At 38.7% G+C, this 72089-nt stretch overlaps 4 protein-coding genes across 5 annotated transcripts in view; all 4 read left to right on the top strand.

Moving 5' to 3' along the window:
* Nucleotides 1-22970: 22970 nt before the first annotated feature.
* On the top strand, nucleotides 22971-31420 carry LOC106070124 (metabotropic glutamate receptor 7-like). The gene is made up of 4 exons (XM_056028233.1): nucleotides 22971-23096; nucleotides 23987-24135; nucleotides 25728-27245; nucleotides 29685-31420. Exons 3-4 carry the CDS (start codon nucleotides 25752-25754, stop codon nucleotides 30198-30200), a joined length of 2010 nt encoding a protein of 669 aa, XP_055884208.1. The 5' UTR covers nucleotides 22971-23096; nucleotides 23987-24135; nucleotides 25728-25751; the 3' UTR covers nucleotides 30201-31420.
* A 7945-nt stretch (nucleotides 31421-39365) lies between these two features.
* Nucleotides 39366-52403, top strand: LOC106070545 (metabotropic glutamate receptor-like). Its single transcript, XM_056025404.1, has 6 exons — nucleotides 39366-39542; nucleotides 40616-40908; nucleotides 42305-42422; nucleotides 45068-45216; nucleotides 46871-48403; nucleotides 50382-52403. Exons 2-6 carry the CDS (start codon nucleotides 40654-40656, stop codon nucleotides 50871-50873), a joined length of 2547 nt encoding a protein of 848 aa, XP_055881379.1. The 5' UTR covers nucleotides 39366-39542; nucleotides 40616-40653; the 3' UTR covers nucleotides 50874-52403.
* A 1920-nt stretch (nucleotides 52404-54323) lies between these two features.
* Nucleotides 54324-66742, top strand: LOC106058162 (metabotropic glutamate receptor 5-like). The gene is made up of 6 exons (XM_056028166.1): nucleotides 54324-54719; nucleotides 57406-57726; nucleotides 60581-60698; nucleotides 61455-61606; nucleotides 62507-63994; nucleotides 65702-66742. The coding sequence occupies exons 2-6, from the start codon at nucleotides 57481-57483 to the stop codon at nucleotides 66194-66196; spliced, it is 2499 nt and encodes an 832-aa protein (XP_055884141.1). The 5' UTR covers nucleotides 54324-54719; nucleotides 57406-57480; the 3' UTR covers nucleotides 66197-66742.
* A 2832-nt stretch (nucleotides 66743-69574) lies between these two features.
* LOC106061097 (metabotropic glutamate receptor-like) overlaps nucleotides 69575-72089 on the top strand; it is a 21512-nt gene continuing 18997 nt past the window's right edge. For both annotated transcript variants that reach the window (XM_056027753.1, XM_056027752.1), the window contains exon 1: nucleotides 69575-69969. The gene's annotated coding sequence lies outside the window, so the exon portion shown is untranslated. The remainder of the gene's footprint in view (nucleotides 69970-72089) is intronic.

Genomic DNA, 72089 nt, shown 5'->3' with positions numbered 1-72089 from the left:
TTAATATATATTAGAGATTAATTGATTCTCCCAGCGCTACCTTCCAAATGTAAAGCTTGGGTTTGTTATAGTTGACGCTTGCAACAAAGAATCCACTTCTGCTCTACAGGCTCTCAGGTTTTTGCCCATGTCGAACTTAGATTATAATACAGACATGGGCGTAGCGAGGATTTTTTTTTCGGGGAGGTTTTGGGGGGGGGGGATTCCCCCCTGACCCCCCCCCCTCCCGCGGAAAAAAATTATATATATATATTTATATATATATATATATATATATATAGGCTATATATATATATATATATATATATATATATATATATATATATATATATATATATATGTGTGTGTGTGTGTGTGTGTGTGTGTGTGTACATAATTAATCTTTATTACATTCTGACCCTTTCGGAAGACGTTTATTGTTTATTGTAGACTCCCCGCCCTTGCTAGCAAGGGGTCTGGGGGAGTTCGCAGTTCGCCTCCGAGCACTATTTCTGGTATTGAAAGCCAACAAAATGCATATTCTGAGGTATCTACAGTGCATTATCTTGCTATTAAAAAGTTTATTTCAAAAACCTAATGTGCTATTCTTACTGACTTAGACCCTCTCGCGCCGTTCGGCGCATTTTCCGGCAAGCTGTTTCCGCAACTCTTATTTTGCGCAATTCATTTTGTGTGAGAACATGTCCCGCAAAACTTCATGCGACGATCTGTCACAACCTTACAAAGGATTCGACTCCCAGTTCGGCATATGATTTCTTTGATTTAGACCCGATCTCTATGACTGACTCCTAAAATCTGTCTTAGTCATCTTTGTTGAGACACATTTAATGATTTTCAAATTCGGCAGAAGACTATTCACACTTTATTAATGGAGCCCAAGCTACTGGTAGAAATTTGTAACCTTTCTTGACTACGCTCTTGGAATTGCATGCCTGTATTTCGCTTTAGATTTTATATCGAAAAGGAAAGTTTTTTCGTCAAATCATCTGTTGAGGGGTTTTAAACTAAGAAATCTCTGGAGTTTTTTTGTTTTGTTTTTAATTCAAACCCCATTTAGCTACGATCATAGAATTTGGTGACTGTAGTTTGCTTTAAAATAATATTGAAGAGAGAGGTTTTCAACTCTAAACGCTCTGTAGGGGAATTTTAAACTCAAAACCATCTGGAGGGTTTTTAAACTTTAAAGAAAAAGCCATCTGGAGGAGGGGGATTTAAACTCAAAACCCCTTTGGCTACGCTCATAGATTTTATAGTGTGTAATTTGCTTTTTTTTTATATTGACGAGGTACTTTTTAGCTTCAAACCCCAACTGGAGGGGAGGGGGGTTTAAACTCAAAACCCCTTTGGCTACGCTCATAGAATTTTGAGTGTGTAATTCGCTTTTTTGATATTGAAGATGGGGTTATCGTAAATTTTGGAGGGGGTTTTAAATTCAAAATCTTCCTCAACTGTGGTGTTGGAATTTGGGGATTGTTGTTTGCATTTTTTTGTTTTGTTTTATAGAAGAGGGGGATTTAACTGCAAAAACCTCTGGTAGGGGGTTTAAAATTCAAAACCCCCTGTAGGGGGTTTTAAACTCAAATCCCCCTGGTAGAGGGATTTGTATCTCAAAACCCCCTGATATGTGTTTTTTAAATCTCAAAACCCACTGGTAGGGGGATTTAAACTCAAAACCCCCTGGTAGAGGGTTTTTAACTCAAAACTGCCTCGGCTGTGCTGTGGTAAGTAATGATTTAGTATTAAAATCTCACCTAAAATAAACAAAATGAAAGCAAAAATCATTCACTTAATTCCGTTCCCCCCCCTGCGGGGGGGGGGATTTCATTTCGGGGGGGGGGGGGTTTGAACCCCAAGAACCCCCCCCCTGGCTACGCCCATGAATACAGAAAACGATCAATGCAATGGTAAGTCTTCTCAATGGAGTAGTAACGCCTCTAAATGGGATATTCACCAGCATACTTTACCTATCCCTTAGACTGGCAAAGCGCTGAGCCATCACACATGATCTGTCGACCGTCTTTCTCCATTCCGTTTGTGGGGAGCGTGGTCGAGAGACCAAGTACGCTTTAACTTGGTTAGCCTTGGCTAGCTATGAAGGGGTCTTGTATTTACTGAGCGCCTAAAGGCAGCACGAAGAACCTTCTCCCTGATTCCCCCCCCCCCCACCCACCCACACACACACACTAGTCCACAAATGAGATTGGACCATAGCGCTCTGTGCATGCTATAAGCAGGAAAGTAGTGGTATGATCTCGCCATGTGAAAAAAAAGCAAAGTACCTTTTCAGACCTTGCAGCAATGAGCAGATGATGTCAAGGTCATCGTTTTGTATGGTCGACGTTTTATTGGGGTGTCATGTGGCCCAGCACAAAAGACTAACCGCCTTTACATTCCCTAATTACTGTCATCAAAGTAAGGTGGACTCAGGGGCGTCCTAAAACTGCGAAGATTCAAAATTTCAAGTCTTAAACGAGATTCGCACAAAGACGCTTTGTTTTGGAAAACAGGCGCCTTACCACTCAGCCACGGCCATACTTAAAAACTTGCTACCCCCCACCCCCTTTCCATCTTATGCCCATTTGTACCCCCCACTACTTTTTTTTTCAAACACAATAACACACACTAAGACAAGTGCACATATTGCGTCCCTCAATGTGTTGATAGTTGAAAGACTTTGCTTTGACCTCGTGTATTTCTGGTCCAGGCAGTCAGGCGGTTCTCAAATCGTTCAACGTCGTTGGTGTCATCGGGACGGACGCAAGTTTTACCACCAGGTCGGCGGCCGTCGTACTAAGCACAGCCAAAATTCCAATGATTAGTTTTAGGGCCACCTCCAACGCATTGGCCAATAAAGTAAGATTCTATGTATCAGTTTTAGGGCCACCTCCAACGCATTGGCCAATAAAGTAAGATTCTATGTATCAGCTTTAGGGCCACCTCCAACGCATTGGCCAATAAAGTAAGATTCTATGTATCAGTTTTAGGGCCACCTACAACGCTTTGGCCAATAAAGTAAGATTCTATGTATCAGTTTTAGGGCCACCTACAACGCTTTGGCCAATAAAGTAAGATTCTATGTATCAGTTTTAGGGCCACCTACAACGCTTGGGCCAATAAAGTAAGATTCTATGTATCAGTTTTAGGGCCACCTCCAACTCTTGGGCCAATAAAGTAAGATTCTATGTATCAGTTTTAGGGCCACCTCCAACTCTTGGGCCAATAAAGTAAGATTCTATGTATCAGTTTTAGGGCCACCTCCAACGCTTTGGCCAATATAATTAAGATTCTATGTATCAGCTTTAGGGCCACCTCCAACGCTTGAGCCAATAAAGAAAGATTCTATGTATCAGTTTTAGGGCCACCTCCAACGCTTTGACCAATAAAGTAAGATTCTATGTATCAGTTTTAGGGCCACCTCCAACGCTTTGACCAATAAAGTAAGATTCTATGTATCAGTTTTAGGGCCACCTCCAACGCTTGAGCCAATAAAGTAAGATTCTATGTATCATTTTTAGGGCCACCTCTAACGCTTTGGCCAATAAAGTAAGATTCTATGTTTCAGTTTTAGGGCCACCTTCAACGCTTTCGCCAATATAATTAAGATTCTATGTATCAGCTTTAGGGCCACCTCCAACGCTTGAGCCAATAAATTAAGATTCTATGTATCAGTTTTAGGGCCACCTCCAACGCTTTGGCCAATATAATTAAGATTCTATGTATCAGCTTTAGGGCCATCTTCAACGCTTGGGCCAATAAAGTAAGATTCTATGTATCAGTTTTAGGGCCACCTCCAACGCTTGGGCCAATAAAGTAAGATTCTATGTATCAGTTTTAGGGCCACCTTCAACGCTTGGGCCAATAAAGTAAGATTCTATGTATAAGTTTCAGGGCCACCTCCAACGCTTGAGCCAGTAAAGTAAGATTCTATGTATCAGTTTTAGGGCCACCTTCAACGCTTGGGCCAATAAAGTAAGATTCTATGTATCAGTTTTAGGGCCACCTCCAACGCATTGGCCAATAAAGTAAGATTCTATGTATCAGTTTTAGGGCCACCTTCAACGCTTGGGCCAATAAAGTAAGATTCTATGTATCAGTTTCAGGGCCACCTCCAACGCTTGAGCCAGTAAAGTAAGATTCTATGTATCAGTTTTAGGGCCACCTTCAACGCTTGGGCCAATAAAGTAAGATTCTATGTATCAGTTTTAGGGCCACCTCCAACGCATTGGCCAATAAAGTAAGATTCTATGTATCAGTTTTAGGGCCACCTTCAACGCTTGGGCCAATAAAGTAAGATTCTATGTATCAGTTTTAGGGCCACCTCCAACGCTTGGGCCAATAAAGTAAGATTCTATGTATCAGTTTTAGGGCCACCTCTAACGCTTTGGCCAATAAAGTAAGATTCTATGTATCAGTTTTAGGGCCACATACAACGCTTTGGCCAATAAAGTAAGATTCTATGTATCAGTTTTAGGGCCACCTCCAACGCTTTCACCAATAAAGTAAGATTGAATGTATTAGATTTAGGGCCACCATAAATGCCTTAGGCGAATAATTTAGTTCTAATCACTGTAGACTGAAGATAAAAAGGTTTGCTTGGTTTCCAGTGTAATTAGTCAATAAGTAAGTATTAAATTAAAGTTCTCCTTTTAGACCTTGTGGTCTATAGGGCAGATGATGTAAAGGTCATCTGTTTCTATGGCCTACGGTTAACGAGGGTGTCATGTGGCCAGCACAATGACCAACCGCCTTTACTTTTCCCCAACTAATGTCAGGTACCCATTTAGAGCTGGCTGGACTCAGAGGCGCCCAAAGATCAGTCAGTAGTTTCTGTCAATTTGTGTAGGTCATTGACAAGCTTTCACGTCTTATACATTACAGACGTACTTGATATGACGTCATTTCATCTTTTGGTTATTTATCTTATCTTATCTTACATAATACAGACGTTACTTCAAAAAAGAAGATGAGGACGTCCTAAGCGTCATGCATCTAGTCATGCATGTTAACCGATGACTTAAATTCTTCCAAGTCACTGGTTTTCTTAGCTGCCTCAGGCAACCCATTCCATGCTCTAATAGCGCTAGGGAAGAAGGAGCATTTGTACAAATTTGTCCTAGCATATGGGACGAGGAATGTGCCTTTACCTTTGTGTCTTTCCGATTATGTTTTGTCACCAGTGCTTTAATAGAGTGGAGACTATATGTGGTCTTCATTGCTTAGTCACGTTGTATATATCTTGCTAAAAAAATCGCTTTTGGTTCTATTTTCATTTCTTCGAATTTTATTCCAGTATAATCACCTTTCATTATATTATATTATATTATTTTGTGGCATTTTATGACTTCCATAATTATCATTCCCCTTTGCATCTTTTTGTGCGACTAAAGAGGCCAATCCTTGATACACAGTTGCGATCACAGGCTGGGCATCTGTAATAGATGTTGATATTATCATATTAAATTATAATATATAATAATATATTATAGTGTACTATTGTAACATGTTAAAATGATTAAATTGCATATTTCATCATATTTATTAAAAAGCTTGTAAAAAGCTCATTCTGTCTGTCTGTCTGTCTGTCCATGTGTCTGGTAAAAGGTTTGAACATGCTTTTTCTCACATTTCTCATTCTCGGATCATGTTATAATTATGCACAATTATTCATTGAACCTGACAAGATACGAACCGATTAAACAAAAGTTAAAACGATTAATTAAATGTTGGTTATTGATTATTTTGTTTGATTTCGTAATAAGGAATATAAATGCTACTTAATGAGAGCAGTGGATGTAATCCTCTTATTAAGTTGTGTTACTCTATTTTTTTCTTCAATTTCCCATTCTCGGATCAAGTTGAAATTTTGCAAAATTATTCATAGTCTATGACAATGCACGAATCAATCCATAAAAATTAACCAAATTAGTCAATCATTTAGTACTAATGTATTATTAGCAGAAAGGGAGCTAAACCCTTAATTTTCATATAAATGACAGTAATTAGTTGTTCTTTCCCTTAGATAAGCGCTGTTTTTATTTTAAGTGTTTATTTTTTTTATTGCTTGTTTATATTATAATCCTTTCTAGGTACTATATCCAAACTTTTACCGAACTATAGCCCGAGAGGCAGACATAGTGCTAGCGTTGCTTCGTTTTATGGAAGCTAATGGCTGGCTGTACTTCTCTGTTGTGTACAGCAACGAGGATCAATACCTGGCCATGATGATGCACCTGGAGAGAAACATGGGGCAGCGCTGCATCGAGCGAGCGTTCATGGTCAACTTCAAAACAAACATGACCTGGGTCGTGGAGCAGCTGACTTCCGGGAGATTCTCCCCCAGGGTGGTGGTGCCTTTACTGAACACCTACTTCTGCAAGGCCGTCGCCAATGAGGTGAGGCGTCTCGGGAAAGACGGCGAGCTGCTGTGGATCGGTCTTGACACCTGGATGAGCATGATGTTCAACAGGGGAAACGCCGATGGGCTCCGTTGGGGTTAGTTATACCGGAATCGACTTTACAGACAACAGCTTCGTGGAATATTTGGCTCAGTTAAATCTTGAGACAAAAAAATCCTTGGTTTCCGGCCATTATCAAGCATATGAAATGCTCTAGCATTGAATGCTACCATGACATGCTGCGGGAAAAATACCACACGAATCCTTCACAGACGTTGTTAATCAAACTTGCTGTGTACGGGTTTGTTCGAACTTTAAGTGAATTTATGAAAGAACATTGCCCTGATACTTTGTCAGACCAGATATCTTGCTTCAACCAGCAATCTTCCCAATTCGCTAGCTTTTTTAAGGAAATAGCGACAGACTCTGAAATGAGGGACGCTTACTTATACAACAGTCAAGGACAAGTGATGTTTTTACAGTGGAGCCCCCATGCAGAAAATGAGATGATTGGCCTCATGTCCTACAATTTGTTTGAGCAGACGATTAGGCGCATCAAAGATCTCGACGTTAAGCCTTTTCGATTTCCTCCCGAATTCCTTCGCTCTGCGGGCAACTGCAAGCCAATGTGCAGCCTGACCGAGTACCATTTCGCTGTCTCTCATTGCTGCTGGGTATGCAAGAAATGTGCAGACAACGAATTAGCCACTGAGTCACAAGACCACTGTGAGCCATGCCCCATGTTTTACTGGCCCACCGTTTCTGGAAACGAAACGACGTGCCTTGAAATTGAGCCCGATTTCTACACACGCAAAGACCCGTTAGTCATCGTTTTGCTCTTTGTCACAGCTTTCGGCGCCTCGTTGACGTTGGTAGTGTTCTACTGATACTTTTTAAACCGGAATCACCCGCTGATCAAAGCGTCCAGCATGGAGTTGAACTACATCCGATTCACGGCTTTGCTCATGAGCTACTCAGCTGTGCCACTGAACGTGACGGAACCAACCCACACCGTCTGCACACTAAAAGCCATGCTCTTTACCGTTAGTTTCAACATCTCGTACTTAATCATGCTGATTAAAGCTATACGCATTTACAGAATATTTCGAAGCCCTCTGACGAATTTCAAGCTCAGCTACATCAGTTCCACATTTCATATCACTATTACTTTAGGCTTCTTTGTGGAAGAGGTAAGATGTTTTGGTCTTAAAAAAGTTTAAAATTTAAAATAGCATCGGCTCTAATAGTCTGTCTGGACGAGGTAAGTTGGTGAATTAGTCGGTAATGTTTCCACATTTTAAATTCTTCTTGCTTCAGATATATGTCTGAAAGTGGTAAGAGCTTGCATTAGAGGCCTAATAAAACAAGTGATTACATTATGATGTCATAAAGCAAGTGATTACATTATAATGTGATTGTAAGTGATGTGATTGTAAGTGATGTGATTGTAAGTGATGTCGTTGCAAGTGATGTGGTTGTAAGTGATGTGATAGTAAGTGATGTGATTGTAAATGATGTGATTGTAAGTGATGTGATTATAAGTGATGTGATTGTAAATTAATGTAAATGATGTGATTGTAAGTGATGTGATTGTAAGTGATGTGATTGTAAGTGATGTGATTGTAAGTGATGTGATTGTAAGTGATGTGATTGTAAGTGATGTCGTTGCAAGTGATGTGGTTGTAAGTGATGTGATTGCAAATGATGTGATTGTAAGTGATGTGATTGTAAGTGATGCCATTGTAAATTATCACATTCAATTCGTATCTATTTTCAGCGGCCCCTGTAAGGTTTGTGCTAAATGTCTGTCTGTCCGTCTGTCACACCCAGAGCCCAAAAACTAGAAGAGAAATGAAAATAATTATGTTACCATGCAATGCGGCTTGCAAAGTTTAGGTGCAGCGGCTACTTTTGGTTTTCTAAAAGCAAACCGTTTAGTTTATAAACTTAATTATGCAAAAACTTTATCAAAAAAAATACACCAATTGTAAAATAATACATAAATGTAAGGGAGGTAATGTTAAAAATGTAAACAACGAAAGATATTTGTTTGTGTAATTTCAGTATCACTAAGTCTAATATATTTATAAAATGTGCAAGAAATGTTCACAACAAATGTAACTATTAGTTAACGTATTTTTTTTCTAGCAACTAGCTGCTTAAATTAAAAGAAAACATTTATGTTTGTTTATATAGGCTAAGAATGCACTTTGTATGTAAATATCACGCACATTTTTTAAAATGGACTTTTTATGCAGCGAATTTCGTGCAATAGCGTGACCCCTGCGTTAAAACATGGTACTAAACTAGTTCTCTCAAAATTTTTAAATAATCAGCTTTTCTTTACAGAAAAAAACAACATTTTTTTACAACGCCAAATGAATCTTAAAACATTATTACTTTTGACAATCAAAACAAAATCACGTCTTGAATATTCCTTGCGAATTGGCGGATCCGATAGGGATCCGACTCCGATTGGGGCCGCCTCAGAGTCTTGTGTGATAACACAAACTCTCTTTGTAATCTTGTTTAGTTTTATTTATTATTGCTTTATTTAATTTCCTCTCAATGGTTTGATTGATCTACGTTTTCGTACATTTCAGGTGATTCGCTTCCTTCTCCTCGCCCGGTTCGTCCTCATCAAAAGCTTACTGCACCAGCCTCAGGTTCAAGTCAGATATGTGGAGAAGTTTTGCATGACGCCAAATATCCATATGTCCACTTTCGTGATAACAGACCTCCTCTTTCACATTGTGTCCTCTGTCTTCGCCTTCAAGACTCGAACCTTGCCCAACCGGTTCAAGGAAAGCCGCTTCATATCCACGTGTGTGCTCACAACGCTGATCATGTGGTGCGCCTTTCTGCCTGCCTACTTGACCACGATGAAAATGAGAACCAGGGCCTTGTACCTAGTTACGGCTATCCTAATCAACAGCTATACGATACTTCTGTTACTGTTGATCCCGAGACTTCTACTGGCGGAGTTTTTGAGCGAGAAACATGGGCTGTTGTATAAGCTAAGCGCTTTTTGTTTCAAAAATCATAACTACAGAGAAATAGAATTACAGTGTTAACTACAGTTTTCGTTACAGTTTTTATTATAGTTTTCATTACAGTTTTCATTACAGTTTTCATTACAGTTTTCGTTACAGTTTTCATTACAGTTTTCGTTTCGGTTTTCGTTACAATTTTTTATTACAGTTTTCATTACAGTTTTCATTACAGTTTTCATTACAGTTTTCGTTTCAGTTTTCGTTACAATTTTTTATTACAGTTTTCATTACAGTTTTCATTACAGTTTTCATTACAGTTTTCGTTACAGTTTTCATTACAGTTTTCGTTACAGTTTTCGTTTCAGTTTTCGTTTCAGTTTTCATTATAGTTTTTGTTACAGTTTTCACTAGAGTTTTCATTACAGTATTTAAGTTTTTGTAATTTTTTTGTATCTGTAACAATTTTTGATGGAGAATTTTTTCTTTTTTTCAAACCAAGTCAATTTTTTTACAAAGCGAATATCTACTTACTATGTCTGAATGTCTGTGTGTCTGCTTATACATTTGATTTCTCCGACACTATATCTCGGATCAATCTAAAAGTTCGCCAAATTATTTCTTATACGTGACAACGAATTAGTTAAATAAGTATTCATAACGAATTATTTTGTTTGGTATTTCAAACAAGGGAAAGAAATAGTACTTGACTGAAGTGCTGGCTTACGCTGAATTAGTCCCCTTTTAAAGATTGTCGTCTGAGGCTTATTACAAATTTAATTACATGACTGATCCAAATTAATTGATGTACTTAAAATAAGCTTTTTTAAAAGTTTTTTTTTTGGTATTTTGCTTGTTATAACCTTATACTTTCCTTTCAACTTTTTTTTTTCACAATACCTCTACCGATTGTCTTAGAAATTCGACACCGGCTGTATATCTTACTTACTTAGACTTAGGTCCTCCCGCGACGTTCGGCGCATTGGCCAGGCAAATAGTCCCCACGAAGATCTATCTCTGGCAATGTCTGAAGCCTCCTCCCACCTGGTGTCCACTGTTCTGAGGTCCTCCACGAGGGCGTCTCTGTTTGCGCTTTCCTCGCATTGGCCCCCGTGTCATCGCAACTCTTGGTCTATGGCTTGCTGTATATATATGGGAAAAAAATACTAACTCCATTCGCGCACTGGAAAAAAAAAATGTAGACATGTATGTGTGTCCTCGTATAGAAATCAAAACCGTTTGACCAATCTTGATAAAACTTGGCATAAATGTTCCTTGGGTACTAACTTAGACAGTAGTTTATGTATTGTAGCCCTAAAACAAACTTAAGACCCTCAAAAAAATTTTTCCAACTTTAAGAAAGCATTATAACTTCATCGATCTAGGCTATGTTTACCATATTTACATGAAAAGATCAAAAGGATCTAGATATAATTTTAGAAACTACACTTTGCACTGATAGTAGGTGGGAAGCGTGGTCGAGAGGCCAAGTGCGCTTGAACTTGGCTTGGCTTGGCTACCTAGAAGGGGGCTCGAGGTTCGACATCCGACTCGGGCAGAGTTGTGTTTACTGAGCGCCTAAAGGCAGCACGGAAAACCAACTCCTAGATACCCCCTCCCCCCCACCGGTCCACAAATGAGATTGGACCAAAAGCGTTCTGAGCATGCTATAAGCATGAAAGTAGCGCTATATAAAAGCTAATAATAATAGTTTTTTACTTTGACACATATATATAGTCTAGTGATTTCATTATTTAATAAAATAAACCTTCAAATTTGTATTTCAAATGCATTTTTACATAAATTCGTTCCTTATATCTGCGAATTTAGAATTTCTGTCAAACATTCTTTCATTAGACATTACGCGAAATGTTACACATCTCTCTATTCCTAGGTCTAAAACTCTAAATCAACTCAAAGATGATAAAACTTCTCTTCGCAAAGATAGTTTTATAATTAAACACATGAACATATTAATTATAGTCCATTCATTTCATATTTTAATCAAATTAACATTCAAATTTGTATTTCTAAAGCATTTTTACATAGGTCTAAATTCGTTCGCCAATGTTTTCTTAAAAAAATTTTAATTCAGGTCAGTTAGCTATTTTTAGCTCCATACATAATATATTTTTATTCATGAATTCGTGCATTCGCTTTACTTATAACATTATTATTTTATTTTATTGTTTCTAATGTTAAAAATGTAATGTAACAAAAAATAACCTCCAGCGGGATTTGATGCTAAAAGCCTCCTCTTCAATATAAAATTAAAGCAAACTACAGTCAAAAAATTATATGCGCATAGCCAATGTAGGGTTTTGAGTTTAACCCTCCCTTCAGAGGGCTTTAAAACCAAATTCCATGGGCGTAGCCAAGAAGGGTTACAAATTTCTATCAGTCTCCGAGTTCTATTAATAAAGGTCAGTAAAAAGCAGAATTGGTTTTTGACTACAGGCACATCATTGAAATCACACAAGTCAACGGCTGTCGATGGACAACGGACAGTATTGCTTATTGTGGTGGAATAAGTAATCAATGTCGCTGTGTTAATTACACCATGTGGTGGAATAAGTAATCACTGTCGCTGTGTTAATTACACCATGTGGTGGAATAAGTAATCACTGACGCTGTGTTAATTACACCATGTGGTGGAATAAGTAATCACTGTCGCTGTGTTAATTACACCATGTGGTGGAATAAGTAATCACTGACGCTGTGTTAATTACACCATGTGGTGGAACAAGTCTGCCGATCGGTCCGTTTGCACTTCTCGATGGGGACGATGGCCTGCGACTCCTAGGGGTAAAATCTTAGAGCCACAACGTGGTAAATATTTTGTTGGTATTATAAAGGCACATAGACAGGCACAAGCAAAACGCAAAGCTTAATGATTTTGTGGAAGAAACAAATATTTAATAAAGAATTATTAAGAAGAAATACAATCTGCGAGTAAAGGGGGGGGGGATGTACAGAATGATTTAGGATTTTACGATAACTTTTGAGATACTATCATCACTGGGATGTTGCTCATAAAACTCGTGTATGGTTTGCTCATTCGGCTGTCTCTCACTTATCTGTATTCCATGTTCTCCTCCGGGATGGGGTGAGTTGAGGCTCCGCTGTGCTTGTAGCCAGTTGCTGGTGCCATGTGGGTTAGGCAGGCACTAGTGTGATGAATATGAGGATGCCACGCGGTGGGCTTACTCCCGTAGTAGGTGCAGACCGGTCCTGGGACTTCAGCCTGGAATGCCTTCAGTTCTGGTCGAGGGTGATGAGTGACTCACCCTCAACGGGAATGTGTGGAGAGCTGCTGAGGTCTACTTTCAGGCAACAAAACACGCCAGCCCTGGTGTAGGAGGCTATGAGATGAGACGTGAGAGGAGCCAGAATTATTAAACCATACAGGCTGGTTGGCAAGGGGCGCGTCCTTGGTAGGAGCGTCTCCCTCAGACTAACTAAGATACTTGCTAATTAAGCATCTCACTAGGTCTAATAATAATTGTTCTACAAATAATATATTAATAATAATACAAATACATATATAAATATACAAGGCAGGGGCATAAATGAGAAGGGAAACAGGGGGATCGTATTACAGGGTTGTAGCCCCTGTGACCTCATTGACCCACAGGTAAACAAGTCCATGGTCGCTCGTGACCAGAGCACCGTGACAAGAAAAAAAAAAAAGGGGGGGGGGGTAGAAAAGGGCACATAACTATGCAGGCCGACGAGCCGAAAATAGTGGGGTAGACCGGCGCCTTCGACATAGACTCGGAGGTCACGGGTAGACACGCGAGACTGATTCTCGGGCTTAAGGATGCATGGTAACAGCACAGTATGTGTGTAACAAAAACAGCATAATTATAATGTATATATATATGTGCACATATACAGGTACATATGCACAGGCAAGGAAATAATCTAGACGTGAGTAGGTCCAGATGGATATTGATATAAATAAATAACAAATGCATAAATAGACAATAGGGTTAACTAAGTTGTAGGGTGGATGTCCCCAATTGTGAGTACGGTCAACATTGACGAGTTAATGAGGAACACATATTTATAGATTTTCACAAATGTAATGTTTAGCTTCAACCAAGTGAAGCCTACAAGTAAACAAGTCCACGGTCACTCGCGACCAGAGGACTGTGAAAAGAAGAAGGGACGGGGGGTAGAAAAGGGCACATAACTATGCAGGCTGACAGGCCGAGAATAGTTTGTTTCGGTGTTAGGGGATGTAACTTGGGATGTGTGTTTATGGCCTATAATATGGTGGTTGGATCTAACCTTGGTGTAATAGGATGTTTGTGTTCTACACTGGTCAGTTTAGTGTTGAAAGGGGGTTATACAATGCTAAAACAGGTACATATGCACAGGTAAGGAAATAATCTAGACGTGAGAAGGTCCAGATAGATATGGATATGAATGAATAACAAATGCATAAATAGACAATAGGATTAACTAAGTTGTAGGGTGGAAGTCCACCGTGGGGAGTACAGTCAACATTGACGAGTAAATAGAGAGCACATATTTATAGGTTTTCACAAATGTAATATTTAGCTTCAACCAATTGCTAACATGGTAATGATACATGAACATAAATGTTACAGGCGAAGACACACTAAATAATAATGATAAAGTTTGTCCAACTCACCCGCTTTGCCTTACACAAGTTCCCAAACGAATCGTTGACTCGAGAGTCTTCTGACTTCTCAGTGATTCTGATCTAGAATGGCATTAACCTGAAACATTCGTCTCCGGCTTTTATAGGTTCTCGAGCGGTATGTTAGAGTAGTGACGCTCCAATGGCCAGCGAGTCTTTTGAGTTTAAAATTGTTAAATTGGACCAATCTTTTCATTTGGGGCTCACCTGACTTCTTTAACCCGCGGCCTGCGGGGGGGGGGGGCGAAGGAGGATGAAAGCGGAACCATGCAAAAATTATCAGGCTGGACAAATGCATAAATAGACAATAGGATTAACTAAGTTGTAGGGTGGAAGTCCACCGTGGGGAGTACAGTCAACATTGACGAGTAAATAGATGGCACAGCGGACGGGAGCGATTTGAATAGCCATGGGCGTTAGAAATGCCGACTCAAAGTGGTGTATGTGGATACCAAATTTTAATGTCCCTGGACTTTACGACTGCGTGTGTTTGTTCTGGCGTTTGGGGCGTAACTTTCAATTTTAATGTTCTTGGACTTAATGGCTGCGTACGTTTGTTTCGGCGTTTGGGGCGTAACTTGGGATGTGTGTTTATGGCCTATAATATGGTGGTTGGATCTAACCTTGGTGTAATAGGATGTTTGTGTTCTACACTGGTCAGTTTAGTGTTGAGGGGAGACTATACAATGCTAACGTGGTAAAAAGGGGGGAGGTAGTTCCTCACTGGTCAGTTCTGTATTGAGGAGGGACGCGTTTCATCTCACTAATACACGCAAATACAACCCGTGTTATGGTCATGTGATCGAAAGCCTACACGTATAGTTGAGTCTAGCTTAATGAAGGAAGAACTTATCTAGTACTACTAAGCTGAAACATGCCCAACAGAAATGCTTTAAAAACCAGCTTAGGCGCCATCTTTACATATGGGCACTCACCTCGAAGCACCAAGCACGTTTTTACAAGCAACGGCAGAAATCCTAGCACTCATTTATGAGAAGTGGTTAAAGTCCTGGAAGGAATCCGACAGAGCACATAGTGTCTGGCAGCATATGCGTCACCCAGATCGCGACGATCCGTTGTGGCGGTTAAGGTGGTCAGAACAAGTAATCATTGGACAGTGTAGGACGGAACATTGTCTTGTTGGGGTATACTTTGCCCAGTTCCGTCCGATGCCGTCACTATGGAGAGAGCGTCGAAACAGTGTCGCATATCTAGTACGAGTGTCCCCAGCTCAGAAAGCTAAAGGGTGGGGGGGGGGCGTGTCTGAGCAGTCACTCGACATGTATGGTAGCCACGAGGGTTTGCGCCTAACGGCCCAGTTTCTTGCCAGAGCACTACGGGAGGATTGAGTCCTTTCTGCTCTGATTTTTCAATAAGAGTTTATCTCAGGCCTGTACGTGTCTTTGGGACGCGACAGTGATCACTTACAAAAGTATTTGGATACACATTCCGGAATACTATATCACTGGCCCCAAAGCCCTCCTATAGAGCGAAGGCTATTCGGAGAAATGCCTGATCTGGAGACCACTGCGCGGTTCATCTCAGATATAGGATTACAGATCTGAACTCTCCAACATGTACACTGAGAACGAAGAAGATGACAACATTTCATGGTACTACATCCAACGCTCCTGAGGATAGACGTCGTCGGAGAAAAGACAATATAAACCGTTATTATTTTGGTAGTTATGACATTGAATAACAAACAAACAAACAATGGATATTTTATCTTAAAAATTGCAAGCTTTCCTTCAAAAGAGAATAGAATAAGGTCGAAGGCGTCTTCATATGTTCATGCATTCATGCTGGTTCACGCAACCCCTTACATGTTCTAACGGCACTAGGGAAAGGGGGCACTTGTAAGAATAATTTTTAGCATATGGAATAAGAAATTTTTGCGAAAACAAAATCTAAAATGCGCATGTGTATAACTTCCTGAGTGTGTATTCAGACATTTCGCATCGGAGTTAAACACAGATAAATGGTAGACACGAGTTTGAGTTTAGTAGGACACCAGACACTTATTTTAGTAAACACTAAATATAAGCTAGGTCTACATGACTGGATCTAGATTGTCTGAAGACATTTTATGACTTTGAAATACACTGAAGTACGTGTAAAAAGTATATCGGCAAAGAAGTAACAGACCTACTGATCATTTTTTTAAAAATTTATAGTAGAAAATGAGATCTAGAATGTCTAGATCTAGACTTGATCTCATCATCTAGATCTATTTCTAGTTTTGTAGATTTAATGTATAGAGACCCCCAGGGCCGGATTTACCTCTAAGGAAGGCAAGCTTAAGCTTAAAGCCTCTAAGAAATATTTAGCACTGGTATATAATATTTAGATTTATGAAGGGCTCCGAAAATGCACTTATCTTATCTTATCTTATATAATACAGACGTTACTTCAAAAAAGAAGATGATTACGTCCTACGCGTCATGCATTTAGTCATGCATATTAACCAATGACTTAAATTCTGCCAAGTCACTGGTTTTCCTGGCTAGCTCAGGCAACCCATTCCATGCTCTAATAGCACTAGGGAAGAAGGAGTATTTGTACAAATTTGTCCTAGCATATGGGACGAGGAATGTGCCTTTATCTTTGTGTCTTTCAGAGTATTTTATTAAATTTTGTTTTTGTATTTGAAGATTATGGTTCAGTGTTTTATGTATGATTGCTACTTTACTTTTGAGCCTTCTGTCCTGAAGGCTTTCTAAATTTAGTGATTTTACTAAAGGTGTTACTCTAGTCAAATGTGAATATTCGTTTGTTATGAATCTCACTGCTCTATTTTGTGTCTGTTCCAGTTTCTTAATGTTTTCTTGAGTTGAGGGGTCCCAAACGGAGGATGCATATTCTATTATTGGCCTAACCAAGGTTAAGTAACATTTTAGTTTTATGTTCTTATTTGATTTATAGAAATTTCTTTTAATAAATCCTAATGCTTTGTTTGATTTTTTTGTAGTTTCATCAATATGTGGATTCCATGATAGTTTTTCATTTATTATAACACCTAGGTATTTTGCGTTTTTAGTCTGTGATACTGGTTTGCCATGAATAAGATAAGTGGAATTAATTTGTTTTAGTTTTTTTGTTATTCTTAACAACTGACATTTTTCTGGGTGGAAAGACATGCTCCAATTTGATTCCCATTTCTGTAATTCATCTAATTCTCTTTGTAAAATATCTGTGTCTTGTGTTGTTTTTATTGTTCTATATATTATGCAATCGTCTGCAAATAATCTGACTTTTGTTCCTGAACTAATGCAATTTGGTAAATCATTTATGTAAATTAAAAATAGTAGTGGACCCAAGACTGTACCTTGAGGTACACCTGAGTTTACTGTTATCGGTGTTGATTTAGAGCCATTTATTATTACAGTTTGTTCTCTCCCTATCAGAAAGTCTTTAATCCACTGATGCAGTGGACCATTAATGCCGAAATATTTTAATTTTTTAAGCAAACTATGGTGGTGAACTTTGTCAAAAGCCTTAGAAAAATCTAGTAAGATAGCATCTATTTGTTCACTATTATCTAAACCTTTTGAAAAATCATCAATTAGTCCTATTAGTTGTGTTTCACATGATCTATATTTCCTAAAGCCATGTTGGTATGGTGTGAGGACATTATGTTTGTCTAAGTGGTTTATGATGTTGCTACATATTATGTGTTCTAGGATTTTACATGTGATGCTGGTAAGTGATACTGGTCTGTAGTTCCCTGGGTCAGATTTTTCTCCTTTTTTAACCTCAAATAGCTTAAATACCTCTCTGGCAGATCTGGAATAATTATTTAAAATACATATCTGATTCTACCAGATTTTTAAAATACAGATTTGGACTTGGATCTAGGTTTTTTAATTCAGACCTGGATCTATATTATAAAATACAGATATGGATCAAGTTTTGTTAATATATTTCTGTATCTAGAATTGCGAATGTGGATCTGACTAAAGATTGTAGGCCTACTATGTAGACTAAATATCAATTTTAGAATATAGATTTAGATCAGTTATTGTTTAGTAGACCAATCTTGTTCCAATACACAGACTAGAAATCTAGACTTCGATCTTTTAGGTTTTACTTTCAGAAAATAGATTTCTAATCTTTAATTAAAATTTAATTAATCTGGTTTTGTCTCTCTCTTTCTCTTTATCTCTCTCTTTGTCTCTTTATCTCTTCTTACAATCTTTACTCTCATATTGTGATTATCTTTCTGTTCTCCGTCTGTCTTTCCCTGTTTCGTTTTCTTCTGTCTGTTCGTGTGGTAGGGGCCTATACTTTGGACAGTCATCTTGACGTTCACGGGTTCCAGTCCTGCCCACTGCCATCTCCCGACCACCTGCAAGAGATTTCAACCAGTACGTAATAGTCTTCATTTGTTCAAAGAATGTTCAAAGCTCATAATACAGACTGATAGATAGATAGATAGATAGATAGATAGATAGATAGATAGATAGATAGATAGATAGATAGATAGATAGATAGATAGACAGACAGACAGACAGATTGATAGATAGACAGACAGACAATCAGATTGATAGATAGACAGACAGACAATCAGATTGATAGATAGATAGATAGATAGATAGATAGAGATATGCATAAAGATGAATAGATAGATAGATAGATATAGATATACATATAGATAAATAGATAGATAGATAGATAGATAGATAGATAGATAGATAGATAGATAGATAGATAGATAGATAGATAAATAGATATAGATAAATAGATATATAGATAGATATAGATATAGAAAGATAGATAGATACATAGGATAGATAGATAGATAGATAGATAGATAGATAGATAGATAGATAGATAGATAGATAGATAGACAGATAGATAGATAGATAGATAGATAGATAGATAGATAGATAGATAGATAGATAGATAGATAGATAGATAGATAGATAGATAGATAGATAGATAGAAAAAAGAGAGAGAGAGAGAAAGAGAGAGAGAGAGAGAAAGAAAGTTTGAAAGAGAAATAAGAGATAGATAGATAGATAGATAGATAGATAGATAGATAGATAGATAGATAGATAGATAGATAGATAGATAGATAGATAGATAGATAGACAGAAAAAAGAGAGAGAGAGAGAAAGAAAAAGAGAGAGAGAGAGAAAGAAAGTTTGAAAGAGAAATAAGAGATAGATAAATGTCAATGGTTTTTCTTTCAGTTTGTCTGTCTATCCTACTGTCAGTCGTAGAACACAATGTGACCCACTATCCAGTTTAGTTTTTGTATACCTGTCCTGCTGCCGTTGTTTGTGCTGTTAAGTAGAGTACACCATGACCTGATGTGTTTTCTGTCACAATCAACTTAAGGAAAGGGGGCGGGGCCGATATCTTATCTCTGAGCTCAGGCCCGACAGTGCTCTGCTACACCAGTGATTCTATTTAAGCCTATTCTATATCATGTAAAAAAGATATCCTTTTTATAACAAAGCTTAAATCAACTCACTCTATTTATCTGTCTGTCTGTCTGTGTACAAACTCATTTGTCTGCTTGCCAGCATTTTCCAGCCTTTCGATCAAGGGTGCACAGGATGTAAAAATCAGCCCTGGCATTACTAAAGGATCTAAGGAGCATACGTTGGTAACTGTCCAGATTTTATGCAAAGTTTGAAAACCTAAACACATGCATACGTCGTTTTATATTTGGTATAATATCAAGGGGCTATGTAACATATTGTACAATGGTAGCCCAGAATGAGGAGTCGTGGCTCTGTGGTTAAGCGCTTGATTTGGACGGTACCGGTTCGAATTCTGGTGAAAACTGGGATTTTAAATTTCGGAATGCTTTAGAGGGCCCTTGAGTCCAACCAGCCCTAAAGGGCATCTGACATAGTTGAGGAATAGCTAAGCCAGTTGGTGTTGTGCTGGCCACATGACGCCAATGTTAACCGTGAGCCACAGAACCTTCACATCATCTGCCTTATAGATTGCATAATCTTAGATAGGAACTGACTACTGTGTGCGGCATTAGCATCCATACGTATACAGGCTATTACATTAATATGGAAAATGTATTAGGGTAGCTTTGCACTATAAAGACTAAAATATATTTAATAAATGGTAATACGAGGTCCAATCACGAGAATCCGTGGGCCATTTTTTCATTGTGGATGACAACGTAATTTAAATCAATTAAAACATTAACCAAGTAATTAATTAATTAGTGGATTTTAGATAATTATTGTTTATTATAGAAAAGGGAAGGTATTATAGTAAATATGCAGTTCTTTCCCTTTTGTCATTGTTATTTGAAAATTATTTTTAGTAAGCTTAAATCAATTTACTCTGTCTGTCTGGTAAAACGTGTGTACACGTTATTTCTCCCACGTCGATTCTCCATTCTCAGATCAGGTTGAAACTTCGCACAATTATTCATTGACATAGACCAGACATGAATCAATTTTTTTTTAAGTAACTAACTAGTCAATTAATTGCTGGTAATTAATTATTTTGTCTGATACCAACAAGGGAAACTAATCCTCCAGTATATATATATATGGCTAAATTTGTTGGGTTTAGTTCCTTTAAATAATTGTTAACGCTATTTCTACCTCAGTCATTCTCCGATCAAGTTGATACTTTAAACAATTATTTATTTTACCCAACAAAACATAAATAAAAAAAAAACAATTAGACAATTGCTTGTAATTATTTTGTTTCATATCGAATAAGGGAAATAACTTGCACATTATTGGTAGATATGGATTTATTTGAATTTCGCTTGTCATTACAGTGCTCGGCCAAAAGTGAAAATCGGAATACAAGGCGTCTCATGCGGCCTTAAGCTCTCACGGGGCTACACCAGAAGACGGGAGTTGTGCCCAGTCTGCATATGCTACCAGCTACCCACATTTACTTCCTGTGCCTTGTCCTTCCGGTCTCCAGGCCTTACGTCATCACCCCGATCATTAGGGACAAGCTGTACATCCGGGACGGGGACCTAAGCATCGGCGCCCTCTTCTCCCTGACCAAGCCGAACGAGAGTGACCCCATGTGTGGGGAAGCGGTGCCAGACTTCGAAGCGGTCGAGATCGCTGAGACCGTGGACTTTGCCATAACTTATATCAATGAGGCAAGTATTTGATCTACGAACAATCTCCTGAAAAATCTTAGGAAAAGTCATAACTAATATAATCTATTTCTAATTTATTAATTTAATGAAAATTTATCGCAAAGACGAATGTATTTTCTTAAACCAAATCTAAATTTTGAACCTTATCCCTACCCAGAGTAGGCCCCGCGCAATCCGTTTCTCATAGGGCCCCGCAATTGTTAGGACCGGCCCTGCAAGCTACCCTGTATTTAATTCTACATGCAAGTTACATTTATCATGCTATTGTCACATGCCATGCCACTTGTAGATCTTTCAAATTGAAAGTTAAGCACAGTAATCTGCTCTTTGTTTACTCTTTCATCTCTTAAATCCCTTTTAACAAAGCTTACATTAACTCTCTATGTCTGTCTGTGTGTCTGTTTGTCTGTCTGGTATTTCTTCCAAAACCATTCTCGAATCTGAGCATGCTATAAAATAAAGACCATTTTGATTGGGTGACCAGCGGTTCTCCTGCCTACTATTAAGAGTATATTTAACGTACACAAATAAGGGAACGTCATTAGTAAAAGTTTAATAAGAAATTGTCAGAGGCTATTTGAGACGCATGCCATTGGAAGCATTTTATAGGTAATGATGGGCTTAAGACCATTACCACTTCCGGCGTTAACAACCTTGTTATGGGACCACAGCACCACCCTCCATCCTCATAGACGATAACAAGCTGGACGCCGTAAATGAATTCTGCTCTCTGGGGTCCACAATTCAAGATGACCTGTCTCTAGAAGAGGAGATTTAAAAAAACGCAGAGGGAAGGCTTCCTCAACCTTCGCTAGACTCAGGCCTAGAGTATGGGAAAACCAGACGCTCACTACAGTGACCAAAATGGAAGTCTACAAAGCATGCGTTATGAGTACACTGCTGTATGGCAGTGAATCATGGTCCACCTATGCAAAGCAAGAGAGAAAACTAAACTCATTCCATTTGCGATGTCTCCGTAGGATCTTGAAAATCACATGGAAAGAAAAAGTGTGCAATACTGAGATCCTTGCGCGAACAGATATTCCCAGCATCTTTACAGCCCTCAGACAACGCCGCTTGCGCTGGCTTGGACATGTTTGCCGGATGGAGGACAATTGCATCCCGAAAGTCATCCTATACGGACAACTCGCGACTGGCTCAAGAAAAACTGGTCGCCCCCACCTCCATTAGATGTAATAAAACGTGACCTCAAATCAGTGAACATCAATACTGACAATTGGGAAGACATAGCTCTAGACCACAACAGGTGGAGAGAGACAGTATCCAAGAAAGCAAATGGACAGTGAAAGAACATGGGTCTCAGCTCAGGATGAAAAACGTACAATTTCGAAAAACTGCCAGCTCCTCTACCACCGAAGCAAAAACCACCTTAACCTGCGCTATTTGTGGACGGGAGTGTCTCTCCAAAATAGGGCTCCACAGCCACATGAGGAAGTGCTCGAGATGAACCATAGTCGTTCTACGACTGAAGGAGGCCAACAAATAAAGAAATACATTTCTAAAGCCTAGTTTACTAATGACAAAGTATACTTCGATTACAAAACAAACAAAAATCTTTATATAGAAAAACATCATTTTTTGTCGAATTTTCTTTAATAGCTCTACTTATTCGTTTTTTTAAGTAATTATTACCTAATAGAAAGATAAAAACTAAATTGTTAGTATCGCAATGCATTAGTTGATCCAGATTTACCACCCCTGTCTCTCAAACGGTGTGCTAAAAATAGATCGGTTTGTCCATCTGTGTTTTCAAACCCTCTGACAATATTTAAAACCTTAATTTCAGAAGTCGAAGCTGCTACCTGGTGTCAAGCTAGGGTTTGTCATCGCCGACGCCTGCTCGAAGGAGTCCATAGCCGCCCTACAAGCTGTGCGATTTCTTCCCAGGTCTAATCCAGAGGACTACCTACAGCCCAGTGAGTGCCATTCTGCTGTTTGTCTGTCGTTTTGTTTCGTTTTATCTATCTATCTATCTATCTATCTATCTATCTATCTATCTATCTATCTATCTATCTATCTATCTATCTATCTATCTATCTATCTCTCTCTCTCTCTGTATATATATATATATGTCTCTCTCTCTGTATGTATGTATATATGTATGTATGTATCTATGCATCTATCTATCATCTATCTATCTATCTATCTATCTATCTATCTATCTATCTATCTATCTATCTATCTATCTATCTATCTATCTATCTATCTATCTGTCTGTCTTCTCTGTCTGTCTGTCTGTCTATCTATCTATCTATCTATCTATCTATCTATCTATCTATCTATCTATCTGTCTGTCTGTCTGTCTGTCTATCTATCTATCTATCTATCTATCTATCTATCTGTCTGTCTGTCTGTATGTCTGTCTGTCTATCTATCTATCTATCTATCTATCTATCTATCTATCTATCTATCTATCTATCTATCTATCTATCTATCATCTATCTATCTATCTATCTATCTATCTATCTATCTATCTGTTCTGTCTGTCTGTCTGTCTGTCTATCTATCTATCTATCTATCTATCTATCTATCTATCTATCTGTCTGTCTGTCTGTCTGTCTGTCTGTCTGTCTGTCTGTCTGTCTGTCTATCTATCTATCTATCATCTATCTATCTATCTATCTATCTATCTATCTATCTATCTATCTATCTATCTCTATCTATCTATCTATCTATCTATCTATCTATCTATCTATCTGTCTGTCTGTCTGTCTGTCTGTCTGTCTATCTATCATCTATCTATCTATCTATCTATCTATCTATCTATCTATGTATCTATCTATCTATCTTTCTATCCCCATACAAGAAAATCCGCTCTATCTACAATCGTTTGACGTGATCGGAGTTATCGGCACTGACCAAAGTTTCACTACAGCCCTAGTGTCGGACATTTTGAACGGCAACAGGATCCCCGTCATCAGTTTCGCCGCCACTGACGACATCCTGGACGACGATGTAAGCCAGTCTCATGTCTTTCTAGAATCTGTAAATCTTATAAAGTTTCCCTGGTCCTTTAGAGTCTTAACTAAAGATATGTCTCTTAAGGATTACACTAAATGGGAAGCGTGGTCGAGGAGTGCTAAATGCGATTGAACTTGGCTTGTCTTGGCTGCCTAGAAGGGGGCTCGAGGTTCGACACCCGACTCGGGCAGAGTTGCGTTTACTGAGCGCCTGAAGGCAGCACGGAAAACCAACTTCTAGATACCCCCCCCCCCAACTGGTCCACAAATGAGATTGGACCAAAGCGCCCTGAGCATGCTATAAGCATGAAAGTAGCGCTATATAAAAGCTAATAATAATGATGTTTTTTTTCTTTAGGATCATTAAACAGTTGTTAAGATAATAACAATGATAATATTAATAATAACGAATAATAATATTAATAATAACGAATTATAAAATTAATAATAATAATAATAACAAATCATCAAGACACGAATGAATAATATACGTTTGCCATGGAGGGGCTCCAATAGTTGAAAAGAAAAATATTTACAAAGAATAGTATGAGCTAAAAAAGGCCTCCACCCAATCCAGGGGTTCTCAACCTGTGGTTCGCGACCCCCTTGGGGGTCGATTGACCATTTGCCAGGGGTCGCTTAAGACCATCGAAACTATGGATTGTTATTGCCTATTCTTCTATTGCTGTATGTGTGTGTCGGGGGAGGGGGGGGGGTTGCGGCAGAGTGGGGGATTGTAAAAAGGGGTCACCGAGCTTAAAAGGTTGAGAACCGGTGTATATCGTCATGGCGCATGTCAACTATACGACTCTTTCTGTCAGGCACACTGTTCCACCTTAAGTTTCATCTCTCCCTTGGTTCAGTGTTCCGCGAGGACTGAATAGATATCCCACGAACTGCAGGAACAATGAACTAGTAGGCCAACACGTGAATTCATCTCTCTAAAAAAAATTGATAAAGTATATCCCGCTAAATACTCAGAATGTGTTCCATAAAGGAAAAAGGTTTAAGAAACACTGCCTTAGTCTGTTGGACAGTTGAGGCACCACTTAAGATTTGTCGACCGTCTTTCTCCATTCCTCTCTGTCTATTACCTTGGATAGAACCCCCATCAACGGCAGGTCCGTCCATTTTTTATGTTATCCTCCCATCACTTTTTCTGAGATTATTCATTAGGAATTCATAAAAAAAAAAGCTTTTAATTTTAGTGGCCCTCTATACAAAAAATCAGATCAATTGGATATTCATTATAAGACATTAGTTAGGCTAGGTCCACATCTAACTTCAAATTCACTTTCACCTATCCTTTGGTCTGCTGGACCGCTGGGGCACCATACAAGATCTGTCAACCTTCTTTCTCCGTTCTTCTCTGTCATTTTACTTTGATAGAATTTGATTCTGATGTTCTTTCTGAAAATATTGAAACCTGCCTTATTACTTGCCTGTGTGGACCACTTCGGGGGGCCGATTTTTGAGTTTGTGTTTCCACACAAACTGTCATTGTAACCTTGTTTTTTGTGTGTGTGTGTGCATGTTTTGGTTTCTCTTTATTTTCTATAATTAGTTCAATTGACTTTGGTCTTTCAGAAACTCTATCCGATACTGTACCGCATGGTGCCCCCTGACAAGAACATCGCCCATGCTATAAAGAAGTTTTTCCTGTTTCAAAATTGGTCCCACATCAACGTCGTCGTCAATCCGGACGTTTACAAAACAGAGGCATCTTTCAGTAACATCATGGGCATCTTGTCTCAGAACTTCAAGTGCTTCTCTGCCGTCTTCGAGGTGGACGAGCGTTTCAACTTCAAGAAGATGATCAACTCAATTCTCAATAGCGAAACCGCTTCCAGAATCGTGCTTATCCTCACAGACGAGCTGACCATGGGCATGATCATTCGGGCCGTCGAGGAGACCCAGTCCGAAGGGAAGCTGCTCTGGGTCGGGCTCGACAAATGGGTGAAGCTCATGATCAAGAAAGCTGTCCCGCTGGGCTCCATCGGTATCACTGATCAGGGCCGTTATAAAAGTGGATTTCTGGAGCATCTTCAACGCGCCGAAGAAAGGAAAGTCAACCCTTGGCTGGAGACAGCGATAAATGGCACACTTAACTGCATGAGCAAGAGCTGCTTTGAAAATCAATTAAAAAGACTAAAGGATATGCCTAACCTAACGCCGTCCATGTACAACGCTGTCATGGTCTTTGCACATTCTCTGAGCATATTCTTAAAGAGATACTGTAGGACACTTAACGGCAGCAACGCTGTCAGATGCTTCCGTTCCAAGAGACTTAAGTTTCCTTTGCTCATAGCAAACGTTTCGTTTGTGGAAGAATCAGAAGAGATTAGATTCACTAAACATCATTATGTCAATCGGCCGTTCTCCTTCTACCAGTACGTGGGCAGACGGAACAAAACACTAAGAAGCCTAGCCTATCAATCAAAGACAAACAATACTTTGAAGCTTTTGAATGATTTGGACTTGACAGTCTTCCGCTTCAATGTGAGCTACCTGAACATCAAGTCCTACTGCACGCCCGCCTGTCAGAAACACGAGGCGCACAACTACACCAGCCATTGCTGCTACACGTGCCTGGCCTGCAAAGGGGACCAGTTCGTCAACAAAAAGTTCAGCACCTGTCAGCACTGCCCGAGCCTTCATTGGCCCAAGCTGCTCCCCGACAATGAGACCGAGTGCAGGCCTATACCGCCTTTCTACTTGAACATGGAGGACAAAGTGTGCACCTTGTTATTGGCTTTCTCGTCTGCTTGCACCTTGTTGGTTCTACTCTTTGGCTACTTGTACTGGGCGAAGAGACGCAGCATCGTCGTCAAGGCTTCGAGTTTCGAGATCAGCATCGGCCAGATGATCTGCTTCGTCACGGGCTACCTGGCTGTTCCGGTGCTGCTTCTTAAGCCGACGTATGCTTCCTGCACCATTGGGGTCCTCATGTTCACGCTAAGCTTCAACAACTCCTACATGCTCATGCTGATTAAAGCCATCCGGGTGTATCGCATTTTCAAAGCATCTATGAAAATGAAACGCAGGATTTCCTTTACACAGACCAAGTTTGTTCTTGGAGCAAGTGTTGTGTATTTTATCTTTGAGGTAAGACTGTTTAGATAAGATAAGGTAAGATAAGATAATTTTTATTGATCCAATCAAATGGAAAATTTAGTTTGACTACAATTGACAACCTCAGTGTAACTACTGTACAATGACAATATAGGTGCAAATACGAACAACATTCACACACGAAACACATACACACTCATAACCAACGCTTTATAAATTAGACTTCTATGTACTTCTCGATGACGATAGATGATATTGTAACACTCTGACCGAAAGTGGGATGAAAGAGTTTTTAATTCTTTCTGTTTTAGTCCTAATGGAAAGGAGACGACCACTTCGTTCAGATCTTATGTAACTGTGGTTTAATGGGTGCAGGTTGTCTTTAAGAATCGTGTTTTGGAAAGGCATCTTTCATGAAAAAGCTCTTCAAAAGATGGTAGCTGTGTTCGAGTGATATACTCTGCTTTTTTAATTAGTCTATTTAGTCTAAGTCTTTGTGCCAGTGAAGTATTACCATACCAGCAGGTGATGGCAAAGTTAATTAGACTGCTGATGGTTGCTGTATAAAAAAGTTTAATTATTTTTTATACAGTTTCTTATAGTTTTGGAGGAGTGGTACAGCCTGCTTTCCCTTCATAGAGGGATCAGCCACGACAAAATCGATATTTTAGCGAAAACAGCGGTCCGGACGGCACCTGAGCATGATTAACCGTGCCCTTACGAAAGTGTACGATCCCTTGTCGACAGCCGATTATTGACACATCGGTACGATGTCCGATAAACGCCGTGAGCTTCATAGGCTGTTGAGTAGACCATAGCGAAAGGATGGCAACCTAATCGTGCTTAAAAGGCCGTTCCGAGTTGGTCACACGATGCCGCTTCTGCATCGAGAGAACCACGACACATGGTGCCGCCCCTGCATCGAGAGAACCACGACACACGGTGCCGCCCCTGCATCGAGAGAACCACGACACACGGTGCCGCCCCTGCATCGAGAGAACCACGACACACGGTGCCGCCCCTGCATCGAGAGAACCACGACACACGGAGCCACCTCTGCACAGAGCAAGTAGAAACAGTAGACCACATTCTTTAAGAATGTCGCGTTCTGCATAAACGGCAATCGGGACAAGGATTGGAGAGAGATATAACTGGTCCATATGTGGCAATGGGTCTGTCCTTCTACGTTGGACAAGGTGGCCTTCAAACTCACTGCCCGCTTTCTTTCACGTGCCCTAAGGGAGTTATCTCAGCATTCTCCGTTTACTAATGGGGGTTTCCCCATTCAGAGGCGCGGTGGCTGAGTGGTAAAGCGCTCTGCATCCAAACTGGGTTCCTAAAATGTTGTAATATACAAATTTGTATTTAGAAACTTGAAAATAATTATATTAATAAATTAAATGTTACATTCTTCACATCCCACAAAACATGAAAGTTTGTTGAATAGACAAGTCTACGCCACTGCAGAATTTAAGTCATTGGTTAATACGCATGACTAAATTCATGACGCGTAGGACGTAATCATCTTCTTTTTTGAAGTAACGTCTGTATTATATAAGATAAGATCTAATCAATCGCATCGCTTTGGCATCTTCAAACTATTTCACAAAGGTTACGACTGCTTAATATTTACAGTGACCTCTAGGCAGGGGCGGACTGGGTATCAAAATCGGCCCGGGCATTTCTATACAAGTTCTATATCATATGATGGGCATCTAATTCTAGGTCTACCTGTCCTCAGAATCATTAAGTTTGATAATGCATCTAGAAGCATGGATACGGTGACCTCTATCTTTATAAGAAATATAGGCCTTTAGTTGCTTTCTAATCACTGAGTATGTAGGCCCTAAAAGGATGAAGTCTACTAGTAGACTATTACATTATTTCGGAAAATGTGTTAGATTAAAATAGTATTACACTGTAGAGTCTGATAATTTTTTTTTAAACACGACACACAGAGGGCATTTTTTTATAACAGATTAAACAAACTGTAACAATACTATTTGTGCCATAGTGGCATTGATGCGGCCATTTTGGTGACCCCCACCGGCCCATTAGGGTACCGGCCCACCGGGCATTTGCCCCTGCCTCTAGGCCTAGTCCATAGGATTAAGCTATCATTATAATTAGTGTAGTTTCAAACACTTTAAAAAAAAAAAATTTATATCTAAATATAAACTTTAATTTTAGCTTTATCTCTTAAGTTCTGACCCCCCCCCCCAACACACAAAGAAGTAAATAAGTTCGTCAATGATGACCACTTTTGTCATGGGGGGGGGGAGGCTTAGGGCTTGGCACTGGGCTTTTGTGCCTCATCGTGTGGCTAGTGAGACCTATGTAAGCCCAGAATGTTGGTCAGCACACTGGACAAGTTCTTCCAGCTTGAGCTGGTGCCATTACTTTTCCTAGAGCGCAGTAAGAAATCTTTTCCTGATTCTAAAATTAATTTGAAATTTTTATGTTTCTTTTCAGGTGAGCATATTTTTTAGCATCAGCTTTTTCTACCCAATGACAGTGTCCATCTACCAGCCTGACGAAGAGGTGGACTATGTCGAAATGGCCTGCGTTTTGCCGGACATCCACATGGCTTCGTTTCTGACCATCGACTTCACTCTGTTGACCCTCAGTGGAATCCTAGCATTCAAAACCAGGGTGCTGCCCCAGCGGTACAAGGATAGCCAGGTCATGACGATTTGTATTGCGACCACCACCATCTCGTGGTCAGCCTTCCTTCCCGTCTTCTTCACCTCCAAGCGCTACGTGACAATGATGCTGTCGATCATCTTTGCAATCAACATCAACCACACCGTTTTCTTCATCTGCATCATTATCACCAGAACTCTGGAGGCTTATCAGGAAGACTCAAGTACTGTTCTCTGCTCAACACCTAGGGAAACTGAATCCAAGGGTCTGGAATTAGAAGGATCTATCCCATTTTTAATCAAAAGTCCACACCAGTCAATCGTAAGAAGAGCCAGCAGCATTTGATGAACCACTAGCTTATAGTAAACCACACAAACGGCATACAGTGAACTCGTTCTCTTTATGTGTTGGGACAAAAGTAAAACCTAGTGAGTCTCAAGTACATATTGAAACAGGACACTAGCATTATAATAATTGACTCACCGATCAACACAATTTTAAAGAAGTGAAGGCTTTTACACTATAAGTCTCTAACCAAAATTTAACACATTTGTTTTTATTACCTCTTTTGCCTAGAGCCAATGGATTTGCAAAGGGCGAAGAAGTATTCCCGAGTGTTGATAAATTTGATAGATTTTTTTAAGTTAAGTTTTGCTATCCCTCGATCGCATGATCCAAAGGAATGGTAGACATTACGTCATCATTTTATGTGTAGAAGTTGCCAGGAAAACGGTGGTAATGCTAACGCCTCCAAGGGACTTTACTCGTAGTGTTGACTCTAAAAAACGCAGCCTTGGGTGGCATCAGGGTTATTGAAAAGAGGCCATTCGTTATTGGAGGCCCCGAACACTGACCTGTAACGTCACAACACGGACCTGTGACGTGGCAACGAGCTATTGGTCTAAACCTGCCCACAGCCTGTGACGTTGCAGATTAGTATTGAGGCCTTCTAAAACGAATAGTCTTGAATAAAGTAACCATTACCTCTTCTAGATCATTGACCTAACTAGGCTAATTATCTCATTTATGCAAAGCTATGAGTTTGTTTTTTTTAAAAGAAGGGGTGCAGCTTAATGCCTTCATTTGCAGGAGCAGTTTCATCATTCCTAATTGGTGGTTTATATGACCAGGCCTTAGTTCAATGAGACGCCTTTTATTTAATAATGTCTTGTCTGAGACCCCTGGTCACATTTCAAGGCAAAACAAAACATCACACACCTATGTAAGATTATCAAACATAACGTTTAGATTACACCATACACTTGTGTAAGATTGTATAACTTTACAGTTATATAACATCAGTAATTTTAGCGACACCACACTTTTATGTGTCATGACACCTTATCCTAAGGCACTTATCCTAAAATCTATCTTGTTTGGCAATATTCACTTCGTTCTTTGTCAAATAGACTGGGCTGTGGAAAGGTTCATTGCCAATTTCGTTGTGTTTTTTTGTTTCATATAATCGAATTGAATGCAAAGATGTTTCTGTATTATTTCTTTCATTGGTATTGTTAAGAGTTTTAAAACATTTTTTTAAAAATCTCACTAAAATAAAAATTTTCGCCCGAAAAATTCGACTTTAGTTCTAGCTCTTAAGTTACAGTCGTTTCTCTTTTTCTTTATGATTATAACTTTTTTTACAGTGTTGAGCTAAAAGAAAAGTCCCCCTTTCAGACCTTGCGATCTATAGGGCATATAATGTAAAGGCCCTCTTTTTCTGTAGGTTACGGTTACGAAGGTGTCATATGGCCAGCACAACGACCAACCGCCTTTACTTTTAACCAACCAATGTCAGGTACCCATCAGAGCTGGGAGGACCCAGAGGCGCCCAAGGATCCTGAAATTAAAAATCCCAGGATTGGAACCCGGAAACTCGGTTCGGAAGCCAATCGCTTTGCCGTTCAGTTCAGTTGCCTCCCAGAAATAAAAGATAAATATACGTCTTCCATGTTCATAAGCTCTCCTTTAGCAGAGTGGTTACCGTGTTGCGCTTTACCATTTTGCCACCGCGATTGGTCTTGGCGGGACTATGGACGAGGGTCATATCAAAGCCACGAATATTTGTACGATAAACAGACAGTGACTAAGATAAGCGACTTTGTCGTAAACTGTCTTGGGTAGGCCAGAGGATAATACCATTTTACCATTCTATATTATGGGAAGCGTGGTCGAGAGGCTAAGTGCGCTTGAACTTGGCTTGTCTTGGCTACCTAGAAGTCGAGGTTCGACACCCGACTCGGGCAGAGTTGCGTTTACTAAGCGCCTAAAGGCAGCACGGAAAACCAACTCCTAGATACCCCCTCCCCCCCACCGGTCCACAAATGAGATTAGACCAAAGCGCTCTGAGCATCATTACACCCATTAGAGCTAGCCTTACGCATAGATAGGGGCCTCGCATTATATAATTTATTATTTTTTTTAAAGAAGAAATAGCAAAACGTGACCTCAGTATTTTGGTCGGAGTACGCTAGGTTTTAAATAAATTTCATAATTTTAGTGTTTTTTTTTTTTTCGGTTTATTTTTATTTTTCTACTTTATTTGGAGCCGCCCAATTCACTTTGCCTGGGGCCTCCAATTATCTATAGCCGGCCATGGGCACATGCCTACAAGGCCCATAAAAAATAATGACGAAGAAGACGGGTTTCAGTCGGTTTCAGTTGCATTCGACTCAAATGTTTCTTTAATGCTGTGAAGGGTTGAATGAATGAAAAAAAATAGACTATTTAGAGCACTGCCATATGTAGTCTTGAAGGTCCAGCTTGTACTTGTAAAAACATAACCTAGATTGTTAAAACATATTGACTGTGAAAAGTACCTGTCAGGGTTCAATTATATACTTGTCTCTTGTGTTGTTGTGTTTCTCAACTTTGCTCACTAGGGGTTTCACTTATACGAACAAATATTACTTGAGTCTTAAATTCTTCCATTCCTAAATATTACAACAAAGAACAATTATACTTCAATACACATCATCGACTCGAACTCCAGATCTCATAGAATACAACAATGATATTTTAATATCCAATATACCTCTCCCTGACAGTACCTGAACAGCTTTAGTCAACAATAAAACATTCAAGAAGTAAATGGAAAGAGATCTTATCGATCTTCATCAGCTTGCGTTGTGAGAACGCTACTGTAAGGCAGTAGATCGTGGAGCCTACGCAAAGCAAGAGAGAAAACTGAACTCATTCTATTTGCGATGTCTCCGAAGAATCTTGAAAATCACATGGGAAGAAAGAGTGTGCAATACTGAGATCCTTGCGCAAGCAGGTATTCCCAGCATCTTTACAGCCCTCAGACAACGCCGCTTGCGCTGGCTTGGACATGTTCGCCGGATATAGACAAACGCATCTCGAAAGTCATCCTCTATGGACAACTCGCCCCCACCTCCGTTACATAGATGTAATAAAACGGGACCTCAAATCAGTGAACATTGATACTGACCATTGGGAAGACATAGCCCTAGACAGCACTAGATGGAGAGAGACAGTGACCAAGAAAGCTAAGGACAGCGAAAAAAAAAATTGGGCCTCAGCTCTGGAAGAATAGCGTACCATGCGAAAAATGGCCAGCTCCTCTACCACCAAAGCGAAAGCCACCTTAACCTGCGCTATTTGTGGACGGGAGGGGCTCTCCAAAAAAAGGGCTCCATAGCAACGTGAAAAATGTTCGAGATGAACCATAGTCGCTCTACGACTGAAGGAGACCAACTGTCTGGTGCAAATCTTGTACAAGGTTTTTGTCACACTTCATATTCTCGAATCAAGTTGGTCATTAACACATTTATCCATAGTCGATGACAAAACATAAATCAATACAAAAATGTAACTAATTAGTTAATAAATAAGTGGTAATTAATTTTTTTTTTTGTTGTTTTTTTTTAAATGAAAAATGAAGTTAGTCCCTATAGTATTGAGAGATATGGCCGTGATTTGCGTTTTTTCTTATAATTAAGCCTTTTTAAAAGTATTTTTTAAAAATATTTTGCTTGTATTATATTATAATTGCTTTATAGGGAAAAGACTTTAACTTCTGTTTTACTTTAATTTTTTTTTACTCTTCACGGTGTAATGCTCTCTTTCCAAATTGTGTCTCGCGGAACCCTAGCTCGAATAGGTTTTTCCATGAACTATACTGTAGTGATTCTGTCACAGACTCGTTTGAGACTCACTGTGACATGAAGTGGTTTCGTAGTCACTTGATTATCTCGTGCCTTTAGCACAGGAAAAGTTATCGGTCTGTAACTGACCACGAAGTGAAAACCTCAGTAGCTTTGTTTGGCCTTTGTAGAGTAAGGATATATATGTAACTTCCCGGCTGCAGTATGTACTTTGTGTTGTTTGATTCATTCGGAGCATTGTAAATGATTGTTGAATGGTGTAAGGTTGCAGAATGCGAATGTCGTGTAATGCTGGGTTCTTGCTTCCTGAAGTACTCTCGACACATGACAAGACAAATACTATAAACTGACCTAAGTCCGTTTCAGCAGACAAATATGAAGTTTATTTTACTACAATAATAATAATACACTGCACTCCTTGTTAGTGCTACAAGTCAAGAAATAATAAACAATCCTATCCGCATGACAGCGGTATCAAAAATATCCAATATATGTTAGTTACAAATCACGTCCGCATCTCATCGGCTAACACTGTGCAGAAATATAGATTAACTAATACATGTCTCAAAAGACCACTGGCAACAACTGCCCACAAGTTACTTTCTAACTGAAATTACTACAGACTTTTCTAAGTCGCTATTGTCCGTTGTGGACTAAAATATTACTTGACCACCCGGTCCAAAGGATAACACTTGACTTAACTAACTTGACTTGACTGCTTGACTTGACTGACTGAACTCAAAGTCAACTTTATTCATTCTACTTCCTGTTTTCTACATCAGGAATTCCACGTGTCTTTTAAACTATTAACATGACGTGAACTTTAGATCATGCAATGTCAACTAAGACTGTGACATTACGCCCTTTCCCTCAAAAAAGATTTCGCCAAAAATCTTTGAAAATTTAAGTATCAATACAATTATGTGTATAGTCACATCTTTTGAGAGAAAAAATAGTATATACAAATGTATAATGAGTTCTACAATCTCTTGCACATGTCTTATCATGCAATCAAAAAATTTGATGAGACTAATATGTGGTCTCATTTGACTTTACAATATTTGAAAAAAAAATGTGTCTGTGTAGACAGTACTCATAGTTGTCAACATTATTTATAAAAGCAAGTATCTCTTCTTTACACAAAATTTTCAAAGTAAATTCTCAATTTATCAATAGAATGCTTTCAAGATTAATTTTACAACAGAGTGAGCAGCCATAAAAATGCTCGTATACAAATATACTTAGTTTATCCCGTCAGGTTACATAATCAGATGAAAAATATTGTCAATGTCATTTCAAATAAATCAATGCAAGTGAGATATATCTATCATAAATATTGATTTGTCTCAATGGTTTGCATAGGAAAAATAATGACAATGGTTTAACAATGCTACTCTCAACAAAATCATGAAACTCAAAGAAGTATATTCTTCATAAATCATCATAATCATCATATTACTTATTAATCATCAAAGTCATAAGCCTATTAAAGCATGAAGGTCGTTATCATGATATTCATTTGGCTCATATGTCTTACTGTGAGCTCAAGTTGCTTTGACAAAAGTATAAGTTACAATCTTCTTTCAAAAAAATGAATCAGCTTTTCACATTATGTAACATCAAATATATTACTTCGAGCCATTAATGGTGCTCCAATAGTCTTCATCAATCAAATACAATGTTCTTTCAAAATATGTGCTTACATCACATATCAAATATATTGCTTTGAGCCATTAATAGTGCTCCAATAGTCTTCATCAATCAAATACAATGTTCTTTCAAAAATCAGTGCTTACATCACATATCAAATGTATTGCTTTGAGCCATTAATAATGCTCCATTAGTTTCCTCATATCAATACAATATTCTTCTCAAAAATTAGTGTTATCATCACATAGTATCAAATATATTGCTTCACGAGCCATCAATAATGCTCCAATAGTTTTCTCATATCCATATAATATTCTTCTCAAAATTCATTGTTATCATCACATAATATCAAATATACTGCTTGAGCCATCGATAATGCTCAATTAGTTTTTTCATATTAAATACCATCTTCTCTTTCAAAGATTCAGTTTGCATTACACAGTATCAATTATATTTCAAGCCATCAGTAATGCTAAAATAGGTCTCACTAATTAAATACAATATTCTTTCAAAAAATCATTACATATCATCAAGTATATCGTTTCAAGCCATAGATTAAGCTCAAATAGTCTTCAAAACTGATATGTGAAAAAAATTAAATTCATCAGTGAAGATCAATGTCACAAATCAAATCTATACAATTTACAAAGGTTATGTACATTTAAAAAAATGAAGAATACATTTCAATAGTGTCACATACTCAGGTTCCAATATGACTGAGTTCTGTTCAAATGGACTATGAAAAAATAATTTACACATATGCAAAATTTGGAGACATATGACCTTTTGAAGTGTCATGTATACGAACACAATCAACATTTACGTAGAATTAGACATAAATAGATTCCATGGATGAGTAATCAATAGTAATAAGTGTTGTGTCAAAATGTATCAACACAAAATATGTACATGAGCTCAAAAAAAATAAAGTTCTAATCAAGTGATAGTGTATATGTACACTATATTATTATTTCAAATATATCTTTGTAACATGTTATATGTGCAGTGAAAAAATGAAATGAAAAATAAAAAATTAATTAATAAGAGAATAAAGAGATAAATTAAAGGATAAATGACAAACACAAAAACAATATAGATAACAATACAGTCTGCTTTAAAAGAAATCAATAAATAGAAGAATTTGACAAGAGAATCACAAATATGCAAATACGAGACTTATACAGACAAACAATATGAATACGAAGAGAAATTACACTACGATTGTACAAACAAAACTATATACGACTAAACGAAAAAATTCTGAGTGATCTAGAAGTCCCTACCGAACAAGGCTGGTCTACTCGGACCTTATTAGGACTAGGAGAACAAAAAGAAAATCCCTAAAGATTCCTATCAGAAATGGAACGGAACAAATAAATTGTGCCGCTTCAGTCTCAAAACATAAGACAGACCCACGCCGACCGCCCTTGTTGACAATGAAATAAAATGAAAAGCTTTATTATAGTTTATCCTTAATGACTATCTGCAATAAATTGTAAGACAAATTTCCTTACGGATAATGAAGATTATTATTATTATGTTAGAAATGAACGAGTAGTCATTCTCTGGCGCTGCCAGGGTCGAGTTTCGCTAAAGAGAAACAAAATTCATCGTAGTCCTTTTAACAGTTTCCACTGAGGAATTTTCTGGTGATGTGGCAGGTCTGCAGCAGTACCGCCCTTATTATAATTATTATTATTATTATTATTATTAATAGTCAACTTCAATTACTTTACCAACGTATTACTTATACTACAGAAAAAAATTAGATGTCCTTTAATACATAATAGATTCATATGTTCAATTATTAATTATAACTTACAGATTCTCTTGTGCAGTGTGGTCAGTCCAGTTCTCTCATGTAGATTTCTCAAGTAGTTCAATAATAATCCATAATAATCCATAATCATGAGAACTTTAAATAATCCAAAGGAAAATGCACGCTAACAGGAGGATGTAGCTAGTAGTAAAGTAATCCAGTAATCCGATTCAATAGCACCTTTGACGTTTACACATAAGTCCAACAGGTAATCCAAAGTAATCCACAGTAATTGGGAAATTACTGACAAATAGGTAATCCACAGTTACTGAAATAATTTAAATAAAAATAGGCATCTGAATGGGATGGGCATATGTAGTAGCTTCATCGGTGTTAGTAGCTGGGAGTAGTCAGTTCTTAAGATCTTGCCATGGAAATGTAGATAAATAAATACAGCTAAATGATAGCTTGAAATAATATAGTGGTATTATCTTCCAAAAGGTACCACAATTTGTTACTGTTAAATGACAGTCAACAAATATATTGATAGGTGAGTCAAATGACGTACACCTCGCTGACCAACGACTTGTATGACATCAGAGCTGACAAGCACAGTCAAGGTTGCTGTACTTCTGGGGTTGCTCTTCTATTTTCACCCACGCAATGTAGTCTCCGGGTCGACTTCAGTTTCGGTTTCACTTCAGTTTCACCCACACAAATATTTCGGGGGTTGCCTTCGTAGATACTGATGTTGGATAATCTGCCCACAGATCCTAAATGTAGAGTGAAGCATTGACCTTGCAGTACAGATGTTAAGTCCCAAAACATTGGTCAATGACAAAGTAAATTATTCAACAAATATGGTTGTCAAAGAAATGTTCAGTTTCTTGAATTTACTGCCTTGATAGCAACATAACATCCGTGTCTAACGATCACAATGGTGTGTAGAGGTCAGTGTGTGTTCAGGTCAAAATGCAGGCTCTGGCTAGTGAATGGTTCAACAACCTTCAGTTGAATACTTGTAAACTTTACTTTAGACTGACTGTTTACGATTTAAAATATCAGGCTTCAGTGGAAATGTTACTATAGTCACCTTTATTAACTTGTACTGTAGAAAAAAAATCTTGCCAGACTTAAGGTCAAGATTACGATCTTACTTGTGAAAAATAGTTCATCCGAGTTTCTGAGTGCTTCAAGAAGTCCGTGCCTCAAGAAGTCCGTGCCTCAAGAACGTGACGTGCCTCAAGAAACGTGACGTGCCTCAAGAAACGCGACGTGCCTCAAGAAGTCCGTGCCTCAAGAAGTCCGTGCGTCAAGGACACAACAATACTGGCCGCCAAAATGTAAATGACAGGTTGAATGGTGTAAGGTTGCAGAATGCGAATGTCGTGTAATGCTGGGTTCTTGCTTCCTGAAGTACTCTTGACACGTGAAAAGACCAATACTATAAACTGACCTAAGTCCGTTTCAGCAGACAAATATAAAGTTTATTTTACAACACAATAATAATAATACTGCACTCCTTGTTAGCGCTACAAGTCAAGAAATAATAAACAAATCCTGTCCGCATAACAGCGGTATCAAATGTATCCAATATACGTTAATTACAAATCACGTCCGCATCTCAGCGGGTAACACTTTGCAGAAATATAGATCAACTAATAAATGTCTCAAAAGAAACACTGGCAACAACTGCCCACAAGTTACTTTCTAACTGAAATTACTACAGACTTTGGGAAAAGGCGGCACAGGATAGATCAACATGGAAAGCGAGCATAAAAGAATAGTTACATACTTAACGATCAGATACGAATGAGACTTTGTTTTTCAGTCAAATTATAAATTATAATATATATAGGTCTGTGGAATCAAGATACCCATTCCTAGTCAAAGAAATAGCTGGACAGTTTAGCACTGCATGCGAAAGGAAATAGCTTTTTTTTATTATCTTTTTTTTAAATTTCATACTAGACTAGAAATCATCAACAAGTTGTAATATTAGATCTAGATCTAGACCAAAATTTTTGAAGAATTGTTTTAGTAGAGAACTCTTCTGAAATGAAGTTTAATGGTAGATGTTAATAGAAATCTAAAACAGAAAAAGATCTAATTTTCCTAGAATCGGCACTCTGTTATAAGTCTTCTATGAAGGTAGAATTGATCTAGATTAGATAGAGAAAGAATAATTAAATTAAGAAAGCGTGATGGCTAAGTCGTAATTTGTCCCGGGTTCGAATCCTGGTAAAGACTGGAAATTTTCATTTTGTGATCGTTAGGGCGCCTGTAAATCTACCCTTCTCTAATCATTTACTAATGGGAAAAAGTAAGGGCGATTGTTCGTTGTGCTGGTCACATGACACCCTCGTTTACCGTAGGTCACAGAAACTGATACAATTCACATTATTTGCCCTATAGATCGCAATGTTAAAAGGGAAACTTTTTTAAAACTTTAAACGTATTTTAGCTGTCGTGTATGTGTTGAGCCTAAATTTTGTTTGTAAACAGCGCTTTATAAATAAAATTATTATTATTATTATTATTTAACATAAAAATACAAATTAAAAACTAAGGTTATGTTTGTAAAATGTTTTACATGTTTCGGATGTTCCTCCAGAGTTGAAGTTAGTTTACTTCCTAGTCCAAACCTCCCGCAGGACGACGGGGGATGGGAGCGGGCAGGATTTGAACCCTCGACCATCGATAAATCCAAACGACAGTCCAGCTCGCAAACCGCACGACCAGGCAGCCAGGTTATAGAGTCTAACACATTTCTGATATTATTTGCTAAGACCTTTGTGTTTCTTCTTCCATAGTACCATCGGGTATGAGACGGGTTGCCATTTAGAGAATGTAATGGGTTGCATGAATCAGCCAGGAAAATCAACGTACTTGGCAGAGTTTAAGTCAATGATTAACATGCATGGCTAGATTGACACATGGGATGCTTAGGACGTAATCATCTTCTTCTATTTAATTATTTGAAGGTTCGTAAGCCACGCGCTTAATCATTCAGTTAACGCTCCCTATTTAACACACACACACACACACACACAGACACACACACACACACACACACACACACACACACAGACACACAGACACACACACACCCCCACACACACACATACATACATACATACATACATACATACATACATACATATATATATAAATATATAATTATATATAATATATATATAATTATATATAATATTTGGTTGCAGACACCAAGCGCCTAACCCAGTTTCATGAACACCTTACCATGTTGACCATGGCGTATCACCTCTTCTCTGCAGTAGCCATAACCTTACACCTGTTAGTTTATAGGAACTGGGCCGGCTTTGTCCTTCCGCCCCTGGGAGACAGGCAGTATGTCCAGGAGGGGGACTTGTACATCGGGGGCATCTTCTCAATGACCGCCTTCGACCCAGTCAAACCTTGCGGACAATTTGTGGACACTTTCAACGCGATTGAAACTGTTGAGACCATGGCCTTCATGGTAAATGAACTGAACAAGGTATGCACGGTAACTCGGACTATGGTATGTAAGGTAACCTGTACAAATGTTTAAGGTAACAAATACCAAAGTGACGTGTATAACGTAACGCATAAGATAGTATGTAGGGTAAGACATAATATAAGATGTAAGGAAACAGATAAGAAGGTATGCAGGGGAAGACATAATAAAAGATGTAAGGTAACAGATAAGAAGGTATGTAGGGTAAGACATGATAAAATATGTAAAATAACAGATAAGAAGGTATTTAGGGTAAGATATAATAAAACATGTAAGGTAACAGATAAGAAGGTATGTAGGGTAAGACATAATGAAACATGTAAGGTAACAGATAAGAAGGTATGTAGGGTAAGACATAATAAAACATGTAAGGTAACAGATAAGAAGGTATGTAGGGTAAGACATAATGAAACATGTAAGGTAACAGATAAGAAGGTATGTAGGGTAAGACATAATAAAAGATGTAAGGTAACAGATAAGAAGGTATGTAGGGTAAGACATAATGAAACATGTAAGGTAACAGATAAGAAGGTATGTAGGGTAAGACATAATGAAACATGTAAGGTAACAGATAAGAAGGTGTGTAAGGTAAGACATAATAAAACATGTAAGGTAACAGAAAAGAAGGTATGTAGGGTAAGACATAATAAAAGATGTAAGGTAACAGATAAGAAGGTATGTAGGGTAAGACATAATGAAACATGTAAGGTAACAGATAAGAAGGTATGTAGGGTAAGACATAATAAAATATGTAAGGTAACACATAAGAAGGTATGTAGGGTAAGACATAATAAAAGATGTAAGGTAACAGATAAGAAGGTGTGTAGGGTAACACATAAGAAGGTATGTAGGGTAATATACAAAGGTATAATATATAAATGATATTGGACCAAAAGCGCTCTGAGCATGCTATGAGCATGAAAGTAGCGCTACAAAAAAGCTATAATAATAATAATAATAAGTGGTAACACATACAAAGGTATTTGAGGTAACAAATAAAAAGGTATTTGAGGTAACACATAAAAAGGTATTGTAGGTAACACATAAAAAGGTATTTGAGGTAACACATAAAAAGGTATTTGAGATAACACATAAAAAGGTATTTGGGGTAACACATACAAAGGTATTTGGGGTAACACATAAATAGGTATTTGAGGTAACATATAAAAAGGTATTGTTGGTAACACATAAAAGGTATTTGGAGTAACACATAAAAAGGTATTTGAGGTAACACATACAAAGGTATTTGAGGTAACACATAAAAAGATATTTGGGGTAACACATAAAAAGGTATTTGAGGTAACACATAAAAAGGTATTTGATGTAAGACATCAAAAAGATATTTGAGGTAACACATAATGTATTCAGCCCATGTTTATTTGATATTTCTGCCCAGCGCCTACCTATTCAGCTCGGATTTGTTGTGATTGACACTTGCAGTAAAGAAAGTGTGGCAGCAGTTCAGGCTCTTCGTTTCTTGCCTCTTTCTGATACGGAAAGCGACAACACTTCAGGTAAGCTATTAGCCTTTTAGAGCAGGGGTTCTCAACCTTTGGTTCGCGACCCCCCCCCCTTGGGGGTTGAATGACGATTTTGCCGGGATCGCCTAAGACCAACAAAAAAAAAAGTTTTTTCTTAAGTGTGTAGACATTTGCTCCATTTTTTTCCATAGGTAGTTTTTTTTTTTTTGTGTGTGTTCGAGAATGTATGTTGCAGACAAATGGAAATGAATCAGAACAATTTCTAACAACTGTATTGTCATCAATATATATTTGTAACAGTTTAAATCGTAGGTAATATATCTATGGTGAAATTCGCCAACATCGTGAGGTATTTTGTTTATATTTAATAGTTTAGCCATTGTGTTGTAGTCAATGTTATTGAAGGTGATATTTGTGTATTGGTACAACTCTTCATGAAAGTGAATGGTAGGAAAAGAAAATATGTTGTTTTTTAATGTAAATATAGAGTTGAAGCTAGGTGCTGAAACCAAGGTGATACATATATATATATTAAACATAAATGAATAACAGCACCAGGGACCAAGTTTTTAAGAGAGAAAGTAGTGAGTTAAAATGCTACGAAAATAAGGGCATGCGCCGAGGCTCGAACCAGTGACCCCGGAAAAGGCAACACCACCTAGCGATAACGCACTAAGCCCACTTAACCTATAGACCATCCGAATGTCCAAAAAAATATTCTTCTGGTCTAGAGTCACTTCCCTCGTATGCAAATTACCACCCCAGTGGTCAATGGTCGCATGCTCAAGCAAGCCCCACCTCACCTCGCAGCATCCGTTCACCCACAACTTCAATAGAGCCGATACAGACAGCCGTTAGGCATGCATTAGACAAACAAAGACTCTATCTAATTGTGTATCTCTATTAGAGCATGGAATGGGTTGCCTGAGCTAGCCAGGAAAACCAGTGACTTGCCAGAGTTCAAGTCATTGGTTAATATGCATGACTAAAATGCATGACGCGTAGGACGTAATCATCTTCTTTTTTGAAGTAACGTCTGTATAATATAAGATAAGATAAGAGGAAGTTAAGTCGGCGCAGTCTCTTATTTTCGTAGCATTTAATTCACTACTCTCTCTCTTATAAACTCAGTCACTGGTACTGCTATTCATTTATGTTTAATATATATGTATGTATCACATGTTGTTTTTTTATGGTTTTATTGTAATAGTTAAGTAGAAATTGAAAACCCAGTGAGTTATTTATAACGAAGATCTATAAGCCGAATCTATGATACTGAAATATCTGTAACTTCATTTTTTTTTTGTTTTAATTTGATTATAATGCAGAAATATACTTTAGACAAAAGATGATTTCATATTATTTCGTAATTGAACATAAAGCTTGGGGAATGCTTATCAGATATAACATGATGATTACGATGTTTTGAATTTTATCCAAAGCGCAGTTACTTTAGAATATTATTTTACGGTTGCGGGTCGCCGCATGGTGGGCAATAGTAAAAAGGGGGCCGCCGAGCTAAAAAGGTTGAGAACCGCTGTTATATGTATTACAGTGACCCATTCCTCTTAAGTAACAATGTCGGACTCTAATTAAACACAAAACGAATTATACTTCAAAATATTGTTCACTGTTCACCTCAAAGACTTAAGAGAAAATGATCATAAAACTCATGCGAAAGGGACATAATTAACGAGAGAAGGAAGCGTAACTCTCCCTCATGCTATTTCTTTATACAATTATCCCCCCTTCGATGTAGAGATAACAATTTTGTAAATATTTCAGATCTGAGTTAAAATTAATATAATATATCTTCGCTGTGTTCTATTTATTAACTTCTATTCTTAAATTGATCTGTCTCATTTCTAATGTGTGTATATAAGATAGTTTTCAAAAAAATGTATCTTTTCAAGCGTACCCATAAAACTATTTGACTCTTTGCTCAGCGACAGAGAAATCGTAGCACAAAAGTCTTCATTATGAAAAAAGACTAATATGGCCATAACAAAAATAATGTCCAATAAATTACAGCCAGTACTGTACAATGGGCAACACGTACACTGTACAAATATCTCTCCGATAACACCGTTCCGCCGTATCAACTCTTGCACTGGCCTCTCCGTCTCGTTCCGGGCTTGCACTGGGTTCAACAGTTCAGGACTGACTTCACACACTAGGCTCGTTGTGTCGGACTCGATCACAGACCAAGATCAAGTCGCCGTTCGTCTCAACTGTACTTGACAGTACTCCGCACTGAACCACGCCACTGAACCACACTGAACTGTGCTGTAGTCGACCGGACTGTATTGAACCGGGCTCTGAACCCTTTTTCTGAACCCCCCCTTGACTGCGACACCTCCGCTCTTTATATAGGGCCCCTGCCGGCCTTCTAGAACCGGACAGAACGTCGATCGACCATTCTGGGTAGTTACATCCCTCGTGACGCTCCTGAGCTCTGTTCACGACGCCGATCCTTACCGAACCGTCTCGGCTGACCGTCGTAACTCGTCACGGTTGACCGCTCGTCTAGCGCTGGCCTGGGGGCGATTTGCGTCGGCTGACTACACACATGCCACTACCCCCCATCTGTGCCACCACCAGGTTTATAACAGTATAATGTTAAAATATTTCTTTTCAAGTGATAGCTACGAATGCTTCTTAATTCTTTGTTCTATCAGCTACCCCAGAACCTCTAACTTTCTACGATGTTATTGGTGTTGTCGGCACTGATCAAAGTTTTACCACTAAGGCAGTCTCCAGAATATTGAATGCAGCCAACATTCCAATCATCAGCTTCTGGGCTACAGACATAGCTCTAGCTGACAAAGTAAGTTTGAATTTCAGCGTCGTCGTCCTCTTGAGGTAGCAAGGGCGAAGATGATAGGGAAGGGGCGAGATAGCGTTACAATTACATTTCTTAAGGCATAGTTCTTATCTGAATCCTCCAGGCGTCTCTTTTCTAGGCGAGTCTCTCAACCTGTCTTGACGTCTTGCAGATTCTGCTTGGCACCTGCTTCCAATGGCGGTGCTATGTATTCCCTCGCCATCCCTTTACCTCGTTCGTTGGAGATCGAAATGGGGCTTTGGATGCAAGCTTGATAAGGATATGGCCTATGGGCGTAGTCAGGGGGGAAATAGGGTTAAAGCCCCCCGTCCCAAAATGAAATCCCCCACCCCCGCAGGAATGGGGGTTCGGAATTTAGTGGCTGATTGTTTGCTTTGATTCTGTGTATTTTAGGAGAGAGTGTAACCACTAAAGCATCACTTCCCCCATCGCAGCCAAGTTGGTTTTTATTCCCAGACATATCTAATGAAGATTTTGATTTTAAAATCCTCCTCCGAGATTTACGTAAACCCCCCCCCCCCTCTTCAATATAAGACTATACATACATCAGTCATTAGATTCTATGAGCGTAGCAAAGAGGGGTTTTGTGTTTAAAACCCCCTCCAGCGGGGTCTAGAGCTAAAAACCACCTCCTCAATATAAAAAAAAAAGCAAATTACACACTCAAAATTCTAAGAGCGTAGCCAAAGGGGTTTTGAGTTTAAAACCCTCTTCAGTGGGATTTGAAGCTAAAAAATACCACTTCAATATAAAAAAAAAGCAAATTACACACTCAAAAATCTATGATCGTAGCGAGAGGGCTTTTTTTATAATTTAAAACCCCTTCTGTTGGTTTTAAATACCTCCATAAAGAGAGTTTTGAGGTTGAAAACCACTCTCCTCAATTCAATTTTATTCTATAGCAAACTACAGTCACCTAACTCTACGAGCGCAGCTAAGGTGATTTTGAATTTTAAAAAAAAAAAAAACTCCACAGATTTTTTAGTTTAAAAGCTCTAAAAAAATTATTTTGACGATAAAATTTCCCTTTACGATATAAAATCTAAAGCAAAGTACAGTCACCTAATTCCAAGAGCTTAGCCAAGAGAGGGGTTACACTTTTCTACCAGAGGCTGAGCTCCATTAATAAAGTGCAGTGAATAGTCATCTGCTGAAATTGAAAAACACTAAATGTGGCTCAAGATTTTTAATAGCAGGATAATGCACTGTAGATATCTCTGAAATTTGCATTTTTTTGGCTTTCAATACCGGAAATAGTACTCGGCGGCGGGGCTACGCCACGCGCTGGGGGAGCTCACAACGCTCCCCAATACCCCATGCTGGCAATGGCGGAGAGTCTATATTTTTTCCACTAACTCCAGGAAGAACCTATTCTAGAGTACAATAAACTTCTTCCGAAAGAATGAAGGGTCAGAATGTAATAAATATTAATTATATACACACACGCACGCACGCACACACGCACATATATATAGCGGGGAGGGGAGAAAAAAAATTTCCCCCAATCTCCCTCCCCCAGGAAAAAAATCTTGGCTACGCCCATGGTGTGGCCTATCTGTCTGTAGATTATGTATTAAACTCAATATTTTTTTTTAAATTAAGTATATAATCGATAATGACTTTTTAATTATTTCAGACTCTCTACCCTAATTTTCAACGAGTGATATGGTCTGACGAGGAACTTATAGAAGCCATCGTGCAGTTCCTGTTGAGCAACCACTTCTATTATTTCACCATCATGTATGAAAATGAATACTCCTTAAGAAAAGTCTTTGAAAGAATCTTGACAGAGTATGGCGCGGACCGGATATGCCATCCCGAGGAGGTCAAGGTCACGGACACGGACGACATCGAAGACATTATTCGTCATCTTATGATCGACAAGTTGAGGCCACATGTCGTGGTTGTCCTTGCTCACACCAAAGTAAGCGGAATGATCGCCGACGCTGTCATAAGAACACAGACAGAGCACAAACTCCTTTGGGTAGGGGGCGACGCTTGGATGAGAGCATTATTCCACAAAGGCGGACCACGGGGTTCAGTTGGCCTTTCTTTCTACCGGACAAGGCTGGTAAATTTGGAAAACTACTTTCGAACGTTGAACGCCTCAAATAAAAATCCTTGGTTCTTGGAAGCCGCAGTCACGAAATTTAGCTGCGGCGAATTAAACAGGGCGTCTTGCGTCAATGAAAACATGAGAAATTATCAACTGTTTGAGTTGGGTCTGCTGTATGTCCTTAAGGCTGTGTTGGTATACGGGACTGCTCTTTCAGACTTCTTCCGAGCCTACTGCAAAAATGGTAGTTCCAAAGAAAATCTGCTCATTTGTTTTAAGAGGAATGTCGAATGGTTTCCTAATTTCCTTAAAGACGCGCCTATAAACTGGGACCTAGTACCTGACTTAAATGTAGCTGATGATGATATTAATACTAACGATGGTTGGCGTTTTTCGGTTTACCAGTCCTTGGGAATTCCCCACGATATCCACCGAATACAGGATATAGTTTTAAATAGCCACGCTCCTATACAAGTCAACTCTCTAAATACTAGCTTTTTTTCCTTTGATGTCAATAAGCTGATCGCAACGGATTACTGTATGCCGGTATGTCGGTTCGGAGAGTACCGCTTCCATATAAGCCAGTGCTGTTGGATATGCAAGCCTTGCCGAGCCAATGAGATAGTCAGCAATGCTGCCACTAGCTGCAAGCAATGCCCAATCCTGCACTGGCCGAGCGAAAGGTCGGACGGCACAGGCAGCTGCGACTTCATCGAGCCTCACCATCTGGACAATAACATCTACCTACGCATCGTCTTTCTCTCCATCGCGATACTTGGATTCATGACAAAAGTGGGAACACTGTGGTGGTACAGCCGGAACAAAGAGAATGGGATTGTGAAGGCGTCCAGCATCGAACTCAGTTGCGTGCAGCTTCTGTTTTTGGGTTGTGGCTACCTGTCCATTCCTGTGTTTCTGACACAGCCAACAGACTTCTCTTGTAGCTTTGGATTTCTACTATACAACTTAAGTTTTATTGTGACCTATGCACTCGTTTTGTTCAAAGCCGTACGAGTCTATAGAATTTTCACTCATTACAAGAAAAACCTAAAAGTGTCTTATATAAGTCCTGTGTTTCAAATCACAGCTTGCTTTGGTTTCGTTCTCTTTGAGGTAAGACATTTCTTTAATTGTAATCATAAGAATGAGCCTGTTGTGATAGTGCTGTATGCGAAGATTAGGGAGAGAAAGTTTCACTGAAGGGTCATTTGTTGGGTCAGCTACATTCCATGTACCAATGGACCTCATTCAACAATCGTAAACAAACAACATTTAGTCACGTGATCTTATTGATAAAACAATGAAAAAAAACTGTCACGTGACAACCATCATGAATTAAACATGAGATCGTAAATTATATAGAAGAGATAGAGCACCTCGTGGCTAAATGTTATTTGTTTAGGATTGGTGAATGAGGTCCATTAGGGTCGGTTTCTTTGCATTGAAGGGCTTGCCAAGTAACGGGAATGGGGCGTCCTGTTGGGTTTGGTTCAACACCGCCATCAGGGGTTGGCCGTCCTCGCCGCATTTATAATTTTCTTTCTCTTTTAAGTTTGCCGTTTCTGTAGCAGTAATGGTTTTTACAGGCTGGGGTGGATAGCCCTATGCCAAACCCCTCCCCCATTTTCACCCGGGCTTGGGACCGGCAGATGGCGCAGTTCAACAACAAGGACATCCTATGTCAAACTGGGAGTCGAACACTAAGTGAGGCTGTGACAACGCGTCTCATGAGGTTTGCGGGACATGATCTCCGACAAAATGAACTACGCATACCAAAAGTTGCGATGACATGGAGGCCAATACAACAAAGCGCAAAACAGGGGCGTCCTCGTATGACCTGGCATCACACTTATTTTTTATTTGTCATGGGGAGGTAATGGCGAGAAAGAATGTTACCTTGATATTTTGATATGTTAGTTATTTCCCTTTGTGAGTGTGACTGTGAATGGTCTTGCATGTGGTATAAATTGAATGGTTAAGTCTTCGTTGAATGTGCGAGAGAGTGTGTTAAGTTAGCGAGGTCTTGTTCCCGGTCCAGGAAGGTTGGACGTTTACTTCCTGGACTGATGTTTGTGTATTATTTAATAACAGTTAATATAATTGTGTGTTTTATTAAGTATTAAAGTATTATAGGCATGGCCATGGATATCTGAGTTGGAGTTAAAGTATATCTAGTAGTAATTCTTTTTTGTATAACCTATATTGAGCTAAGAAAGTATTAATTAAATGTAATTGATTATTGAGTATTCACACCCCTAGTGAGCTAAGTCAAGCAAAGAAGTGATTTCTGACATTATCATTATTATTATTTTTATTATTATGTTTTGAAAAGAACGAGTCTTCATTCTCTGGCGCTGCCAGGGTCGAGTTTCGTTAAGGGGAAACAAAATTCATCGTAGTTATTATTATTATTATTATAAAAGAGCGAGTAGTCATTCTCTGGCGCTGCCAGGGTCGAGTTTCGTTAAAGGGAAACAAAATTCATCGTAGTCCCTTTAACAGTTTCCACTGAGGAATTTTCTGGTGATGTGGCAGGTCTGCAGCAGTACCGCCCTCTGACAGGCAACGAGAATGTTCCTAGGAATGTTAAGGGCCTTGAAGGTATCTGTGAGGTCAGTTGTTATTATCCGCTCGGTTGATACACGGATGAACGATTTGATAATGTCTATATTCATTTCTCTCGTCCATTTGATCCTTTTGGCTCCTCTTGTTCTACCATTATCAGCACCTCTCCATTGTGTGGGGTGCGAGTCAGGGAGTAGACCGACCTCTTGTGTTTGGTTATTATTATTATTATTATTATCGTTATTATTACAACTACTACATGGACAAAATCCTTAAGTAGTTCATGAAATAATTTTTTAAATGGTTTAAGCCTGTCCTATCGGATAGTCTGCCTCTTCTTTTATCCTGGAACTGTTGTTTGAAGAAAAGTACTTGCGAGCCCCTAGGACCGTGTAATATGATCATAAAGTCTTCGCATGTGATTTTTGACAGTCATCAGCAGGCTATTGAGGGGCCCTATTGCTGGCTTCAGTATAACATATTTTAAATCAGTGTACTAATTTGTTGTTGTTTTTTTAACCCACAGGTGCTACGATTTTATATTTTTAATTGGATCAATCCAGTCAGAAGCGAAGTGCATCAGCCAGATCCGCTGATCCCTTTCACGGAACGGGCTTGTGTGGTACCTAATGCTATAATGTTCATCTTCATTATCATCACCTTCGTCGTTCTCCTCATGTGCACCGTCCTGGCTTTCAAGACGCAGACGCTGCCGAACAAGTTCAGAGAGAGTAGGTACGTCAGTCTGTGCGTGGTCACGACCTTGCTCATCCTGTCGGCCTTCACCCCAGCCTACTTCACCATCGTCTACAGGGAGGTGCGCATGCTGCTGCTGCTGGCTGGCGTCGTCATCAACCACTCGTTCACTTTCTTCTTCCTCTTCGTCACCAGGATTATTGCCGTGGAGCAGATGAAGCGGGCCAGGAGGCAAATAGCGAAGGCAACGCCGTACCAGCGGTTCCACAGAACGTCAAAGCTCGGACCCGACGGAAATGCGATGGAAACCGCCTTGGACTAAATCTGAAACTTCATCCATTTTCTGCTCTTCCTTTAAATTTTTTTTTTATCTCTGCGAGATAAAAAGTTTGATCTCTCTTTCTCTCTCTCTCTCTCTCTTTATATGGCCGTTTGAGATTTTATTTGTTCACTGATGCTTTAATCACGACCCTCAGGCAGTATATCAGACAAGCGTTGCTAACCCACCCGCTGAAAGTGCGCCCACAATGTAGACAATGCATACAGCAGAGACGCAGAGACACAATATTTTTTGATGTGTTTTGTATAGTACATATTTCAGGCTTGTAGCAAGCTCAGTGAATTCTGTTCCAACCTCTTTTGGTGGCCAGTGGTAGGAGGCATCAATAGAAGAATGTTTCTGAAGTGCAGATAGGCGCTCATTAAACACAGCTCGTTTGTTATACACTTAATTTAACATTATTTCCATATTGCATCACTCACTTATGTAACATTATTTCCATATTGCATCACTCACTTATGTAACATTATTTCCATATTGCATCACTCACTTATATAAAATTATTTTCATATTGCGTCACTCACTTATGTAACATTATTATATTGTACCGTACACGTGTGTAATATCACACACTCAATGTTACATCCTACACTTTATGTTACATCCTACACTTCCTGTTACATCATAACTTAAGGTTACATCCTACACTTCCTGTTACATCCTACACTTCCTGTTACATCCTACACTTCCTGTTACATCCAACACTTCATGTTACATCATAACTTAAGGTTACATCCTACACTTCATGTTACATCCTACACTTCCTGTTACATCCTACACTTCCTGTTACATCCTACACTTCATGTTACATCCTACACTTCCTGTTACATCCTACACTTCCTGTTACATCCTACACTTCATGTTACATCCTACACTTCCTGTTACATCCTACACTTCCTGTTACATCCTACACTTCATGTTACATCCTACACTTCATGTTACATCCTACACTTCCTGTTACATCCTACACTTCATGTTACATCCTACACTTCCTGTTACATCCTACACTTCATGTTACATCCTACACTTCCTGTTACATCCTACAGATATCTCATGACTTTAACTTATCCTTTTTCCATTAGCCAGTATTGACTTTTCCAGGTAGAAACAAGGTCACGTGGCTCACACTTTGTCTATTCTTTTTTTTTATTATTATTTTATTAAAAAGCTTTTTTTATAGCGCATCTTTCACGCTTAGGTAATGCTCAGAGCGCTATGGTCCATTCTCATTTGTGGACCAGTGGGGGGAGAAGCTATCTTGGAGAAGGTTTACCGTGCTGCCTTTAGTCGCCACCAGTCCACTTGGTGGGTAGCCAAGCCAAGTTCAAGCGTATTTTGACTCTCGGTCACACATCCCCTGACCTTATTGACTAGACCAAGAAAATTTGCATTTCCATTTTTTGTTTTTTTAGATTCTTAAATGAAACTATAATTATTTGTTTGTAAATTTTTTTCATTGGTACCTTTGATTGTCTAACTATTTTTAAATTAATGCTCTTGAAATACATATTTCAATAAATTATTTAGTCTCTAATACTAGCTTTTCTGTTGGTCTTGTTATTTTATTAATTTTTTTTAGTTTTCCTTACGGTATTGCAACCTATGCGGTCGCAGTGGGGCCCGCACTTTCATAGGCCTGCGCTAATCTAGGTGCAAATTATTAAATTAAACCATTACAACTAATATATAAAAACAGGGTTTCCGCGGCCTCATGATTTTACAGGGTCACCTGGAAATTTCCAGTAATTGTTAAATATATGAAAAAGTCTAGGAAATCTTCTGAAATTGTTAAAATGGAATGAAAAGTGTAAATTTCAGGGTGATAATTCCAGGCGCGTTTAAAAAAAAAACGGCTTTGTTAGCTTTCGTTTAATAAAAATATCGCTAAAACAAATGTATTTTCTAATACAAAATCTTAATTTTGACATTATGAATGTGTGTACTACTTGATGTCGCGCAAGTCTACTCCAATTAATACAGAACAACACACATTAAAATTCATCAAATAAGACCTTGGTTAGCAGACGAGATGTATTCATCTTCAAATACAAAAACAAAATTCAATAAAATACTCAGAAAGACACAAAGATAAAGACACATTCCTCGTCCCCTATGCCAGGACAAATTTGTACAAATACTCCTTCTTCCCTAGTGCTATTAGAGCATGGAATGAGCTAGCCAGGAAAACCAGTGACTTGGCAGAATTTAAGTCATAGATAAATATGCATGACTAAATGCATGACGCGTAGGACGTAATCATCTTCTTTTTTGAAGTAACGTCTGTATTATATAAGATAAGATAAGATAAGATCATAAAATAAAATAACTGTTCACAGACCTGTATATATAGATTTTTATGTACAACTCTTTTACAAGATCTAAAGGAAGTCGCCTAGATCAATTTTTTCTGTCTTAGAAAAATAATGATCTTTAGTTTTCAAAGTTTAGAAATGATGAAAAATCATTTCTCGGATTTTCTTTAGATTAAGGTATTAATCACAGAACTGTATATTCACACAAATATATGAAACAAAGCCATTTCCTGTTAGTTTCCATTGAGATAATGTTTCAAAACTATTAGACCGAAATAATTCATGTCTGTTGGTTTGAATCATCTTATGTAGATTTGAAAAAAAACAAAACAACTTTACTTCTTGTAACTACTTTACAAAACAACAACTTGTTCCAACTTTTTATTTTTTTTTTACATTTTTTGTAAAATGTTTGTTTTACATGTTTCGGATGTTCCTTCAGAGTTGAAGATAATTACTTCCTAGTCCAAACCTCCCGCAGGACGACGGGGGATGGGAGGGGGCAGGGTTTGAACCCTAGACCATCGATAAATCTGAACGACAGTCCAGCGCGCAAACCGCACGACCAGGCAGCCATCCATCCAGCCATGTAGTGTTCAAAAACCTCCACGCCCAGTCTAGATGTAGTCTATGTACCTATCTGTTTAAAACTTTTTTAGATTAACTGTCATTTTAGCTCTCGTGTTTTTGTTTGTAATGTTGTTACAGCGCCTTGAGCCTACATTTTGTTTGTTAACAGCGCTTTATAAATAAAATTATTATTATTATTTTTATTCTAAGACAGAAAAGAACATACGAATGTATCCTTGTTAATGTATAATATATAACAAGTCATAAAATGTCCAAAAGCATTCTACAGAAAAAATGACCGGAGATGAAGTGACCGGGGGATGAAATGACCGGTGATGAAGTGACCGGGGATGAAATGACCGGGGATGAAGTGACCGGGGGATGAAATGACCCCGGGGATGAAATGACCGGTCACCTATATATATATATATATATGTATATATATTTGTCTGTGGTATCAAGACACACATTCCTAGTCAAAGAAATAGATGGACTGTTTAGCACTGCATGCGAAAGGAAAGAACATTTTATAGATTCTTTTTAAAATGTCATACTTCACGAATTTGTTTTAAAACTAAATCTAGACCAAATTTTTTAAAGAATTGTTTTAGTAGAGAACCCTTTTGTGATGAAGTTTTAATGTTAAATGTTAATTGACATCTAAAACAGAAATAGTTCGAATCTTTCTAGACACGGCACTCTTTGATTACTGTTTAAATGTAGAATTGATCTAGATCAAGTATCATCTAGATAGTAGATCTAGATAGATACTAAATTGAGAAAGCTAATAATAGTCCAACTAGATCTAGATCGCACAATACGATACTCCCAACTCATTTATTTAAAGTCCATCAACTTTAAATAATTTTTATATGTAGATCTACAATGATTGTAAATACAGTCATGGACAAGACTGAAGATTGTTTATTAAAGTCTTGCCAACAAAGTAAGTACATACTGTCATAAAGTTTAACATTCTGTTCTCACTGAGTGACAAATCATGTTGTTAAACGTATTTTGGAGACGCGGTGGCTGAGTGGTACATAGCTTGGCTTTTAAACCGGTGGTCCCGGGTTCGAATCCTGGTGACGACAAGAGATTTTTGTTTATTTCGTGATCTTTAGGGCGCCTCTTAGTTCCACCCAGCTCTTACGGCTACCTGACACTTGTTGGAGAGAAATAAAGGCGGTTGATCGATAAACTGACCACATGAAACCTGTTTGATAACGCTCGAGAAACAGATGACGTTTACATCATCTTACCTCTCGATTGCAAGGTCCCTAAACTCTAAACTCTAAGCTCCAAACTCTAAGCTCCAAACTCTAAGCTCTGAACTCTAAGCTCTGAACTCTAAGCTCTAACCTCTAAACTCTAAGATCTAAACTCTAAACGCTAAGCTATAATCTAAGCTCTGAACTCTAAGCTATAAGCCCTAAGCTCTAAACTCTAAGCTCCAAACTCTAAGCTACAAACTCTAAGCTCTAAACTCTAAGCTCTAAACTCTAAGCTCTGAACTCTAAGCTCTGAACTCTAAGCTCTAACCTCTAAACTCTAAGATCTAAACTCTAAGTTCTAAACTCTGAACTCTAAACTTTAAGCTCTAAGCTCTAAACCCTAAACTCTAGGCTCTAAACTCCAAACTCTAAGCTCTAAACTCTGAACTCTAAGGTCTAAACCCTAAGATGTAAGCTCTAAACTCCATACTCTGAACTCTATGCTCTAAACTCTGAACTCTAAGCTCTAAACTCTGAACTCTAAGGTCTAAACCCTAAACTCTAAGCTCCAAACTCTAAACTCTAAACGCTAAGCTTCAAACTCTAAGCTCTGAACTCTAAGCTCTAAGCCCTAAACTCTAAACTCTAAGCTCTAAACTTTGAACCCTTAACTCTAAGCTCTAAACTCCAAACTCTGAACTCTAAGCTCTAAACTCTGAACTCTAAGCTCCAAACTCTAAACCCTAAACTCTAATCTCTAAACTCCAAACTCTGAACTCTAAGCTCCAAACTCTAAACTCTAAGCTCTAAATTCTAAGCTCTAAACTCTAAGCTCCAAACTCTGAACTCTAAACGTATTTATCATTAAAATACAAAATAAAACCTAATAAAAAGTCAAGGCCCATTTCTGATTTTAAATACTAAGACTAATTCGTCCCTCTTCCATAGCATCATTGAATAGGAATCAGCCTGCAACATGCACTACTAGATTAACACAATTTTCTGTAGACATGTGTAAGAGCCTTCATGGAAGGCTCCGTGCTGAGATTAATCCCTTATAGCACGGTCCATGTATCTGGAAATGTTTTGCAGGGTTTGTCTGTCTCCGCACAGGGCAAAACCCCCAGCATCAATAGATGCCTTAGCGTGTGGCAAGTGAGGCAACGGCCACAGACCCCGCGCCTAGGAGATTTCCTTGTCAACGTTAGGTTCGAAAACCTGGTCAGTTCTCATAAACTCGGGCTTGTTGCTCAATATTTCCTGGCATCTACATGAAACCAATGACCATGTATGCTGCCCCAGACTTGCTGATCTCCGTTTCGACAGGTCTGGGAAACCCAAAATTCTCGACCTGTATGGCGACATTTATGCACTACGCAAGACAGCAGGGTTTCTTTCCAGGGCATACATACATACACATATACATACACACAAACATACATACATACATACATACATACATACATACTGCTACGATCTTCTCAATCAGGCCTTCTGCAAACACTACTTAACAACACAACAGCACATCTAACTCAAGAACTTGACAACAAGAGCTTCAAGTAACAAAGTGGCGGTTTAATTACAAATACATCGACAGCCAATTCAACACAATTGGCTACATCAAATTCAAATGCTTTCTTGAACTTAACAGAACTGCCTAACTAAACATTACTAGTCTCTCCAGCTCGTACAGCTACATTCTCGAAGACTCAAAGGTACCACACAGTCCTTACTGCCTTGCTGTCCTGGACTCAACTGTCCTTTTTAATACACTTTCTCTCGACCGTGAAGACTCTTGATCACATGACCACAACACAGGTCATACTTGCGGTTATTAGCAGTACTGTCCCTTGTCTATCGACAGCCGTTGACCCGTTGACCTGTGTGATTGGCCTGAGTCGTGTGTATCAATAGCCCGCACACACATTAACCCTTTCAGTCCGCCACTAGAGTTACAATACATACATACATACATACATACATACATACATACATACATACATACATACACACACACATACACACATACACATACATACATTCATACATACATACATACATACATTCATACATACATACATACATACATACATACATACATACATACATTCATACATACATACATACATACATATATACATACATACATACATACACATACATACATACATACATACATACATACATACATACATACATACATACATACATACATACATACATACATACATACATACGTACACATATACATACATACATACATACATACATACATACATACATACATACATACATACATACATACATACATACATACATATATACATACACCTTACAGTTTGCTTTACTTATTAGTAAATATTTACTTTTTATAATTAAAAGAAGATTAAGCGAGCTTTATATCTTTATTTCCTCTAGATAGTCTACATTAATGTCTGGTCGCACCAATCAAGAGTCCATTCATTCGCCGATTCTCTGTGGGCTGTTCCAACAATGGTCACTCACCCGTCTGTTCCCGCAGTAGTTTTTCTACATCTGGTCGTTGCTGTGAGCTGGGCCAACTTTGCGATACATCCCCTGGGAGACAAAGTTTACATCCAGGAGGGTGACCTATTTATAGGAGTCCTCCTCACCGTGACGTACTACGAGCCGAACCGGCCATGTGGAGATCGATTGTATGGCTTTTATAAGATAGAGGTCATTGAGACGATAGTCTTTGCCGTCAGAGAACTTAATAAGGTAGGTTATGCTGCTTGCACACTGCACGAGTGGGACCACACGGCTAAAAAACATGTTGAGGGTATGGGAGATTTTTCGAGAGTAGGTCAACTATGTATGTTGCTTTTTTTTTTTCTTTATGTCGGTGGTTCTGTCATAAAGCAAAGTTGACGCATACGTGGGTTAAATTGTTGTTTCTTCTGCTCAGGTTAGTTCCGTTGTCGATGTCACGAAGTTTACCGTGGCGGCCCCTCTCTCTCTTTCTCGCACTAAAGAAGAGCAACGTTTCATGATCCGTGTTCTTTGGTTCAAATTTATAACGACACGGCAAAAAATAGTCCTATTTTTGACGCACGATTAAATCCGTGCAGTGTGCAAGCAGTCTTAAGAAAATGTTCTAGTTTTTAAGCGAGAAAAAAAACAACAACGAATTAGCAATTATTGAACCTAAATTTTTAAAAAGAAAAGAGGGGTAAGTAACTCTGTACTCGAGTATGCTGCTACAATAGTTTTTGGAAGGACGAATGGTGACACTTAACTCTTTCTCTCCGTAATTATTTACCACATTCTGGTGGAATCAACGATGGTATCGTCAGTTAGGAGAGAAAGAGTTAAAAAGGATCAGGCAATTTTTTGGTACGGTTTCTCACTGGACACTGTCCGATAGGAGCATGCTTCGCTATGCTCAGAGAGAATCACGATCTGTCGACACTGTCACTTGAAGAATAGAGAGAACTGGTGCATGCGTGCGTCTCGCCTTGTACGGAGACAAGCGAACCCTACAGAACACTGCCTGATACCAGGACAGTGCTATAAGCGATCAATCCCAGCACGAGCCTTAGTGCATGGAGGCTTACAATTGGTGGTTAGTACGTTTTAGTATCTCCAGACGTTTAGTCCAATGACCTAAAGTCCAAAGTCTGCCGAGGATCAAGGTTTTAGCTGGAGAAAATAACAAAATGCATCTTTGCAAAATAATACACTTTAACTCTTTCTCTCCTAACCGACGCTACAAACGTTGATTCCATCAGAATGTGGTAAACAATTACGGAGAGAAAGAGTTAATTCTCCAAAGTAGAAGACAAGGAAAAGATGGAACACATACTTGTAACACACAGTATAACTTAACTTCATTAAACGACCAATTATCAGGCCCGGCTTTGGGTAAATCAAAGGCCGTCGGCAAAGTAAAGTTGCAAGCCCTAAATAAAATAAAACGAAATTTAAAAGAAACAGCCCAAAATAAAATTACGTAATTGTTGAAAACCCAGCCTATGTTTATATCTAAATGGACAAATAGCAGAAATTCATATATAGCTATTCTCATACCAGGTACAGAGTTTAACTTGTAAACATACTATTATAATTCTCTACTATGTTTATGATCTGATCCAGAATTCGCAATTTTTCTCTATATTTTAGTCCTGTGCGAGCCCTCACCCATTGGGGGCCTTAGAAGGCTGCCTAGTTTGCCTGTGCCTAAGGGGTTGGAAGATAATCTGTAATTGTTACCTTTCGTTTTCCGTTGTATTTATACGTTCACTAAAGAATCTTGTATTGGAAAGATCCCCGCTACTTTTAGTTCTGTAGGGTACCTGACAACACCAGGCTGTAACAGCAATCCGCTTTTGAGTCCAAATCAACTTTGTTAGGTATTTGACATTGGGAAATACATGGGTCTATGTCATGGTCAAGTGACATCCTCGTTAAGCGTTGGCAACAGAAACAGATGACCTTTAAATCATCTACACTACAGAACGCAAGGTCTGAAAAGGTTCTTTACTAGTCATGACACTCACTAACCATAACGCAATATGCCTAATGGTTCTTTACTAATTCTATACCTTTGTGCCTAATTGTACTTTTCTAATTATATGGCTCTATGCCTAATTGTTCATTTCTAACTCTATAACTTTATGGCTTATTGTTCTTTTCTAGCTTTATACATTCATGCCTAATTTTTCTTTACTAATTCTATACCTTTATGCCTGATTGTTCTTTTCAAACCTTATCCCTTTATGCCTAATTGTTCTTTTCTAACTCTGCACTGTTATGCCTAATAGTTCTTTTCTAAGTCTATACCTTTATGCATAATTGTTCTTTTCTGACTCTATACCTTTATGTCTAATTGTTCTTTACAAACTCTATACCTTTATGCCTAATTGTTCTTTACAAACTCTATACCTTTATGCCTAATTGTTCTTTACAAACTCTATACCTTTATGTCTAATTGTTCTTTACAAACTCTATACCTTTATGCCTTATAGTTCTTTACTAACTTTATGCCTAATTGTTCTTTACTAACTTTATGCCTAATCTTTCTTTACTAGCTTTATACCTTTATACCTAATTGTTCTTCAGTAACTTTATGCCTAATTGTTCTTCAGTAACTTTATGCCTTTATGCCTAATTGTTCTTCAGTAACTTTATGCCTAATTGTTCTTCAGTAACTTTATGCCTAATTGTTCTTCAGTAACTTTATGCCTTTATGCCTAATTGTCCTTTACAAACTCTATACCTTTATGCCTAATTGTTCTTTACAAACTATATACCTTTATGCCTAATTGTTCTTTACAAACTATATACCTTTATGCCTTATAGTTCTTTACTAACTTTATGCTTATTGTTCTTTACTAACTTTATGTCTAATCTTTCTTTATTAACTTTATACCTTTATGCCTAATTGTTCTTCAGTAACTTTATGCCTAATTGTTCTTCAGTAACTTTATGCCTTTATGCCTAATTGTTCTTCAGTAACTTTATGCCTTTATGCCTAATTGTTCTTCAGTAACTTTATGCCTAATTGTTCTTCAGTAACTTTATGCCTAATTGTTCTTCAGTAACTTTATGCCTATTGCTTGTCTTTGTGTCACAGCGACTTCCGGTCAAACTTGGTTTCGTCATACTGGATACGTGCGATAAGGCGACCACGGCAGCATTGCAATCTCTTCGCTTCTTGCCTCTGCCCAACCCTCTGCCAAGCGAGACCCCAAGTAAGTCTTCACAAGCTCACATTGAAGCCATTCAACTTATGCTGGCATGACTTTTCGTTCTGTGACAGTTCGCGTAACCTAATCCCCTCCACTTTTCCTGGTCAGCAGCTGTTCCTAGCTGGACATCAAGAGAGAAGCTGGTCCATTCTTTGACATTGTCCAGCCAGCTTTTCTTTGGAAGACCGTTTCGTCGTGCTCACTGCACCGTCCCTTGAAGGATGACTTTGGACAGTGAGTCATGTCTTACAACTTGACCAAACCAACTCAGCTTTCGTCCCTTCACACTGATAGGGTGTGTCTCGTATGATGGCTGTCTGACTTTAACAGATTACTCAGGAGATGTCCGAGTTTCTTGTTGTGGTGTATTATATTATATTATATTATATTATATTATATTATATTATATTATATTATATTATATTATATTATATTATATTATATTATATTATATTATATTATATTATATTATATTATATTATATTATATTATATTATATTATATTATAGAGATTGAATTTCCGAAGCTAACACTTGGTCCAGGATTCTTAATCATGGCTTACAAATCTTGCCCCTCCCCTATCGCCCGAACTAAGCATGAACTGTGGCCACCCCCCACCCCCAGCCCAGCTGATTCCAAATGGGGTGCCAACACACTTTTTTTGAGGTGGCTCGTGGGGGGGGGGGGCAGGTTCTAACAAGCAAAAGTTTGAGAACCAATATCATAAATATAAGTACTTTATGAACTTTCTTTTATCAGGTCAGTCGTCCAGTTTCTTAGAATCCTTTACTGTCATTGGTGTTGTCGGCACTGACCAAAGCTTCAGTACCATACCTGCGGCAAGGATATTAAACGTGGCCAACATTCCTATGGTCAGTTTTTGGGCCACGGACATAAGTCTTAATGACAAAGTAAGTGGTAATGAGCTCATGCAGTTCAATTAGAAGAACTCCAAAATATAAATGTACATCTCAAGCAGTATTTTTACAATTTGTGGGACATGTAGCTTTGGTAAAGAGCAAACATTGAATTCTTTTATTTTCAGTGTTGTTTTAAAGTTTATTTTCAGCTTATGGAAATTTCCATAAAATAAGACGTTGTTGGTTTATTGTACAGAATAAAGAAGTATTGATAAAATACAAGTTTTCAAAACTATTAATAATATTGATTCTCTTTATAGCACTGTTGACTCAAATTAAAAATTTGTAAAACATAAAATACTTTAAAAAAACAAAACAAGAAAAATATAAAACTAATACTTTAAAAATATAATTCAAAGAGTATACAATATGTAGATGCAAAAATTAGTTTGGATCAGTGCATGTAATTAAATTTGTAATAGATCTAGACTAACAAAATCCTCGTGATTAGAATTGTTTTTAGCAAAAAAAAATATTTTTAGCGCTATTTCATGCTTTTAGCTTTCTCAATACGCTATGATAATATCACTGGTCTGACCAGTTGGGAAAATGGGGAAAGGGGGGGGGGGGAGAAAGGGACATCTGGGTGGATTTTAACAGCATTTAAAAAAAAAAAGGTGAAACGGGCTAAATTCTAACTCATGGCTCACGCCTCCTCAGGCAGACATGCTAACCACTCTGCTAGTGAGGTACTGTAACTAAAGAAGTTTGTATAGTTATATATTGTTTTGTTTCAATTTAGAGAGGCGATCTACAAAGGGGACTAATTCAGCTTATACCACCACTTCAGTCGAGTAAAATTTCTTTCCCTTGTGCGAAAGAAACAAAATAATTAATTACCAATGGCTAATTAAGCACAGTGACCAAACAATATGCATGTGACTATTTCAGAGTCTCTACCCTAATTTTCACCGAGTGATCTGGTCTGACGAGGAACTTATGGAGGCCATCGTGCAGTTTCTTTTGAGCAACCACTTCTATTATTTCACGATTATTTTCGAAGATAGCCTTCCGGCCACAGCAATATTTGAACGCATCCTGGCACAGAAAGGCGGGGCGGAAACCTGTCATCCGACCGAGTTGCAGGTGAGGGAAAGCGACGACTTTGAAGGCATCGTGTACCAGCTTCTCAGGGGAGAGTACAGATCGAGGGTGGTGGTCGTTCTCGCCCACGTTACGATCAGCGTCAAACTTATTCACGCTATCATTCAAACGCAGACGGAAAGCCAGTTACTTTGGATAGGCGGTGATGCTTGGACCCAAGCCATGTTCAACATAGGCGGACCCAAGGGCTCCATAGGCGTTAACTTTCAATGGATAAACGTCACGTCCTTCCCAGAATACTTCCGAGATTTGAATTCATCCAATGAGAATCCTTGGTTCATTGCAGCAGTGCAGGAACATTTCAAATGTAGCTTGAAAGGCTTCGACGAATGCTTTAAGGAGAATATCCAAGGGCATCTCTTTGACTCGGGACTGTCTCTCGTGTTCAAGGCAGTCAATGTCTATGGTGAAGCTCTGATGCAGATGTTCAACGATCATTGCAAAAACGATCATTCCAGTGTCTATAAGTTGGCCTGCTTTAACAGCAATGCTGAAACATTTCCCAGCTACGTGGAGGCCGCGAACAAGGAGATCAAAGAAGAAGGATGGCGCTTTTCTGTCTTTCAATCCTCGGGTTCGAAGAGCAGCGTTGTCCACATCCAGGAATTGGATATCGTAAGTAACGACAGTAGGTCTTACCATCCGATCAACATGACCTACTTTGCCTCGATGGAAGAGTTTCTGGACCCTAGAAACTTTTGCATGCCGAAATGCCCGTTTGGTGAATACCGCTTCTATCTCTCCAAGTGCTGCTGGTCTTGCCGAAAATGCCAGGAGAATGAGATCGTCGGCGCTAAGAGGACAGACTGCAAGCAGTGTCCTCTTCTACAATGGCCTAACCAGTACAAAGAAGGCGAGGGAGAATGTGACGATATTCCGCCCCATCACCTGGACATACGATCCTTACCTATCCTCTTCCTCCATGTTCTGTGTCTCCTGGGTTTCATAGCGGTGGTCACCACGCTGGCCTGGTACAGTCGCCACAGGAAGCACGAGGCGTTGAAAGCATCGAGCATTGAGTTGAGCTGCGTGCAGCTGATGGCGTTCGCTTGTGGGTACCTTACAGTTCCTATTATGCTGTCCCCGCCGACCACGTTCACGTGCACGCTGGGACTTCTGATGCTGAACATCAGCTTCAGCCTCGTCTACGTCATAGTCCTGTTTAAAGCCGTTAGGGTGTACAGGATATTTAAGCACTCCAAGAAGAACATCAAGATCTCCTACACGAGTCCTCTCTTTCAGGTGGCGGCTTGTTTTGCATATGTCGTGATCGAGGTAAGATTTACGTTGCGAGAGAAAGAGAGGGTGGAAGAAATAGAGAGCGAGAATGATAGAGGAGAGAGAGAGGGTGAATGAGTGAGAGAGGAGAGAAAGATGGTGGGTGAGTGAGAGAGAGGAGAGAAAGAGGGTGGGTGAGTGAGAGAGAGGAGAGAAAGAGGGTGGGTGAGTGTGAGAGGAGAGAAAGAGGGTGAGTGAGTGAGAGAGAGAGGAGAGAAAGAGGGTGAGTGAGTGAGAGAGAGAGGAGAGAAAGAGGGTGGGTGAGTGAGAGAGAGAGGAGAAAGAGGGTGGGTGAGTGAGAGAGAGAGGAGAGAAAGAAGGTGGGTGAGTGAGAGAGAGAGGAGAGAAAGAGGGTGGGTGAGTGAGAGAGAGAGGAGAGAAAGAGGTGAGTTAGTGAGAGAGATAGAGGAGAGAGAGGGAAGGTGAGACATGATGAGAGAGAGAGAGAGAGACTTCGACAGATTACTCTGGAGATGTCTGGTTTTCTCGTACGGGTGTATTTAATGTACTTAACTCTTTCTCTCCTAACTGACGATACCAACGTTGATTCCACCAGATTGTGGTAAATAATTACGGAAAGAGTTAACTAACAAGTAACAAGACCTACACATGTAACAAGTAACAATACCTTCACATGTAACAAGTAACAAGACCTTCACATGTAACAAGTAACAAGACCTTCACATGTAACAAGTAACAAGACCTACACATGTGACAAGTAACAAGACCTACACATGTGACAAGTAACAAGACCTACACATGTGATAAGTAACAAGACCTACACATGTGACAACTAACAAGACCTACACATGTGACAAGTAACAAGACCTACACATGTAACAAGTAACAAGACCTACACATGTAACAAGTAACAAGACCTACACATGTAACAAGTAACAAGACCTACACATGTGACAAGTAACAAGACCTACACATGTAGCAAGTAACAAGACCTACACATGTAACAAGTAACAAGACCTACACATGTAACAAGTAACAAGGCCTACACATGTGACAAGTAACAAGACCTACACATGTAACAAGTAACAAGGCCTACACATGTAAATAAGTAACAAGACCTACACATGTAAATAAGTAACAAGACCTACACATGTAACAAGTAACAAGGCCTACACATGTGACAAGTAACAAGACCTACACATGTGACAAGTAACAAGGCCTACACATATGACAAGTAACAAGACCTACACATGTAACAAGTAACAAGACCTACACATGTAACAAGTAGAAATGAGAATTAAAGATAATCTTCTTCCTATTCCCAACCTCTCTAATGACGACGGGGGATGGGAGCGGGCAGGGTATGAACTCGGAACAATAGAGACGACCAAACAACAGCCCAGCGCGCATATCGCTCGACCAGGCAGCCATCCATTAATCCAATAGTTCCCCTTTCAGACCTTGGGGTCTATAGGGCAGATGATGTGAAGGTCATCCGTTTCTGTGGCCCATGGTTAACGAGGGTGTCATGTGGCCAGCACAACAACCAACCGTCTTTACTTTCCCCCAACTAATATCAGGTACCCATTAGAGCTGGGTGGACTCAGGGGCGCTCGAAGGTCCCGAAATAAATAATTCCAATCTTCACCAGGATTCGAACCCCGGAAGTCAAGCACTTTTGCCGCTGAGCCACCGCGCCTCGTTATTAAACAAATAACACATGTTATTTCCTTTCATTTTCAGGTAGCTCGTTTCATGATTGCTAACCGATTCCTACCGGTAAGGATAGAAGTTTCTCAACCCTACCCCGAAGTCAGATATGTGGAGGTGTCCTGCAGGATACCTGGCTTCAGAATCTTCTTCTTTATTTTTGAAAACTTTGTCCTGCTTCTGGTGTGCAGCTATTGGGCCTTCAAGACGAAGAGGCTGCCCTCCCGGTTTAAGGAGAGCCGTTACGTCAGCATGTGTGTGGGCACGACCTTGCTGATCCTCTCCATCCTGGCGCCAGCCTACTTCACCCAGGTGCGCAAGCAGATGCGCATCGTGGTGCTGTTGGCGGCGCTCGTCATCAACGTGACTGCGTCGTTCTTCTTTCTCTTCGTGTCCAGGATCCTTACAGTGGAGCATGCCAGGAAGGGAAGGAAGAAGACGTATGCTCGAATCCACAAATTATCAAAAGAAGTATTGAGTTTGAAAAAAAAATTGTCGGGGAACCGTTCCAGACAGCAATTGTTTTAAAAAAAAACAAAAAACAATTATCTTGACAAGTTCTTAGTTTCGAAATAGAAACAAATATTGTATTCGGATACACTGTTCCTAGAACATTTTATGGAAGCCGTTGCTGAAAACGATTATTCATGCACGTGTATAGTATCGAAATAAATATAGTGTTCGAATCCGAGTACATAGTATTCATCAAGCACTTTGCGATATGCACTTGCTGAAAAATAATCACCCGGAGTATTGCAAAGTATCGAAATAAATATAGTATCCGAATACAACCATGTTGAGATCCTGCTTGTAAACATATCTTTAGGTTTGTCTCGAAAGTCAGGGAAAGGTAACCGGTATATTACTGCAATTATTTGTCTAACGCGGTTACTTTCTCCTGTTCTGTTTAACTACGCAGGACTCATTAACAAATGCTCTGATGTAATCTAAATTCCGATTGTAATAATATGATGGTTATGTAATTGTAACTGATACATATTGACTATTTTAAATTTATTCTCTTTGTTCCAGAACTGATCAATTGATGGGTTGATTTTAGAAATATAAAATCAATATATTTGTAATAGGTCTTAAGAGACTTTTTATTTAATTTTAATGAATTTATTATTGTGTTAATTTGAATTTTTGTTTTGTTTAAGACAACTTTTTTTTAAATTCTCTTTCACTCCGGTGTGTTTTAAACACAGTTATATTTTTTACTGGGGTCCCGGGTTCGAATCCTGGTGAAGACTGAGTTTTTTAATTGTGGAATCTTTGGGCGCCTCTGAGTCCACCTAGCTCTAATGGATGCTTGACATTAGTTGGGGAAAAGTAAAGGCGGTTGGTCGTTGTGCTAGCCACATGACACCCTCGTAAACCGTAGGCCACAGAAACAGATGACGTTGACATCATCTGACCTATAGACCACAAGGTCTGAAATGGGAAGTTTACTATATTTTTAACTAGCCAGATATGACCCGCGGCCTACGGGCTTAAGTTAGTATAGTTCCATGGTTTGGATTTAGCTGAATGTTCCTTTCACATTTTTTTGTTATTTTGAAATGAAGAAAAGTAAAAGCCGTTTTACAAATATCCTTGTCCTTCGCGTAAACATCGCTTACCTTTACTTCCAAATCGCTTACCTTTGCTTTAACATAGTTTACCTTCACTTTAGCATCGCTTACCTTTCCTTTAGCATCGCTTAACTTTTGCTTTAGCATCGCTAACCTTTGTTTTAGCATCGCTTACCTTCGCTTTAGCATCGCTTACCTTCGCTTTAGCATCGCTTACCTTCGCTTTAGCATCGCTTACCTTCGCTTTAGCATCGCTTACCTTCCCTTTTTTCGCTTACCTTTGTTTTAGCCTCGCTTACCTTTGCATTATCATCGCTTACCTTCGCTTTAGCATCGCTTACCTTCGCTTAAACATCGCTTACCTTTGCTTTAGCATCGCTTACCTTTGTTTTAGCATCGCTTACCTTCGCTTTAGCATCGCTTACCTTCCTTTTTTCGCTTACCTTTGTTTTAGCATCGCTTACCTTTGCATTAGCATCGCTTAACTTTGCTTTAGCATCGCTTACCTTTGCTTTAGCATCGCTTACCTTTGCTTTAGCATCGCTTAACTTTGCTTTAGCATCGCTTACCTTCGTTTTAGCATAGCTTACTTTTGCTTTAGCATCGCTAACCTTTGCTTCAGCATCGCTTACATTTGCTTTAGCATCGCTTACTTTACTTCAGCATCGCTTACATTTGCTTTAGCATCGCTTACTTTACTTTAGCATCGCTTACATTCGCTCTATTTGCTAGTCTTCACATTAACATGGCTTACATTTCTTGTACATCACTTATATTCATTTTTACATCACTATCATCTTTTTCTCAACACTTACCATCATATTAACATCACTTTACCATCACATTAACATCATTTTACCATCATATTAACATCACTTTACCATCACATTAACATCACTTTACCATAACATTAACACCACTTTACCATCACATTAACATCACTTTACCATCACATTAACATCACTTTACCATCACATTAACATCACTTTACCATCACATTAACATCACTTTACCATCACATTAACATTACTTTATCATCACATTAACATCACTTTACCATCACTTTACCATCACATTAACATCACTTTACCATCACATTAACATCACTTTACCATCACATTAACATTACTTTACCATCACATTAACATCAATTTACCATCACATTAACATTATTTTATCATCACATTAACATCACTTTACCATCACATTAACATCACTTTACCATCACATTAACATCACTTTACCATCACATTAACATTATTTTATCATCACATTAACATCACATTAACATCACTTTACCATCACATTAACATCACTTTACCATCACATTACCATCACATTAACATCACTTTACCATCACATTAACATTACTTTACCATCACATTAACATCACTTTACCATCACATTAACATCACTTTACCATCGCATTAACATCACTTTACCATCACATTAACATCACTTTACCATCGCTGAGCTTTGCGATACTATCGCTTTCCTACAGCTTAACATCGCTTACCTTCGCTATAAAATCGCTCATTTTTTTCTTTAATCGGGCCACATGATAGGACAAATTTCTTCCCTAGTGCTATTAGAGCATGGAATGGGTTGCCTGAATCAGCCAGGAAAGCAAATGACTTGGCAGATTTTAAGTCACTGGTTAACATGCATGACTAGATGGATGACGCGTAGGACGTAATCGTCTTCTTTTTTGAAGTAACGTCTGTATTATATAAGATAAGATAAGATAAGATAATAGACACACATAGGATGTAATAATCTTTTTTTTTGAAGTAACGTCTGTATTATATACAAGGTTTGTCTTCGAGTCCGAAGATTAATGAGGAATACAGTATTTCCCGTGGCTGCGCAGCCCCAGCTGTGACCTGCATATTTTGCCACATCCAGGGCAAGCATAACCATTGTCCTCCGGTGGTCTTATTTAGATTCTCTTTTCGTCATCTGCGTTTATCCTCGGCAGCAGATTTTCTTTTGGTCTCAAATGAGTATCCCGCGGCCTTCGTGAGTGACCTCCAGCTGTCTCGTTCCGACGCCGCATGCAGCCAGGTGCTCTCTTCTATTAAAAAATAACAAAAATAATGACAATGGCCATGTCTTCGATTCTGAAGATTAAGGATAAATGCAGTGTTTCACATGACTACCCAGACCTAGCCACGACCCACATCTTGTGCAGACAAATCCTTTGTCCGCTGGCGGTCTATTTAAGTTTTCTTTCCGTCTTCTGCGCCTGTTTTCAATAATAGCTTCCCTTTGAATTGTCCTTGCTAAAAATGGTTCCGTTCGCACCAAGTAACACTGACAGGAAATGAATGCGCCATGTTTATATCATGTATCTTGATCTATTTCTTTCCCAATGACATCCACTGGATTAACTTCGATGTCTATGTTTTACAAGAAAACAGCTGTACTTGTATTATCGAGTACTTTCCCCTTGAACTGGCAAACATCTTGCGGCCGCGTTTAACTAGATCTAGTTAGGGGCGGAATTGAAAAACGCTTGACTATAGTAGGATGACCTGGACCCACTTGGGGGGATATTATATCTAGATTAGATCTAATTTCGCTATGACTTTATTGTTAAGAACCAGACTTTTTATTAACCTATATCGGATCTGGCTGTAAATCTAGTCATATTGATTTACTTATGTGGGAATTAATTACATTTATTTCGCTTTGAAAAAAATTAATTAATTTCATCTTTGTGCCGAGGTAGGTTATTACAAATCTTTTATCAACTCACTCTGTCTGCATGTCTGTCTCGGTGTCTGGCACAAATTTTGTATACACGTTATTTCTCCCACTTCCCATTCTCGGTTCAAGTTGAGACTTTACACAATTATTCTTTTTCGCATAACAACAGGTGAATCAATAAAAGAATTGAACAATTAATGAATTAATAAGAAGTAATTACTTAATTTTGTTTGATGCAGGAAAAGAACTAAATCTTACAGTATTGAGAGATATGGCTGTAACTGTATGCAGTTTTTCTTTTATATAAGCTAGTGTTTTTTTTTATTCTTTTTTAATTTTGATAGTTTTATTTATAACTTCTAGTAAGAAAGAATAACATTTTAAGAATAAATTGTATAGGCTGAAATTTTGACGAAATAGAAACCATGAAATTTAAACCATGAAATTTATACCATGAAATTTAAACCATGAAATTTAGACCATGAAATTTAAACCATGAAAATAAAACTCTCTTAGTAATGCCCCGGAGCTATGCTAAGCGCTTGACCACAGAGCCACACAGTAGAGACAGACGTTTGTCGACATATTTACAACGCTTCTATCAGCTCATTCTATCTGTCTGTGTGTTTGTCTGTCTGTGACCAGACTGTGCGTCTTTCTCTCTGGCCAAAAAGTTTGTACACGTTATTTCTTCGACACCCAATCTCGAATCAAGCTTAAATTTTGCACAATTACTAAACAACACAAGAATCAATTTTTAAAAAAAAATTAGTTAATTAACTATTAGATCTAGTAAAAAAATACTTTGCTTGGTATCTCAAAAGGGAAAGAAATAGTACTTAACTGAAGTGGTGGTAGGCAGGGCCGGCCTTAACGATTACGGGGCCAGATGCGAAACGGATTGCGCGGGCCCAGTCTGGGTAGGGATAAGCATATTGTCAAAATTAAGATTTTGTATTAGAAAATACATTCGTCTTGGCAATAAAGTGTTTTTAAATGAAAGCTGACAATGCCGGGGTTTTTTTTATTGCCCGTACGATTTGCACCCTAAAATCATAATTTTGTCTATTTTTCAGGAGATTTTTATGAGCTTTCAAGATATTTTAATAGTTTCACAAGATTTTCATGACTTTTTGTATATTTTGCAATTTCAGGAGATTTCCAGGAGGCCGTGTTATTACATATAAGTTATAATGGTTTAATTTAATAATTTACACCCAGGTTTAGCGCGGGGCCTATGAAAGGGAGGGCCCACTGCGGCCGCATAAGTTGCAGTGGCCTAAGGTCGGCCCTGGTCTCAGGCTTAGTGACACACATTTAACACTGCTACACACACTCTGCGTTACTCCACACACTTCACACACTCAGCACTATTTCACACACTCCGCCTCTCGCTCTAAAAACCCGAGTTATAGTGCGTGTGTGTGTGTTTCTATGTTGATGGTGAGAAGAAGCTAGCGATTGGTTGGTGCCTACGCTGTGTGAATGATGCAAGATACGCGATACTGCCGTAAGTGATGCGCAGAACGAGAGAGACGTCTTCAGAATGCCAGAGTGAAAAGACGTGTTCTTTATGTTTAGTTAGATTTTGTTGTAAAATATTTTGTATTCCATTTCATCTTAATTTAAACTTGTTTAACATTGTAATTAAAGTCATAATTAGTTCAATGCACACAAAAGTTGTTAAGTTATTTTAAGCTTAATAAGTTAACTCTTTCTCTCCGTAATTATATTTCCACGTTTCGAATGGATTCTTTATTGCTCATAACTATTTCACTACCCTGTAATGGTTGGCCTCAATAACTTTGTTGTTTGTTATCAGAAAATGTTGTATTTAGTATAGAATTAAAGGGGGGGGGGAATGAATGCTCTTTTTATATAACACAAAGTCAAGTTTAAACTAATTAAATATATAATTTAATGTAATGAGGTAAAATCAACGATGGTATCGTCGATTAGGAGAGAAGGAGTTAAAATATAATACGGTTAAGTTACCTACCAGAAGCTTGGTGCTACAAGTCAACGACCATCAACAACCCTCCGAAACATTTAAAGTTGATTCGAACGTACAAGTGTGGCGACAAATATGTCCAAGGGCTGGCTTCGTCTTTCTCCCTCTTTGATTCTAGGTATTAACC

The sequence above is a fragment of the Biomphalaria glabrata genome, chromosome 4, assembly GCF_947242115.1.
Source record: "Biomphalaria glabrata chromosome 4, xgBioGlab47.1, whole genome shotgun sequence".
NCBI classification, from domain to species: domain Eukaryota; kingdom Metazoa; phylum Mollusca; class Gastropoda; family Planorbidae; genus Biomphalaria; species Biomphalaria glabrata.
This window is presented reverse-complemented; position numbering and strand designations above follow the sequence as displayed.

What these genes read in the sequence shown, in the direction of transcription:
- LOC106070124 (XM_056028233.1), top strand. Translation starts at nt 25,752, where the DNA reads ATGGTGCCCCCTGACAAGAACATCGCCCATGCTATAAAGAAGTTTTTC. An exon ending in TTGTGTATTTTATCTTTGAG is followed by an intron (nt 27,246 to 29,684) that starts GTAAGACTGTTT and finishes GTTTCTTTTCAG; the next exon opens with GTGAGCATATTTTTTAGCAT.
- LOC106070545 (XM_056025404.1), top strand. Translation starts at nt 40,654, where the DNA reads ATGTTGACCATGGCGTATCACCTCTTCTCTGCAGTAGCCATAACCTTA. An exon ending in GGAAAGCGACAACACTTCAG is followed by an intron (nt 42,423 to 45,067) that starts GTAAGCTATTAG and finishes TTGTTCTATCAG; the next exon opens with CTACCCCAGAACCTCTAACT. An exon ending in TTGGTTTCGTTCTCTTTGAG is followed by an intron (nt 48,404 to 50,381) that starts GTAAGACATTTC and finishes TTTAACCCACAG; the next exon opens with GTGCTACGATTTTATATTTT.
- LOC106058162 (XM_056028166.1), top strand. Translation starts at nt 57,481, where the DNA reads ATGGTCACTCACCCGTCTGTTCCCGCAGTAGTTTTTCTACATCTGGTC. An exon ending in CCGTCAGAGAACTTAATAAG is followed by an intron (nt 57,727 to 60,580) that starts GTAGGTTATGCT and finishes TTTGTGTCACAG; the next exon opens with CGACTTCCGGTCAAACTTGG. An exon ending in ACATAAGTCTTAATGACAAA is followed by an intron (nt 61,607 to 62,506) that starts GTAAGTGGTAAT and finishes TGACTATTTCAG; the next exon opens with AGTCTCTACCCTAATTTTCA.